At 38.3% G+C, this 72,089-nt stretch overlaps 1 protein-coding gene across 1 annotated transcript; it reads left to right on the forward strand.

Moving 5' to 3' along the window:
* Window positions 1-7,575: 7,575 nt before the first annotated feature.
* Window positions 7,576-36,096, forward strand: Rgs13 (regulator of G protein signaling 13). Its single transcript, XM_028884621.2, has 6 exons — window positions 7,576-7,808; window positions 8,992-9,059; window positions 14,144-14,212; window positions 17,174-17,235; window positions 33,625-33,791; window positions 35,041-36,096. The coding sequence occupies exons 3-6, from the start codon at window positions 14,148-14,150 to the stop codon at window positions 35,221-35,223; spliced, it is 477 nt and encodes a 158-aa protein (XP_028740454.1). The 5' UTR covers window positions 7,576-7,808; window positions 8,992-9,059; window positions 14,144-14,147; the 3' UTR covers window positions 35,224-36,096.
* Window positions 36,097-72,089: the final 35,993 nt, after the last annotated feature.

Here is a 72,089-nt window from a genome sequence, read left to right on the forward strand (position 1 = left end):
AATGCTCAGGGACAAAGCTGTGAGTAAGGTAATTCACAGGGACCAAATGAGTCTAAAGAGACCTGGGACATCTAAGCCTTCCATTCCCATTCAAGTATAGTTTCTAAAATTTTGCTACCTTTTTACTGACGAACCCATCACTAGTTAGCCAGCCAGTTTCTGTGCACATGAGCAGTGTAAATCTCAGTTATCTGTTAAGTAATCTTGCAGGTCGTCCTCCTAGGAATAAGACTTGACCCTGGACAAAGATTCTTCAGCTAAGTGATTGATTTCATAGCAGACAAAACTTTCAAATGCTCAATATCTAGAGCCAACAGTATGTCTGTAGGCTAGGACTTGCCCTGCCAGCTAACAGAGGCTACAGCCTGAATCAATAAATGAGCCTAAAAATAAAGCCACCACATGATCCTTTTGGGAAAGTGCTTGACTTAAAACAGACCCAAGTGGAATATTCCTTAATTACTGCTGTTTTGTAACGCTTTTTGACCCCTTCTGCTCAGGCATGTTGTCGTTCCCCGGGGTATTTCTAGGCATTGTATTTAGTAATTTAAGCCTGCTTCCAAACTGAAGATAGCATCACTGCTTCTACCAAACAACCCTGGCTCTTGGCAGAAAGTAAAAATAAAATAAAAAGAAATATACAAAGTATAGTGTTTGTTAAATTATCAGATGTGACTAGTGTTCTAAAGTGCTAGAGTTATTTTAAAAAGTCTGAGTGGTATTTATGTAACATTGAATTTAAATGTACTTTGCTTTATATATTATTATTATTATTATATTATTATTATTATTATTATTATTTATCCTGGCATGATCAGACAGACACCTGACAGCTTGAGAACTGAACCCGGATCCTCTAGAACATCAGTCAAATGCTCTTAACCACTGAGCCATCTCTCTTATCTCTCTTCCCCTTATATCATATTACTGAAATACTGGTCATAAACGGAATCATAACTCTAAGCTAGGATTCATTAAGAAATTTTTATGGGCCGGGCGGTGGTGGCGCACGCCTTTAATCCCAGCACTCGGGAGGCAGAGCCAGGCGGATCTCTGTGAGTTCGAGGCCAGCCTGGGCTACCAAGTGAGCTCCAGGAAAGGCGCAAAGCTACGCAGAGAAACCCTGTCTCGAAAAACCAAAAAAAAAAAAAAAAAAAAAAAAAAAAAAAAAAAAAAAAAAAGAAATTTTTATGGGAATATTTCCTAAAATAAATATTTTTGTTTATAGTAATCATTCCTGAAGCCCTAATTTTTCTCTCGGGTAATTTACTATATTTCTGATACTACGCAACATGTATCATGTTCCTTTTAAGAATAATGCTCCAATCTTATCAGCTGAGTCAGACAAGTTAGATTTAACTCAACAGCATCAAGCTAACAGCACACAAGTTAAGAGACCATTGTCCCAGTGTAGAATAAAGTTAACTACAATGCATACGATTCAGTAAAAGTGGGCAGAGTTCATACATACCTAGCATTGGTGTCATGTCTTTCTGGTAAGGAAGGAAGAACATGTGTGAACACAGGCACAGACAGAGAAGGAAAGATATATGTATTTGTTTGATTTTTTTTTCAACCAAACATAAAACAAGCAAAATAAGAAAACTTATATAAAGAAGTTAGTTGGGGGGTCTAACGTCAGCTTCGCTTCCACCACAGATGCTGCAAGCAGAAGGGTGACACACACGTGGCCTGGTTTCTTTATTCAATTACCACGGAAGCTTTGAAGTTGCTTATCCAAACTTCTTTCAGATTCTAAAGTTTTAGGGATGGAAATTCAACTTTCAAATGCAATTGGGAAAGCTGTTTCTAAAAACATGTCCTGCTGTTTCCTATACACAGAACCTACATTTAAGTATAAAAAATGCTCCCATTATCGTAATGGTCAGCCCCCCACACACACAACCAGTCCCACAAAGGCAGAATGAGAGCAAATGACTGCTATAAATTTTCATTTCTATTTGCCTTCTGCCTACTCACCTGAAAAAGCAGTAAACTGGGTTAACTGTCTACCTGCTAGTTTTCCTAAACTTCCAAAGATGGAGTTTTTCAATAAAATTAAACCAATGTTATGTTTGGTTATAAATTATTTTCTGTAGCATTTTTAAATGTATTTAGGAAAAATAGATGCTTTTACTCTTCAGATGAAAGTTGTTCTTTGCGTGTGTCTTGGTCCCCCTCTCTGTATCTTCATTTTGCTCTTTTCTCAGCTTTCTCTGTAACAGTCACTCTTGTATCCCCACCCACCTACCCACCCCCGGGCTGTGCTGTGCTTGTAGATTGTCTTAGGTGGCCCCCACAGCATCCAGGATCATGCCTCCTCTTACGGCACTCATTCTTCATTTTCCTTTGGAAATAATTTTATCTGGGCAAAAAATGGTCTTTCTTTCACATAAAATTGTTATAAGACTACATTTTCTCCATCCTAGAAAAGAAAAAAACCATTTACTTGATGGTTAGCTTTAGTTTTAGAGCTGCTAAGGCAAATCCCCAACTATTCAAACTGGAGGGGAAATCATGTACTTTTTTTAGTGAAGGAGTAATCCAAGTAACTTTCTGAAGCCTCAAGGATTACAGTGTTTTTTTGTTTCTTGCCTTTCCTTAGTACTGAAATTGTTTACCCAATCTTATTTGCATATCATGTCTCTCCAGAGGTTCCAAGACAGAATTTCAGTCTGTTATTTTCAGATCCTAAGGACAAACACTGGCTTTGTGTTTCATTGTGTTTCCTTATTTGATAGTCGAAAGGACTCAGTTGTTAGAATTTGCATGCTTTATGGAAATATGTATTTGTGTAAATTATACTTACAAAGTTTAGTATTTCCAAATGTGGATCATAAAGACCACACTAATTACAAGACATGAAAGATTAGAGCAGAAAAGCAGGACTGTCCTTTAGGAGGGGAGGAGATAGAGACAAACATAATCGTTCTCAGATCTCACCCCAAATTTTTATGTAAGTAGAATGAGTTCCAAAGAACATGAAGGGTGCTTTCATTGTTTATCTCAGATGAATCCTGGGAGAGAGAACTTCACTTCATTGTTATTCAGATGTTCATTGGGAATCGACTATACCAGTCTCAATATCAGTTCCACATGTGCAAGGGAGGCATGCCTCAGAAGTGGGAGATTCCTTCTCCAATGGCATTCCCCAAAGAATTACATTTGCTGTCTATCTCCCTGAGTGACTGGACACCATTTGGGATTTCCCAGAATGGGTGGGGTACTATCACCACTTATTGCTGCACTGGGGATAGATTTGTTTCAAGTTTGAGTCAGTGGGATTTTAAATAGTAACCTACCTCCCCACGCCCCCCAAAAAAGGCTTTTTCATCTCTGTTATAGGGAAAAAAAACAGGAAATGTAGCACAAGTTTGTGCTACTTTGTTCTACATTGCCAATGAAAAAGAACGAGGCATATGTACAGAATAATGACAGTGAAATGATTAGGTGATTTCAAAGCAGACAGGCCTAAGCTTTGTAACTACGCATCCTTGAGCCCTATATACTCAAGACATTCCTCAGCTGAAGAAGCGAAGAATGCGACTTTCCATCTGTGACAATATAGGAGCTCTGAAGTTCCACTCTCCTTCATACGTCACTGCATTTGGTTAAAAGTGAATATTTAACATTAGTTCACATAAAGTGAAAATTAGAAGGCATGACATATCTTTAAACATCTGTCTAGCCGGGCAGTGGTGGCACACGCCTTTAATCCCAGCACTTGGGAGGCAGAGGCAGGAGGATCTCTGGGAGTTCGAGGCCAGCCTGGTCTACAAAGTGAGTTCCAGGAAAGGCACAAAACTACACGGAGAAAACCTGTCTCTGAAAAAATAAATAAATAAAAAATAATAAAATAAAAATCTGTCTACGGAACACCTGAGCACCTATAAATGCTAGGGGGGGAAGAAGTAAGGGCTGTGAGATGATGACTCAGTAGATAAAATACTTGCTCAGCAAGTTTGAGGACCTGAGTTTGGGTCCTCGTGTAAATGCCTGGGGGCATGGCAACCTACCTGTAATCCTAGCATGCAAGAGGCAAAGACAGAGGATCCCCAGAGCAAGCTGGCTGCCTAAAGGAGCTGAATCAGTGAGTTCTAGGTTCAAGTGAGATACTCTACCTAGTGTGCAAGATGAAGAGTAATGAAAGAAAACAACCGGGGTCAACCTCTGACCTCCACATGCACACACATACACATTCTTGTGACACACACATAGGCACAGTGCCATAAGCCTATGGTCCCTCTACTTTAGAGGCTGAGCCAGGGTATTTAAAGCCAGCATAGTAAGATACCATCTCAAAATGCATTAATAAGAAGAATTCCTTGCAAGCTACAAGATGCAATCAATGTCTGATGTAAGCTGACCTTAACATTCTTAAACTGGGCTGGAAAGATAGCTCAGGGATTAGGAGCACACTGCTCCAGCAGAGAACCTGAGTTCAGTTCCCAGAACTCACATCTGGTGACCCACAACCACTGAAATTAAAGCTCCAGGGGATCCGATGTCTTCTTCTGGTCTCCATGGGCACCTGCACTCACATGCCCATATCACCAACACCCAGAGAGCAACAGAGACAGGGGCGGGGGGAGAATTTCTTTTCTTTTTTAATTTTTTAAAAAGTCCTTAAACTGCTAAGCATTTAGTGAAAGAAACAAACACAAGGAAGAAAAAGAAAAGAAACCTGCCAAAATTGATAACAAAGAAGTAGCTCTGTGATCTTCTGAATTTATCGTTCAAACCTACCTTCCTTCCTACATAGTCCAGGAACTCTATGGCAAAAGTGAAAATAAGAAGTAGCAATGCAATCCTGCCATGGTAAGCCTGCGCCACCTAGCAGAGCCAGTGCAAGCCATTCTCAGAGGGGCATCCTCAGGCCAGTCCCCAGAGCACTCTACCTCCCAAAGGAAGTGCTTGCCTTTACCACACTGAGGCAACAGTGAAATCCTAACTAATCAGTTGGAATCTGGTTAGAAAGGTCTGTGATCTAACTGTGGGCTGCAGATCCAAAGGCTGTGCTGACTCTAGGGGAGAGTCAAAAGAACAGATTTATAGCAGCTTCATGAGAAATTAAGAATGACTGAAGTTAGTGACTGATCTCCATGGAACGGTGTGATAATGGTTCTAATTAAGGGCACCTTTAATACAGGTCATGGGAGTCAATACAGATAAAACTGGCTGCTAGCTTGCATGGCTGTTTATATGAATTTTGTGCAGTTAGCAGAGTTGGATAGATCCAGCAATCTAACTATTGTTGCCACTATGCTTGGTGTTTCTACATGCCAGAAGCCAAAGTAAGTTACACTGTGTCTATTCATCAATAAGCCAGAGGGGGGAAAGACTAGACACAGGCCTCTGCTCTCTTGGGTCGAGACTTTGGATGGCAATTGTTTGGGCCACATCCTGGACATTTAGGCAATGTGTGTACGTAGACAAGCCATAGTTGTTCTGAGAGATAAGACACTGGGAAGAAATTCAGCACAGAGAGCCAAGATGAACAGAAGGCTAAAAGGCAAGGGCCCAGAGTTCAGGAAAGTAGCAGATGCTAATCTCCACCAAACGTCAGCAGCAGCTGCCTGCTGGGAATATTTCACTAAGACTTCCCTAGTATCTAAGAGCTTATCCTGCGTACAGAGTTAAGTTGAAAAGTCCTAAGGCAGGAGAATGGGACCAAGAGTGAGGTCAGAAGGCCTTCCACAGAGCCTGACAAAATTAGCATATTAAAAAACAAGTTGGCAGAGAGGAAGGCTGGAAAGCCCCTCTGCCAAGGTTGAATAAATTCAGCTATCGACACAGTCACAGAGCACTCTTAAGCATCTCGAGGGACCCATGGCTCCATATAATACTAAAACACTCAGCCCTGGGGAAAGATGTAAGATACTAATAAGATATGCAAGGCATAAAGTTGTATGTAGACCTACATGGAACAGCATTCATGGAACAGCCCACACTATGCAAATGAGCAAAAAGCCCGAGCTGTGTGACATAAAAGTGACATAGGTCTGCTGAACGGCTCAACTTGTTATGTGCCTGAGCCTATTCTGCTCAAGCCTGGAAGTGTACCATCCCTTAAAAAAAATTGTCGGCTTCTATGGCAACTGTGTGTCTCTTCTCAACTGTCTAAGCACAAAAGAAACTGGAATACCTTCAGAGATGCCCTGATATCAGCTAAGAACTGTGTTTTCTGTGGGTGCCAGGCAAAACCTATACACTATCACATAGTGCATTGAAACAGGTTTATTTCCCAATAATCCACTGATAATGAAGTAGTCACAAATCTCATTTTCAGGGAGTTGTTAAAAATGGCAAAGCTTGGTGTTTTTAGTTTCTCAAAGGTCATTATTCTGTTGTTGTAAAATTCATTTTAGATCCGAACTCTATAAAATTATCAAATAGCCTACAGAAAAATATTAAACAATATCTATTGTGCATATCTTAATTTGTATTACTTTTGACTTGACTGAAAGAAAATTAAAGGGCTAATCATTTGGGATTGGAAAACCTAATATGGAATATGTCCTTAGAGAAAAATGATTCTTCCTCTCTGGTCAACCATAGATTGCCTATAGTTCTTAAGTAGTCACTCTGTTAACAATAGCTATGAAATGGAAATAATATAAATGTCCTTGAATTGATGGATAATAAAATGTGAACATATACACAATACAATCTTGTTCAGCTGTAAAGAAAAATGAAATGAGATTTGCAGGTAAATGGACAAAACTGGGAAATATGCTGCGTGGGGTAACCCAAATCCAGAAAGACAAACACTTCTTGCCCTCTCCTATTATTTGTGGACCTCACTCCAAATCTTTAGATTCAAGTATAAAACTTGGAATAACCACAGAGGTTGGAAAAGCAGAAAGGGATAATGGAAATAGTGGGAAGGAGCTCTAGACAGGGGGGTGGTGGGAAGCAGGTTCCTAAATATTTTAAGAAGTGTTCACTTCAATGACATTCTGCTTCTCCTCGCTATTTTATTCCAGCACTCCTATGAGACAGTGTTGAGAGTTCATTCACACATACACACACACACACACACACACACACACACACACACTCCATATTAGACACAAGACAAAGGCACTAAACATTTCCCCATAGTCTGCATTCAGTAGAACAGCTCATCTGAAGCACTGTATTCAGTCCAAAGTTTGGTAGGCATTTTAACAGACTAAAAAAATGATTGACAGTCAAAATATAGCCTTAAAGGACCAGCAGTAAGTTTTCCAAGGGTTAGCCAGAAAAGAGAGCCCTTAGCTTGTTACCGGTCCTTGGTCAGTTGACCATTGTGATCAGGTTGCTGTCAAGTTCCCATCACTTGATACTAGGTGTTTACAATGGTAGTCTGCTTATTTGTACTCAGGTCTCTTCTCCCCGGCTCCAAAAGGGATTTTCCTGTAGGCTGCACATTATCAAAAGCTTGAAAAAACAATTTTTCAGAAGAGAAGTTTTGACTACAACAGTTGAAAATTCTAAGGGGCTGTGCTTCCAGCCATCTGGACGTATCAGATGTTCTGATAAGTTTAGATAAAACCTCTTTTATCAGCAAGGCATTGCAATCCCACAGCACTATTTCCATATTCAAAAAAACCCCTCTTTGCATAGATATGTGTCTGTAAAACTAGAATTTCATAGCACAGAGACTGGAGTGCCATAGAAGGTAATTATACAGACAGTAGAGTCTTTTTATGCCAGGAAAAATAAAGCACTTGGTGCCTCGTGCAATTTCAGAACCTGATTTCAAAAGGATCATAACAAGGAGAAAATAAAATGTAGCTTGGTAGACTGCTCCACGGGAAATATTTGTAAGTATGAGATTCATTTAAAAAGTTGGTAAAGAAGAATGTTGTCTTGATATAAATGCCTAGTGGATACTGACTTCAGTAGCAGGGCTGTAAGAGTGCATGTAAGGTGTTTTTTCCAAGAAATAAACAAAAATGTAAACACATATTTCTTTCTTGGCTTAGGTTTCTGTAACTAACATTAAGAATGGCTTTCTATAAAAATTAAATAGGGAAACAAGATCTATTGCAGTTTTAGCGTATGATCTTTTTATGTGGTCTTTATCTGGATGTGGAATGATAGATACAATAATCAGAAAATTTAGAGTTAAAAAAAAGAAACATTGATCACTAAGTTACTATTTCTATCAGGTTATTAGCTCTGTTCATTCCCGTGCCAGTTTGTTGTAAGGTCTGTCTGAAGGACTGTTAATCCTTGTTGTATGGAATGTCTTTATTCCTCATGCTGCACCTAAGGACAACTTCATAAAATTAATTTTTCTTAAAGGGCAGAAAATTTTTTTTATACCATTGCAAAAAAGAGCTGGTCAAAATGTAAAGTGGTCCAGGCTTTTCAAAACTATATTCAACCTACTAAAATAAAAGAGAATGGGGTGGATTTTTTGTTTGTTTGTTTGTTTGCATATGAGCAGAAAGACTTTCTTGGTTACCTGTCAGCACTACCAAAATTTAAATATGTAAAAAGGGATTAATTTTTAAGTTTATTAATTTTGATTTTACTCTAAGACTTAAAGGCAGGAGTGTATGTGAATCTATTCATGCCATAGTATGTACACCACTCATACTATTACCAATATATTTATGATTAGTCTGTGGATGAGATGTACTTTTTTTTAAATTATCAGAAGAAATATACTATGCTTAAAGACCTGTTAAAAAATATACATTAATTTTACCAACAGAGTACAGAAAAAAGATAAGCAAAGTAAGACATAATTGAAATAATCATAAGATGATTAAATGAAAGCCAATGAAAAGACAGATTAAGTGCATTTTATGTACTTTTATATTAATCTATGAAATTGACAAAATTCTAGAGATGAACAAATTGAGACTGTGAGGACCCATGAAACAGAAGTTATTGGATAAAAACAATGGCCAAGTAATTACATAAATCCTTGTGAAATACGTATTTTCATACTAATCTTTTTGCATCCTCTTGTTTTTTATCATTCTTTATTCTTAGGTTAATGGACTGTTTCTACATTATTACACCAGCATGAAAAAACAGGATTACCACTGATTTGAAGCTTGGTGAGTTTATCCACAATACAAATCAGTCCTACATCATGTCAGTGTAGATCGTGCTAAACTAGGAACTCTTTTTTTTACCAAAATAGAATTGAAGTTCTAGGGAGCATTTGAGTCTAATTTTTATTTTATTTTATTTTATTTCTTTCCTTGTGCTCTAGTTTGGAAAGTGCATTGTAACTAATGATATGCTTGGCTGCATTTATTCAATAAAACAAATTTAAGTTTACTGAGCACATTAATTAAGTGCTTATTACACTTCCTTTTAAAATTAGAATTCACCATTCTTTTAATACTAATTACATTTATTTAAAGTTCCTCAATTGTAAATTTGAGAGCATTTGACCCTGCCATTTCGTATTTTGTTGGAGACTAAAGATGAAAATGTATGATTTAATGACAAAACATTGTAAGATGTAGAATTGCAGCTATTTCTTTTTATTTTTCAATTAGGAGTATTTAGGAAATACTTATTTTAGAAATTCTTTGTTCTCAGACTGTGAATTATATGCTCTTCATTTGGTCAAATGGAATTCCAAAATCTGCGTTTGTTCTTCTCATTTTAGAGGTTTGCGAATTTTAACTTTGCTCTCCATCTGCTTCCCATCTTCCAAGACTTCTTTGAAATATTTTGCTACTTTTCCTTTCTTCTTTAATCTTCTTTTTTTCCTTCACATTTAAGTCTTGTGTGTTCTTTGCCTCTTCTTTTACAAGAGTTTTGGTTGGAAGAGAGAATAAACTCAATTGGTCAATCTGACCATTTTTTTTTTCATAATTAAATATTTGTGACTTACCTCTTTGCTTCAATCTAGAGAACTTTATGAGATATAAAAGTGTTGTCCTTCATCCCAGCAAAGGTGTGGTGCATGGTGATAATGAATCTAATAGAAATCAGTATGGAGGCACATGGACATGTGGGTGGACATTCCATTCTGGAAATCTTTTTTTTTCTTTATTAAGAATTTTTTTTATTCATTTTACATACCAACCATAGATACCCCTCTCATCCTTCCTCCTTCACCGCCTCAGGCCCTCCCCCCCCCAGACCAATCCACCCTCATTCCCTCCTCCAAAAAGGTAAGGCCTCCAATGCGGAGTCAGCAAAGCCTGGTACATTCAGTTGAGGCAGGTTTAAGCCCCTCCCCTGTATCAAGGCTATGTAAAGTGTGTAAAGTATTCCACCATGGTAGTGGGCTCCAGCAAGCCAGCTCGTGCACCAGGGATAGGTCTTGATCCTACTGCCATGGGGAAATCTTAATGGGCAAGAAAGAGCTGAAGGTCTTTGGCAGACTCAGGAGCAGACCTACAACACTAAGACCGCATCCATCAGGTCCCAGCTGTTTGTGAACTGAAAGCCAGAAGACATCATAAAACACAAACAATTCCTTCTATGCTCTATCTGTTCTCTGTGTAATATATCTTTGGCATAATTATTTCACTAAATATTTTCTGCGATTTAATCATTGGTAATTTAAGACATTGCATTCTACGTGTATTCTGTAATCTAACAAATCGAGTATGATTTGGAATCTGGAACAACATAAAAACAACGGCTTACACATGTTTATCAAATAACATTTGAAACAACATAGAGTAGGTAAGTTAGAACTTTAAACAACATGTATATGTACTTAGTGTACGTATATTTATAGCTACATTTCAGACCCTTCAGATGTTGCTAACTAATGAATAGCTTGTACCAGAGAACGTTGTACTGTATCAACCATCTAACTGAGCACAAGGATATTGTTGAACTAGACAGAGCTTTGCTGGTATTAGAAAAATCAGGACCACACATGGGACACATGGCATCTTGGGGTCCTGTAGCTTGGCAAGGGCACCCACATGGATCTCAGCCTCCTGTTTCCCTTTAGACAACCCACACAATCATCTCCAAGAGAACTGTCCTCTCTCACCTTTCCACTCCAGAACTCAAACTTCTGACCACGCAAATCCTATCTTATGGATTCTGACCTTTGGTATGACATATTTTCCTGGAGGATTCCAAATAACTGTGGCTACTCAGCTAACTCAACCTTTAACCTAATTGCTAAAAACAAATAACCAGAAATGAGATAGCAATGCTAAAAAAATGAAAATAAACAGGATTTACAGAGAGTATATTTACATGTAGAAGAATGAGCAACATTAATAAGGAAAGGTGGTCATCTGAGTTGAAATTTAAAAAAAAAAAAAAGAAGGAATATACTCTGGTAGGATGTGTACTTCTTCCTACAAAGGGGCTTGAGAAATACTTCCTGAGTTTCAGAGTACAAGAAGCTGAAGGTCAGACAAATTAGAACAGAAACATGCTTTGCATGCATCTATTTTTCTAATCTTCATTGTTCCATTTCAGAGAAAAAGGAAATAGATCATCTGAGAGGTAAATTAACACACCCAAGGTCACACAGCTAATAAAAGCCTCAACTAAAGTGTGTGCTATTCTAGTTTCAGAACCCTGAGCTATCTGAATATACTCTGACTGCTCCTGGGAGCTCTGGGAAACCCCTGAGCACTAGCAAAAGTGCCTTCAGTGTGCATGTGACCTCAGTGAGGGTTGCAGCCTGACCGGTGTGGTTTTGTCTGATCCCATTATAGCTACTAAGCTATATATCATAGCTATAGAATCTATAAAAGACACAGAGTTACAGAGATGATAAAAATTTGAAAATGGATATGCACAGCTCTAGTAGATGAAGCGGACAATGAAACAAAAGGTAGTTCAGGAAGAAATAGTGAGTCCCTGTAGGAGACAAGGATGAACAGTTACATTGACAGTGAGGATGTTCAAGAATAAGCAAGAGCCGTTGAGTACGGAAATTTGGCTTCACCAATAGAGTTCAGGGCCCAATTATACACAGGATAATTATAAATAAACCAGCTGATGCCACACTTTCCATAGCCTCAAATATTTCATTATTAATCATCTTTAGTCAGGTTTATCTTTCAAAAAAAAAACTTATTTTTTCACCACTTTGAGATTTTAAAACTTCAGGACTATTACCAACAATTTAGAATGCAATGGTTCACTCCTGAATTTGAGGTCATCTAGAATCTAGCCACATACACACATACATAGCCCCATAATAAACTTTCCTTTCTACTTACGTTACTGTATCTACAATCCAAAGAGGCTTAGCTAACCGGTTAACTTCCCTCCCTCCCATTTGCTCCCTCACGTACATCTATTTAGCTTCCACTTCTCCCAAGTCTTCTACCTCTACCCATGGACATCTTTTACCAGATTCACAGTCATACTGAAGAGTTCACTGGCGCACACTACAAATATGCAAGCTAGAATGGCCAAGTAGCAGAGCCCTTCCTCTGTATCTCTACTGGGTCAATCTTCAGCAGCTTCCACAAAACATGGGGTGCGGGGGACGAACACTCTATTCTGTTATCTTCTCCACATTTTTTGCTGCCTGCTCTGTTCATTAATAGCACTCTTGTTAACAAGCATAACAACATCTTTAAATCCTTTGCTCTCTTACTCCCTGTCTGGCTTTAACACCAAAATGATGACTCATTCATTTTTTTAATTTTTTTTTTTTACACTTCCAAATCTTGATTGTTTAAAACTGTCTTTTTACAATACAATGTTTTGGCTTTTAAATGATCTCTAGATGTTAGTATACAATTGAATATCTTTTTCTGAAACTCAACCACAAATTATGAATTCATCAATAATAAGCATGTTCTTGGGTGCTTATGATGCAGTATCATTCTGATTTTTGTCTAGTGGGCTCCTTTTTTACAGTCTTACTGAGATGTATATGTATGAGACAGTCATCTTAGGCTGTCTTTTCAGTTCAGACTCTGTCCCAAGACATCTCATTATATTTTTATACTTTTCCTAAGTCTTTATGAAAATACCCAACTTTATTTTCAAGGCAAATTTCTCAGGTAAAATTGTTTCCATTCTTTCTCTCTAAAGTTACATCCAAAGATAATTTGGGGGCCAATCTTAACTCTCTAACCTTTTCTTCCAAGATCTCTCTCTTTTTCATCCTAGACAACGCAGTACTTTTCTTCAGCTAACCATTACTTCTCAGCACTTCTCAGCATATCCCATTGATTCCCGCTCAGAGGGTACATTACTGGTATGGCTTCACTGACCATTCTCAAGTCTGACTCAGTTCTCCTCCTGCAGATATACACAGCCCCTCTAACAAAAAGCCCACAGTATGTTTTATCATGACTTGCCCATAAAGATAGGAAGAGAAAAATGGGGTCTCTGGAGATCACTCACAGGCACTGAGCTTGGCCGAGGACAGGAGCTCAGATGACACTTGGAATGAGTTGATAAAGTCATAAAAGCTCACTACTGATCCTCAGCGATTCACTTCACATAACTACCTATGTATAGCTACCAAACTATTTCAAGATTCTGTATAAAACATGTATTCAATTACCCCTAGCATGTTTTTTAGTGTTTTGTTTTCTCAAAGTCCCGAGTTAAAAAACCAACCGTGACATGTGTTGCTATATATACACTCAGCCTAGACTGAGTCAACTCTGCTAGAATTTCAAAGTTACAATGTCCAAAATGCCTAAGTTTATGTAAAAACTACTCTTCTCAGAATTCATTCTTAAGGAGTTTTTATTTGGCTGTTTATACTATTTTATTTGACTAATTACAAAGAGGCAAATTTTTCCTTCATATATTTAGGGAGCATTCTAAAAATAAGAATTGTCCCAAAAAGGAATCCTTAGAAATTGAGGAATTCGTTGTCATTGGGTTCTAATTAAAATACATCTTTCAGAGAGCTTTCTTTTTCTAAAAAAAAAAAAAAAAAAAAAAAAAAAAAAAAAAAAAAAAAAAAAAAAAAAAAACCCTATTATTAATGAATTGGTGGGTAAGAGGAATTCCAAAGTCACAGAGAAATCTAATCACCTATATTCTTATGAAATATGTATGAGGTGAGTCATTGTATTCCTTCTTCCTCCGTGACCCACAGTGACTTCTGTTAACTTTAAGAATTCATCCTATTTTGGAGATTTATAATTTTATATGTTCTTTGAAAATTGACTCACCAGGCAGTCATTTTACATGACTAAATTATATACCTATATGCTTTTGTTTTTAGAAAAATGAGCAGGCACATCTGTTGGATTTGTAAGCTATGCAGAGCTGAATCTAAGAGGCTCCCCTCAAAGTAAGTAGCTTTTGAATATCATAACCATTTTAAAGCATTTTTAGTCACATGATAAATAGGTACATACATATTTAACTGTGTTCTGAATATATTTTGCTGAGAAAGTAAAAATTTATATTTACACATGAGAAACTCCAGCAGAGCAGTCATGTATCACACTAAAATTCATTTCCATTATTCATGGTGTACACTTAAGAATTCAGCAATTTTGATGTTTTAGAGACTATTACAAACATTCTTTTTAAGAACAGTTTAGTGCTGTTTATATTAAAGGAATTTTTAATCCAATATATTTCACAACTAACACCTTCTTAAGAGATGCCAGACACCTTCATTTCTTCATGGGGTTTATAAGAATGGAAGCCTACCAAGCTTCCAGTTTTTTTTTTTTTTTTAATGCAGGGAAATGTGCTGTTTCCTTGCTTTTTACAGGGTCTGGCTATGCAGGCCAGGCCACCCCCAAACTTGAGATCATACTGCCTAAGCCTCCCAAGCACTGGGATAAGTTATATTATAAAGATCCAGCCTTTTTCTGAGATCTGCAAATAGTTTAAAATAGAATGTATGTCTGAAAGAATAACAAAACAATTAGATTTATCACAAAGAATTTACAGATTGAAGACCCCTGTTAGATTAACCATACATACATACCTAACCTAGGTCAAGTAGAGACCTCAATTCAGAACACATCCTTTTAGGTCAGAGCTCTTGACCAGCCTGACCTCCCACTGAAGTAGAGAAGGTCTCAAAAGGTCACAAGCTACTGCTTGGTGAAGAAAGTTAGCTGTAGTGATGGGTGGCAAAACCCAACGCTCAGTATTCTAGTGACTAGTTCAACTTTGTGAACTATGGAGGTGCACCCATGGACAAAGATATAATAGACTGACTGGGACCAGCTTTCTTTTACTGATGATGCCTATGACCTATCACAATCAGAACTTGGATTTTCTGTTGTCTGTCTTGTATATCCTCCATAGAAAGGAGGAACTTGGGAAAAGAGAATTCATATTCATTGAAGGCTGTTTGAGGTCATTTGATAGGAGCTTTGCATTCATTTTAACTTTGTCACATAGAGAGATAATAACAAAACTAAGGTGTGGAGATGTATTAAGTCCAACATTGGGATTGGATCCCCCAACCCTCAGACTCTAAGCATCAATGCCATGGGCTTCAAAATGTCTTCATGTCTGATTGCTTTTTGCCACCTACCTGTCCAGAAAAAAAAAGAAAGTGATGCCAAAAAGAAGAGTGCAGGCCAGGAAACTCAGGCTGATCTAGGGGCAAAGGTGCTTAAAAATAATCTTTGCATAACTCTGAGTATACCATCTTCATAGTCACGGGCCAACATGAATACTCTGAGAGAGACTATAAGCAAAAGCAGAAATAAAGTTCAAATAACCCAATATTTCCAACCTTGGTCTGTATCTGTCAGTCTCATAAATCTTGCAGGCAAAGGCATTCTCTTGGTAACAATTTCCCAACACAGTGATGTTGTCTTCCCTCACTGGAGATTTCAGTCTTTCCTCTACAATGGGAGTCAGTGAGATAGAAAAGTATGCAAGAAACCTGCCTTACATGTCCTACTTCAATAGACTGAAAACATTATTTCAGCTTATTCTTTCTGAAGTTCCAGTGAGGGAAAAGGACAGTGAGTCAGAAATAGATTTCAAGGAAACGTTTTTGAGTGCACTGAACACAATGCACCTCGAAGCTGCTGGGAAAGTCTACATGGAGCTGACAGGACCATCAGAGCTGCTACAGGACTAATATTGTTCTACATTATGCACTATTTCACTTTTTAAATTTTCATTACATTCATAACCAGTTACTGATGATGGTCACTCCTGAAGAATTAACACTCAGGCTGATTCCACAGAAACAACAAGGAGCAGGTCTCGCTTTCATCTTAGCTTCTTAGATTATACCAGTGCTAAAGGCAGGAAGAAACATGCAAGGCAGAAGCTGAGTAGCGATGGACACATTGGTGACTTTGAGAAAGTAGGCTCGCTTATCAGTCACCTCATGAAGCTCACCAAGAGAAACAGAAATGGAACCTTTAAGCCAGCGCCTTTCATGGATATCTTCCAAATGTGCCTTTGTTAATTATGTTTAAGTCAAATGCAACTTGACATATTCTACCTTCATTGGTGTGAAAGCCTTCAAAGTTCAATATATAAATACACACCTATCAAATAAGAAAGTGCGAACGTAATAGACAAGACATTACATGAGAATGTGTGCATAAGCTTTGAAGGTAAACTGGCATTGATTAGTAAGTGGGTGCGTGTGTCACGGTGGCAGAAAAACACGAGACAATCCTGTAGAGGCAATGTGCGAGTCTGTGCCTGGAACTTTCAAAGTATGTGCCTTTCATCTGTTTTCAGTTTGTTTCTACTAATCTACAAAATTACCACAGCTACATGGGCGGGCAAGCTTGGCTACATGTAGTTTTAATGATGAAAAAGAAAAATACTCAGAATTTTTTAGACTATGAAAGCTCCAGAAGGCCCCTTGTATAATATTATACTACATAGATGATCTACAGATGATTAATTTATAATTATAAGTTAAGGAGTAAGACCACAGTAATCACATATAAAATGTGTATAAGGAGAGCATACACATGGAAACTATGTATGCAAAATATAATTTCTTACTTAAAAACACAAACATACATAACAAAGGCTACATCTACCACACTTCTAATAGAAAACTGGAAATGAGGAGATGATACAACTATTGTTCCTATCTTCAATATTTATTTTATATTCTCTAGTATATATCTCTTATATGTTTTAGAGTTTAAAAACTCAGTGAAGACTAGAACATAAAGGGTCAAAGGACAATAAGCAGTGTAATTATATTTTGCTATTATTCTCAAGATTGCATATATCTATTTAGTTCAGCAAAACATTGATAGTAATTGAGCCTAATCACTGCCTTTTTTTTTTCTTTCCAAAGCCTTACTTTAGAAGAGGTTTTAGGATGGGCCCAATCTTTGGAAAGTCTGATGGCTACAAAATGTGAGTATGATGTATATGCCAACTTTGAAGAAGAGGCCTGTTTCATTCGTATGGGGGGAGCAGGAGGGGGGGGTGCCAGATGACAAGTGTAAGCGGCTCTGCTTGCTGCCTCCTAAGTGGCAACTGACATAGTTAAAAAAGGAAAACCTGAAAATAGTTTGTCATGCCAACCATCGTTATTTTCCTTGGTGTTAATTAAAACAAGATTAGTCACTGAGGGTATTTATTCTTCACAAGTATATGTGTAAAACCCATGGGGAATATGCTGAAATAGTAACACATACTGAAATACACTGCCTTCCCATAGCTTGCTATAGTTAGTGCTTGGAAACTATTAAAAAGTTGCTGTTCTAAGTGCTTTCAAAAGCAAGAATCAATCTGAGCCTTGATGTTCTAAAACTCCTTGGAGTTCTTCAGTCTCTGATTCCGGGGGTCCCATGTGCAATGGCACAAGCATGAGAATTCAAATGAAACAAATGAAAGATCATAGTGATGTAGACAGACAAAAATATAAGTTTAGAAGCTCAATACAGTTAATATGAAGGATAATGGGCACTCAGGGGAATTGTCTATTGTGTTGGGAACAGAAAATGGTAGGTGATAGAAAATGTTGACCAGAAGACAAGTTTAAAACACACACACACACACACACACACACACACACACACACACACACACACACACAAGTAGAGGTTACTTAAAGAAAATTCTACTGAGCTTAGTTCCTTTCTGACAGGGCTATTACCATCGAATGTTGGCTAATTTTTGTCTGTGGGCTTATCCCTTTATTAGGGACTTCCTTGTGTGAGATTCTCTGTGAAGAATGTTTTTTTTTCAGATGTCCCGATTAGGAACAGGAGTTAACCACGCTCCTACGATGTTTTAATTAGTGGGTGTGTAGGATTATTATTGACTGAGTACATCCCATCATTCATGAGGATCTCTGTGTTCCTAGGACTCTACCTGCTCTCGCTGCCTCAAGAACATTCTTGTACTGCATCTGTTATTTCTGACTCACAGCAATGGTGGGAGGCATGAACCCTTGACTCTTGGCTTTTTCTATCAGAATTCCTTAGTCCTTCTAGTTCTGATTCTGAGACTCCTTCCTTGGTGTTGGACATCTCCAGACCTGGGCACCATCTAAGCATTCATTTTTAGTTGTAAGCCATCCCACTGAAAATGTACACATCATAGTTTCTTTCTTTCTTTCATTTATTTGCAAGAAGGTTTGAACTATGCCTTTTACATATCAAGTATTACTCATAGTTCTCTGGTGTAACTTGCCAGCATGATCATGAATTAAATTTTATATCTTTGGACTAAATTTTAGGGCACTTAAATTGAAGGAGAAGAGAAACTTGCCTGTTAAGTCGGCTATATTGAGTCTTCTCCAAAGAGTTTTAATATCAGCCCTAACCCATGCTTGCAACATTGCCCGGTTAATCTCACTTTCAGAGTTACAGACATCTCTTCCATAAAGTGGGAATACCATCTCACTATTCGACACTATTGTACTGGTTGAACACAAAAGACTGGGTTCGGTGCACTATACAGCCTGAGCAGAAAATGGTTGCCATTTACTCTTATTAGTAATAAAGCACACATCTCTGAGCACAATCTTTTTTTTTCTCTCCGTCCTACCAAAAGATCAGACTCTAAGTATTCAGGATCCATGATGGCCTAACCCAGCGCGTTTTCTAAAATGTACACCTAGCTGTGTCCTTTCTGTAAGAGACCCTCCACCGGTGTGCTCCATCCCCTACCTGTGCGTCAGTGACTCTCCTGTTACAGGCTTCTACTCAGTGTCGGTTTTTCTCTTACCCAATCCTGCACACACTTCAAATTCAAGTTCCATCTTTCCTATGAAATGATTTAGAAATATTTTTCCTCTTCTATTTTGTTAGTACATTATTTATTCTACCTTTAATTGCCACCAGTTTGGGTAATGAGTTTATTTCCAAAGTAACTTGCTCAATAAATTGTAAAAGCCTTCGAAGAATGGATATTGCTTATTCATTTCACACCCCAATGGGAGGCACAAAGTGTCATCTCTACCTAGTAGGCATGTTTTACAGTTCAACAAAAGACAAATATTAATAAGAAACTATCAACACACCAAGATATATTATATAAATGTATGTGCCAGTGCTGAGGACTTGACAAAATGAGCAGAGTAAATTGTTTGACATGAATATCAAGTGGGCACTGGCTTAGCTAGACTCAGCAATTTAGAGATAGTGTCCTAAAGATAAACAAAGTGTAGCCAGGCGGTGGTGGCGCACGCCTTTAATCCCAGCACTCAGGAGGCAGAGGCAGGTGGATCTTTGTAGCCGCCTGGGCTACAGAGTGATTTCCAGGAAAGGTGCAAAGCTACACAGAGAAACCTGTCTCGAAAAACAAAACAAAACAAAAAAAAAAACAAAAAACAAAAAAAAAAACAACCAGGGGGGAAAAAAGAATATATAGATTATTAAACTCACATGGGGGATAGGGATATGATGAGAAAGTAACATAGGAAATATTTGTTTGAAAATCATTAAGTAATAGTTATATTCAACACAATGCCATTAAATTCAAGAGCTTTATAAAAAGTGGGAATTGGAAAAGACCAAGTTTGTGCAGTCATTTCTAGGAGAGACTGTATCATAGCAGACTTCCTGGTATTCTGGCTCTTACAATCTTCCTTCTTCCTCTTCTGCAATGTTCCCCGAGCCGTAGGTGCAGGAGCTGTGATGTAAATGTATCTGTTGAGGCTTGCTGACCTCAACTATTAAAAACTATTAATATCTGTGTTGTGTCTAGTTGGGTCTCTGTCCTTTGCTGTAAAAAGATGTTGCTTTGATGAGGGGTGTTAGTGACACTTATCTGTGTGTACGAGGATAATATTTAGAATGTAGGAAATAATTATGCTGGCCTAAAAAAAAATAGTGGCAATGGGTTTTTTTAAGGTCCATGGACTCCTTATCCTAGGATACAGGCTAGGTTTCCAGTACCAGGCATAATTTCCCTCCTGTTGAGTGGGACTTAGGTCCTGCAAGAGTGCTTTTGGCTGCTACCAACACGTAAGTGCCACTTACTGTACTTTAATGCATTTCTTGCCAAAATCAGAACAATTTCAGTATCAACGGACATGCTAACATGGAAGGAGGAAAATGTTGTGGTGTCCCATCCATAAACAAAGAACCATAGACCACTAATAACTGATGGAAGAAGGAGAAATTGTCTCTACCAGGGATGAGCCCCTTATTGGTTTGTCCACTGAAGAACGATCAGCCTTGAAATCATTTACAAACAAGCAACAAATATGGACTCAGCAGTTTATGTGTGTATGTGTAGTATATATGATGTACACATATATGTGAATGCAATAATGATTCAGAGAAAAAGCAGAATATGGAAAGGATTCAAGGAAGGTTAGCTGAGCTGGGAGAGACTAAATGGAAAGGGTGAGTGGAAAGTGATACAGTTCTATTGCAGTTAAAAAAACATATTTTTGAAAAGAGAAGAACAAGGTGGAGTAGGAAGAGGAGTAAGGGAAAAAGAAAAAGGAGGAGGAGGAAGAGGAGGAGAAGAAAAAGAAAAAAGAGGAGGAAGAAGAGGAGGAAAAGAAGAAAAAGAAAAAAGGGGAAGGAAAAAGAGAAGGAGGAGGAAGAAGAGGAAGAAGAAGAAAAGAGAAAAAGGACCAAGTTGAGAAGAAAACTATACAGATGGTGATTCAAAATTAGGAATGTTTGTAACCTAAATACATTCTAGATGTTATTCAGTGATAAGCTGCTGGCAAACAAGTTTTCAAAACATAGATGATACTTTTTAAAACTAATGTGTATGCATTCACTAACCGAGTACATACTAAGCCTGTTTTAGTTATCAGGTAGTATGCTTGGGAAAAATCCTATCATACAAATAAAACTGCACAGAAAAAAAATGTTTTGCAAAATATGAAAGTCCTTTAAAAAAGAATGAAAAGGATCACCATTTATGATAAACTTTGGAAAGATAGAAAGTAGTTATCAAACCAACTTTTACAAGCACCATGAATGGAATTCCAAAGGCAACAAAAATACTTTTTAAATATAATATCTTTTGACAAAAAAAAATTCTCAAGGCCACATAAAGGGCTGATTGACAGTAGTTTGAATACAGGAAATTATTTAAAAGTAAGCCTGGTATAGATAAATGGATGTCTTTCAAATGAAGCAATACTGCTTGATGTTTGATGTGAAAGAGTGTCATTTAAAAACCATCCACAATGAATGAAGCAGGAAATACTCTACAGATGTTAAAAGTCTACAGATGACTGAAAGTTTTTCATCTTTCAAACATCTAAGTTTTTAGAAAATATTTTTCCAGAAGTAACAAAAATATAAAGATGTAAGGAAAAAAATTTTCATCTATCCAAGAAAATATGTGAGACTTATCTAAGATTTTCCTTCAAATGATAGGAACCCAGACTTTGCCACTGAATCCAAAATTTGCTATCAAGGCATCAGGCTTCACTCACATGAAAAGGGAAAAGTGTAGTTGTGTGGGTGTTTCTGGTTTCTAAACACTAAATGAGATGAATAAATGCAAAGAAAGACACAGAAAGGAACATTTAAGATCATAGAAGACCAAAATCACTTAAAATCCCAGAACTCTTCAAACTAGAAAGGTCAAATTTTTTAAAATAATGAGAATCTATAATGCCAAAAAATACAGAAGACACATAAATACATTAGATACATTAACCAATTTTCTTTTTATCTTTTTAGTAATGGATTCCTTTTTATTATTTCTTTTATTTTTTTATATTATAATATAGTTACATCATTTCCCCTTTCCCTTTACTTCCTCCAAACCATATACCCTCCCCCTTTATTTCTTTCAAATTCATGGTGTCTTTTTCATTAACTATTGCTATATACACACATGCATATATATTCCTAAATGCATAAATGCAAGCTGTTCAATTTGTACAATGCTACCTGTGTGTGTGTTTCCAGGGCTGACCATTTGGTATTGGGTAACCAATCTGTTACTTTGCTATTCCCTAGGAAGGCTATTTGTCCAGCTTTCAGCATTCTTTGTTGTCTGTAGTTCTTTGCCTAGAGTTGAGGCCTCACTGGGCTTTTCCTCCATTCAGTTCAGCACATCTGTTGATGTTGTCCTTGCTCAGCTCATGTATAAGCAGTCATGCTGGTGAGACTTTATGGGTGTAGCTTCTGAAATTCCTAGGGGACACAAAACCACTGCAAACTCACTGTTCCTCCGGCTATTACCATCTTTCTGACACCTCTTCTGAAGTGATATCTGACACTTAGGCAGGGAATTGTACAGTACATGTATCTGCTGGGACTGGGCTCCGGAACTCAGCATTTTGAATGGTTGTGATTTTCTGCAGTGGTCTCTGTCTGCTGAAAAAAAAAAAGTTTCCTTAATGAGGGCTGAAGACTACATTTATCTGTGGGTATAAGCACAAATATTTAGAATGTAGATAGAAAATATGCTGGTGTGATAAATTAGCAGTTGTAGTTTCTCCTCCAGGGTCCATGACTTCATTAGCCCTGGGTTATTGGCTAGGTTTCCAGTACTAGACAAGATGTCCTTCTTCTTGTGTGGGTCATAAATCCAATTAGAAAGCTGTTGGTTATTGCCAAGGTTATGTGTCACATTACTGAACCCTTAGAATTATCATGCTGCACTGATCACTGTTATAGTTCATAGGTGTTGCTGGGTAGGACTGTTGGTTGCTTCCCTCCTTTGGAAGCTTGCATGGTGCCTTCTTGTACCATGAAAGCCATTCTTTGGGGAAGTCCTGTGTCTCTAGTACATGGTGTCTTCAGTAATAGGGACCTACCTCCTACCTCTGGGAACAAACTAATTTTTAAAAGATAACAACAGGAGTTATTCACTGATATATTTTGTTTTATTCAAATAAAAAGATCACTTGGATGATTCAAACAATCCTACCATGTATCTGGGGGATGACATGAGGATGGAAAAGGGGTATATATGAGTTCAGCCCATGTACTCCACTTAAACAGAGGAGACAAATAACAAGCAGACCAATGGGCAGATAATTCCATAAAGTGGTAAGTGCTTTCAAAAAAGTAAAATCAAGTGATATGGAAAAAAATTGCAAGACTACAATAATTCAGCTGAGAATTATAGACAGAGAACAAAAATGTCAGAAGGAATAGAATGGCCAGAACCTCTGACAGAGAATAAAACTGTCAGAAGGGATAAGATTGGAACAAAGAGATGAGTCATAAGCAGCAGACATCTGTGCTGAGGTCTTTGGATATGAAGCCAAGTAGCAGGAAAACACATCTGAAAGGTCTGACGATGAGAGATTGGTGTCTGCAAATAACTAAAAGAAAGTTTAATATGTCAACTTCATAAGGCCTCATGAGGCCATGTGAATGACCTTACCCTGAAAACTAACCAAAAAAAAAAATGAATATATTTTTAAAAGATCTTGCCAGCTCTTTTCTGAAGAAAAACAAAGGAAAACTAGTTAGAAGGATATTTCAATAAACCAGCTAAGACCAGAACTCAGGAGAGCAGACACACTTGGAAATAATTAGCATCTAGATGTTCATAAAAGCTATGGGTCCAAAAGATTGCTGGAAGAGTTAAGATAAAGAAGAGAGCTAGAGAGGTGATGCTTGGGTACACGGTGATATTCCAGAGTTCAGGAACAAGAGCCAGGGGCAGCAAAAGGAACATCTAGTGAATTAATGGTGAATAAAAAGAGTGTATTACCACAGAAGCCAAAGGCGACAGTTCTTTCAGGAAAAGGGCCATGAACTGTAAAGACTGGAAATCAGGTCAGAGCAGGGCCCATCGGGTATGATAACACAGAAGCCCTGACACCTCAACAGAAGCATTTACAGTGCATAATGGGAGCAAGGTAGGATATATAATGTAATTTATATAAATTTTGATGTGAAAATGAGAAGATAAAAGAATAGAGATTGAACGGTGGCTGGCTACAAGTCTTTGTGTTTTCCTCTGTAACAAAATATGTTGTAGTCAAACTGTCAAAATTAAAAGGAAAATAGAATTCCATAAATTAGAAGAGGCTATCTCCGAAAATCAGTGGTAGGGATCTGGTGTATCATATGAAAGGCTGTGCATTTAGTTCCCATCACTATTTGTGTGTGTGTGCATGTGTGTACATACATATGTGTGTGCAGGTATGTATATGTGTTAAGTATTTTATTGTGTGTAAGCAAGTAAATAAACAAACAGCTCTTTCCTAAAAGCAGCAAGTCATATAGAAAGGAATTCCCACCAAACTAACAGCAGATTTATCAATAGTTATCTTATAGACCAGGATAAGATGGCAAAATAAACTTTAAGCTATGAAAGAAAAATTTCAGCCAAAAATACTATACCCAGCAAAGCAATCCTTCAAAGATAAAAGAGAAGTAAAAACTTTCCTAGATAAAACAAAAACTCAAAAAATTTGTCAGCATTTTCTCAGATCTACAAGAGATGTTCAAAGGAGTAGTTTCTAGTGGTGTGGCTACCACTATAAAAATGTATAAAACTACAAAAACTCCACAAAATGGAGTGAAAATGTACAGGTGAAAGAAGACTCTAACTCTATCAGGACAAAGACACCACCAAGTTCACAAAAGTGAACAACAGAGGAAGAAACAAAAAAGATACATAAAGCCAGAAAAAAATGACAAAATTGTCTTTATTCATCATTAATAATACCAAGTATAAACAGATTAAATACCCCAACTAAAGTATATAGGCGAATAGAATAGTTTTTATAAAAATAACACAAATACTACAACAGTGTATTTCCTTTAAGAAAGTTACTTTAAAGTAAAGAGATGTAACAAAGACTAAAAATGAATGAAGGAAAAGATAAACCATGAGCATGGAAACCAAAACCAAGCAAGAATAGTTACACATGTATGAGAAAGAACATACTTTAAATACAAAGCAATGGAAAGAAACAAAATGATCACTATATAACGATAAAGAGATAGCAAAAAGAAAAAATGTAAATAGTATGTGTACGCAAAGCTGGAACAATTGAATCTATGAAGTTTTCCTTGGGGAAATAGACTCCACTGTGCTCTACTTTTAACAATGGACAAAAATTGACAAACAAGCCTTGGAACTAGACTATAATACAGACTGATGAACAGACGTTTATAGGTCATTGCATCAAAGATCTACAAAATACACATTTCTCACTATCACACAGGACATGCTCCAGAATATTTCACATGTTGGGCTGCATAGCCAATTCTCAACAAAGTTGAAAAACTTGAAATCATTGTATTATCTTCTCTGATCATGGTGGACTAAAACTAGGCATCCATAATGTTTGGAAATTGTAAAAATACTTCTCTATTTAAAGTTCCTTATCTAATTATTTATTATATTTCACATAATTAAATAAAAACACTTCTAGAATTTCCAAGGAACCATAAAAGACCCAAATTGTCAAACCAACCAGGAACAGAAAACAAATAAACCAAAAGCAGAGGCATTATAACACCAGACTTCAAAACATACTTGAGAGGGATGGATAGTGTCTGAACAGAAAGGTGCTGGTATGGAAACAGGTCTGGAATCTTGCAGAATAGAATGGAACATTTCAGAAATAAATCAACACTTTCCAGCCAACTGATTTTTCCTAAGAAAGGCAACAAGAACACGCATTAGAGAAAGAAAATGATCTTTAACTGTGCTTCTGAGGAGAGTAAAAGCAGATATATAAACGCAGAGGAAACTTGGCCTCTCTCTCTCTCATCATATGCAAATAACAACTCAAAAGACCTGAATGTGACTACATAAAACTACTAGAAGAAAATATAGGAGAAATACTTCAAAATTTATGTATAGGCACAAGTTTATGTATTTATCACACACACACACACACACACACACACACACACACACACACACAGATAACAAAAGCAAAAACTGACAAACCAGATTATACCAAACTGAAAGGCTTCAATACAGCCAAGGGAACAGTCAAGAAAGTAAGAATACATCCTAAAGGATGGATTAAACACAAACTATTCATTAAAAGAGGGGTTGATTTCCAGCATATATAAGAAAACAATTCAACAGTAAAAATAATAATAACAACAATCCAATTTAAAATGGATAAATGACTTGTAAGGACATTTTCCAAAAGAGAATGTACAAATGGTTGGTAACAGTATGAAAAAAGGCTCACTGTCACTGAGTCTCAAAAAAAATGCAAATCAAACCACATGGGCTGTTATCATAGGTCTCCAGAAGTTCTTTTATGCTACAGGATTGTCTCAGCTATCCTGTTTTTTTGTTTGTTTGTTTTCCATATTAATGTGAGTATTGTTCTTTCAAGGTCTGTAAAACACTTCTAATGTAACACATTATGATAACTATGTTTGAATACCAGTAACTGAGTATTTTAAAATAGGTAGAAGAAAACATTTTGAATACTCCCAAGTAATACATGTCTGAAGTGATAAATATGTTTACTCTAATTTAATTGTTATACACTGTATACATAGGCTGAATATCACATGTGTACAACATACTAAGTACTATCCTATGTGTCAGTTAAAAATAAAAATAGACTTTAAAGAAAAACAGAAAGGAGACTTTATAAAAATAACTCAGTCAGTAAAATGCTCATTTTTCAAGTATGAGGACCTGAGTTCAGTCCCAAGAGCCTATATTTTTTTATTTAAGAAATTTTTTTAATTCACTTTACATACCAAACACAGATCCCTCTCTCATCCCTCCTCCCACTCACCTCAGCCTTCCCCTGCCCCTGCCTCACTTCCCATCTGTTGCTGGAGGGCTTCTCTCCAGGTTCCACCAAGCCCCGCAGTCCCACAATCCACATATAAAATAATCACTCAGACGCTTATATTACTTATAAACTGTATGACCATGGCAGGCTTCTTGCTAACTGTTCTTATAGCTTAAATTAACCCATTTTTATAAATCTATACCTTGCCACATGGCTGGTGGCTTACTGGCGTCTTTACATGTTGCTTGTCCTGGCGGTGGCTGCACTGTCTCTCCCCCTTCTTCCTGTTTCCCCAATTCTCCTCTCTCCTTGTCCACCTATACTTCCTGTCTGGTCACTGGCCATCAGTGTTTTATTTATATAGAGCGATATCCACAGCACCCATCCCCTCTTACAAAAGGGTAAGGCCTCCCATGGGGAGTCAGCAAAGCCAGGTACATTCAGTTGAGGCAGGACCAAGCCCCTTCCCCCTGCATCAAGGCTGAGCAAGGTGTCAGACCATAGGAAATGGGATCCAGAAAGCCAGCTCATGCACCAGAGATAGATCTTGACCCCAGTGCCAGGGGCTCCTCAAACAGACCAAGCTACACAACTCTCTCCTGTATGCAAAGGGTCTAGTCAGATCCCATGCACATTTTTAAAAAGAAAAACACCTTGGCATAGTTGTGCATACTTACAATCCCAGTACAGGAAAGGCAGATACAGGTAAACTGCTGTAGCCTGTGGCCACCACCTGTTTAGCCAGTTCCAGACCATTGAAAGACACACATGTATACATGTACACACGCGCGCGCGCAGAGAGAGAGAATAACAGAGATGGGAAGGAGGCGTGGTCAGTAGCAAGAAGGAGTGTGAGGTCAAGAATTGTTTTAGTTGCATTTGGGAAACATGGCAACATGCTCATCTGGTGAGGACAGCTAACAGTGAGGACGCCATGGCAGAGAGGAGAGGGGGATAACATGGTAAGAGCAACAGGGAAATGTAAAGCACTGAAGAGAGCAAAAATATAAGAGAGCCCAGAAAAAAATTTAGCCAGTACAAAAGGAGTCAACATAACTCTTCTGGAAAACTCTAGGGCTAGGATATCAGGGAAATGGCGGTTTGCTGAGGGATCATTTAAAATTTGCAATGATCATTTTAACTCAGAAAGCACAGCTGTGGGCTTTCCTGCGAACTGTCCAGCTGGTCCGGCACCAATATTCTCTGGATAGGCAGGGGTTCACAATAAGAGCTGGCATTCAACCTTTACTTTGGGTCAAAATTATACTTAAACATACTTTATACTCCCCCTTGTAAATTATCATAATTACAGGTGGACAATCTTAAAAATACTGGATTTAACAGTGTAGGATTGGGGAGCTGCTCGAGGCAATGAAACCTCTCCGGACTGACAAAGCTTCGGGCTGGTGGAGCATCTTTACTGATGCAGAGGTACAGAGCTGACAGGGGGAGTTACTGATGGATCTTGCTGCTCGCCCCTGTGCATAGTCTCAGCTCTCCTCATCTGTGGGAGATTCCCCGCCACCCACGGGGGATTGGCAGCTTCTACACTTGTCATTTAGCCTAATCTGCGCTAACCACTGCTGTTGCCATGGTTACCTCCCTCACACGTGTCAGTCATTACGGTGCAACTCTGCCTCGGCTCTTCTTTCCTTTTAGCACTTCTTGTCTTCTCCAATTTCTCATGCACGGTTTTAACCCAGCAGGGTGGGGGGAAAAAAAGAAGAAGAAGAAATGGCCTTTTTTAGACATTGCTGTTCAGCTAGCACTTTTCCCTCCACTGTGAGAAAATGAAAAGCCATCGTGTACAGTTAGAACCCTCCAATCTTCAGTACCTCCTGCGGGTGGAATGATTAGAGCTTACCCCACTTTTTAAGGCTTATAAGAGAGTCCTTTAAAATGCAGAGACATGAAGGGTACAGAAGCCAAGGTTATAAAACATGTATCCACCAGTCCCTGCCATTTGCCAGTATATAGGAACTGTACAGCCTGCAGTCCTGATCCTTCCAGCCTCTCAGCGGAATGGGCTGACAATGGGAGCAAATTAACAAATACAATAGAACATGATGTATTTATTGGAATTATATATTCTCTCTATCCTAGGTCTGTTTGACAACTAACAGTGCATATTTAGGTAACCAGGGGAGTTCAGAGAACATTTTCCAGACATTGTGATCTATAAAGCCAAGTCTCGGGTCAAGGTATAAAACACAACAGGAAATAAACTATGTAAATGAATGACACACCACATCGCCACAAAGTGTGTTTAGAGAAGTGTGTCTGAACATGGCTCAGGTATTACGTTTATGAGTGAATAGAGATGGGTATGAGGGTAGAGTAGTATGTCCAGTGAGTCTAGCAATTACAGTTAAAAGCTGTGGCCTTATTCATTTGAGTCATGGGAAGGTGTTGGTAGGGTATAATAATGGTCAGACCTTTTAAAGGACTTTTTCCCCTAATGAAATTCCTAACAATACTGAAAAAAGTATTCAGTAGGCTGACTGAAGCTTTCTCATATAAGATGGCTACAAATGTACCTCAAAATAATATGCCAATAACAGAAGATAATGCAACAATATAACAATATTATTAACATATAAAGACAATAGAAAATCAGGAAAACACTACAAAACAAAAATTTTAATAAAACAGAAGATGTACTATAAAAGCTTACAGAAATTCTAGTAGAATTATAAACTTCTGTATTCCCTGTGGTGCAGATTGCAAGTGACTGAATTTAAAATTAGTTCACACATATTTCAATATATACTAATGACCACTGCTCACCTGCAAGATTTAATGAATGGCTAAGTTTTGCCTTGTGCAGTAAGTTCGATTCCATGAAAGATAGGGTACTATTCTGACTCAGTTAAAAGATATCCCACATGTTCCGTCCCCATCAAGATAACTGTCACATGTCACTTTTGTGCCAGAGACATACTCATCTCACTGATTTTTCAAAGAGCAATATGGAGATTATTAAAGGGACCATGCACAATTTTAAAGGAAAATTCACACACAACATATGACACAAACTTATTTTCTCATTCTCCCCACTGAGCAGTCCTGTCTTTATCTTACATTTACTAAGCAGCATTAAGTCTCCTGAGCATCATTTAAAACTTGAAAATGGGCTCCACCACCTAATTTAGGAAAAACATTCCACCTTGTAATTCACTTATAATATGAGTCAATACAACTATAAACTCAGTGATGCAATTTTCTATTTAACGTTTACTAAGATTCCAGAAATGTTTTCACACAGATATTCTTCCGGCTGCTTGCTTAAGCAGCTAGTTAGTGTTCTCAGACCAAAACTCAACTGATGTATACAAATGTCTGCAAAATAAACTGATTTTGTAAGCCTAGTCACTCTGCACACTAGAGTAATGTGTAGGTTCCAGTAGTCTGGGTCAGCTTTTGCAAAATTACAATGCAATAATAAGTACCATAAAAATCCCCATTGATTAGAATAAAGAAGGCTCTCTTTTCATTCATGATATATGACAACTGAGGTCAGTTTCAACTCTATGGTGATATTTTATTTGTACTGAAATGTGATTTTATTTGTATGTTAATAAATAAAGTTGCCTGGGGGTCAGAGCTAATAGCAAGCCATAGCAGAGCTGGGCGTTCGTGGTGCACGCCTTTAATCCCAGCACTTGGTAGGCAGAGCTAGGTAGATCTCTGTGTGTTCAAGGATACAGCCAGCATTGAAGACACACACCTTTAATCTCAATACCAACCATAGAAGACCTGGAAGTCTCTACAGACAGGCAGTGATGAGGCAGTCATGTGTTTGGGTTTACAACCAATGAGAAGGCAGAACAGAAAGACCATATAAAGATAAACACACAGGAAGTAGCTCTCTTTCGGAGAGGTCTCTTGGCTGAAGAGGCTAGCTGCAGCAGGCGGTAAGGCTCTCAGCTCTGATCTCTTGGCTTTCTTCTTTGCATTGGTTCTGTGTTTCTTATTTAATAAGATGGTCTGTTCCACGCCTTAGTTCTGGCATTAGGCTAACGGAGCAGATTTCTTCTAGATTGATTCCCCTCATGATAAGGGAAAAAAAGAGTCACATGAGGGGAAGAGCCTTCTGCTTCCTCCTTAAAACACACTTGTGCATGACTCTCACTGGCCAGCACAAATCCAGTGGTCAGTGCAGAGGCATGGGACATGGAAATGTGACTCTCATTAGAGGACCAGGAAATAATTGGGAAGAATAGTAGGTACTATTGCAGCAAATACCTACATACCTACACTCAGGATGTTTTGTCTATCACATATAGTATACTGTAATTTAGGAAATGCAAAAAAAAAAAAAATCACAAGTTTTAGTGGCAAAAGATGTGGCTACATTAGGAGTTGTGAAGCCATTATTCCAGCCAAAGAGAAAAAGATATTTATTCATCTCTCACATTGAGAGGCTAGAGAAGTCAGGGGTAGGTACAGGTGGGTTCTGGAGTAAGAATTAATATAATAAATACAAATTCAGACATAATATACAACCTAATATCAGTTTCCAGACTGTATTCCTACCCCATCCCACCCACCAATCCACCTAACCATCCAACTGGCCAGGAATCATCTCATACAGTGACCTGTAGACTTCACTGGTATCTATTTTCTGATTTATAGCTTATTTCCTCATTTTAAAGCCCTTGTTTTCTATTCCTACTTTAAGTCTTTAATTCCTTTAATTCTTTAAGTCAAAATTCCTCTAAGTACTGACTATATAAATTCCTTCATTTTTCACAAGACTTTATTTCTGTGCGTACTGGAAATTTGGAGCTCTCAATTTATCTTATTAATGCAGTAATGGCTTTTTGTTTTGTTTTTAACTTTGCACAAAGCTTCTCTGGCAGAAACACTAATAACCACACCTGTGTTCTCTGCTCCCAATTTTCAATGCTTATAGCAAGGCAAGGACTATCACAAAGTCATATCAGCAGGAAAACAAACTTCTTGTTTGAAATATAAGTTATAATGTATTTTCCACTGGATAGTAATATGTAACCTATGTCACTTCCTGGCTACATGTTTATATATTCTGTGCCCTCCTCTGATCTGTATTCTCAGCCAAGGTGAAGTTTTCTTCCAACCTCTCCCATCCATTGAACTGAAGGCTGCACCTGCCCACATCACAGTGAGCCATGTTCTAGGTCTGTGTATCCTCCGCATGCCATATTTCTTGAAGATTACCAGTCTTCCCCAATCCTGGTGTTTTTATAAATGGTATCTACCTTTGTCTATGTCATTTTCCTTTAATATAGAATGTTATCTTTCTTGCTATATCACTGCTAATATAATCAGTGAAAATCAAGGGAGCACATAACCTGACTTTCTAGTGCTAGGAAATTGATCAAATAACGTCTTCTATGAAGATGCAGGAAAATATGACTTTACTCATCATTTCTGTTCCATTTGATTATCACTACTTCTCATGACAGTTAATGATACCAATTTTATTAGTTAAATCCTGTACTTTAGGAGTTAATGGTCACTGGTGGAACAACTTGTAGTAACAGGTTCATGGACAGATATTGACCTTAAAACTCATCAACTTGCAAACATTAAATGATGCACTTGTAAAAGGAAAAAAAATTCACACTGTCAGTCTGTGAGTGGTCTTGTATTCAGTCTGACTAAGCACAATTCTGTGAACATCAATGGAAAGTTACTTTGTCATTTTATCATTTGGCAATCAAATGTCTCAGATATGACAAAAGATTTTACAGTCACCAAAAGTTTAGTGCCAATCTTAAAGTATTCATCTCAAACCTTGAGATTGCTTGACACTCCCAGGGATGATGAGTAACAAGTTACCCTCGAGAGAGCATGTCTAATCTATGAAGCACAAGCTCCTGAAAAAAATGGGGTCTGAATAAAAGGCCTTCCACCCTGCTCATCTACTCACCCGAGAGGCTGTTCAAGACCAGAGCCAAAGATGACCATCTTAGCATTGGGTGTCATCTGATGGTGATGCTCTGCACAACACATTGCCCTGGGTTAGGGTGTGAGAAGATGTCCAACATCCCTCTAGATTCCATTCCTTACTTGGTCCTTATTTCTGGTTTGAACAATAAACTACGAATATGATGTTCAGTTCTTCATCTTCCTCTTCTCCTGCTGATTGGGCACTGAGAAACACTCCAGACAACTCTGTCTCATCAAAGTATCACTCATACATAGCTTGAATAGTTTCCTCCCAACCCTGACATGCCAGATTCTTAACCTAGTTCTTACCTATCAGTTGGTTGTGAGGTCCTCAATATATTATATAACTTTATGGGGAGAGTTCTGCGTGCCTAGGTAGCTTAAGCCATTTGTGTGGGTTCTTATGACATCTCCTAGCCTTTCTGTCACAGGCACATCTGAACGGACAAACATTTTCCACTGAGTGAATCAGAACAAAGGGGGTAACTTCACCAACTGGCAGCATCGTTAAACATGCTTCAGATATATAGAGACCTCAGTGTGGGGCTAATAAAGTCTCTGTTAGAAGATATCCACTTACTTGTTCTGTATCTTTGGAGCTCTTCTTCGGGCTTCTGTATTAAACTGTATGAATTATTACTTAAATGTTTAATAGCTGTTAACCCATGGAAACAATCACATTTTTCTAATTTTAGACGGTCCAAGAGTATACACAGCATATTTAAAATTGGAGCACAGTGACGAGAACATTAAATTCTGGATGGCATGTGAAACCTACAAGAAAATTGCCTCACGGAGGGGCAGAATTTCTAGAGCAAAGAAGCTTTACAATATCTACATCCAGCCACAGTCCCCTAGAGAGGTAACAATGGTGGGACATGGCAGTCGGGGGGATATCCCTTAGAAAATACTAATAACTCGAGCATCATTACATGCCAGACATATTCTATTCCAACATCTCCTAAAAAATTGTATAAACTAAGAATTACTAATCTGCCAGGTAGTGATGGTGCACACCTTTAATCCCAGCACTGAGGAAGCAAAGGTAGATGGATCTGTGTGAGTTCGAGGCCAGCCTGGTCTACCTAGTGAGTTCCAGGACAGTCAGCGCCATATAGAGAAATCCTGTCTGGAAAAAGAAAAAGAAAAATAATTACTAATCTTATTTTTCAGTCACAAAACCTAAGAGTTAGATAATTTAATGAACTTAATGAATTCCCCCTGTGTGGTACAGTCATTATGTAGTAGCATTAGGATTCAAAGGTGAGCTGTTTGATCCAAAGTCCTCTACCCATTAGCTTATCTTAATTCCCAGCAGAGTTAAAAAGAAGCAAGGGGTCATTGGAATAATTCTCTGGCAGCATAAACTTGAAATGCCATGAATGGGCAGGAGTACTTCCTCAGTAGTGCTGGTCCTGTGTGCCACCCCACTTTAGTGTAAACCTACAAACTCAGCTGACATCCATGTTGCCATTACTGCTGTCACTTACGCTGTCCGACATTGAGACTCCTGACAGAGAGACAGCCAAAAACTACAATTCATGTTAAATGCAAGGGTAGAGGATACCATAGGAGATTTCTGTCACTCAGCATAACCCTATATTATTCAACTATTCCCACAAACCCTTATGGAAATTTCTAGTCTTCTGAGATAACCACTTCCTCCCTCTAGTTCTTCTTCACTTCTCCTCACTTGCTTCCCATTTCAGGACTTGTTTGGCCAACACAGCATTTGTGACTATTAAGGAAGGTAAAGCTGAAAGCAGCCACCAACTTCCTTTTTACTTTAAAAAGAGCCCTCCAGTTCATAAACTTCCATGTTGGCAGACAACCACTAACAAACCACCGGCATCTCCCAGATAAGCAGTGGTTTCTACAGTTTCCTGGCCGTGGATTCCATGCTTTCTTTATTGCTCTGGAACGCTAAAGGCAGATTTTTTTACTTTTAAAAAGAGCAGAGACTTCACTTCCTAAAAGTCCTTTTAGATACCTATGAAAACTGCACCCAGAACTATGCTGTTATTTTGAAAAGAAGGGTAGTAATTAAAGCATTCCATTGCAGACATACACATTTGATTGTGCTTAACCTATCCTATCATTTCATTTTTCAGATTAACATCGACAGTACAACAAGAGAAGCTATCATCAAAAGCATTCAAGAACCCACTCAAACATGCTTTGAAGAGGCTCAAAAGATTGTGTATATGCATATGGAAATGGATTCTTATCCCAGATTTTTGAAGTCTGAAATGTACCAAAGACTTCTAAAAACTGTTCAACCCAAAAGTTCTTGAGTGCTACCCAGAAGTTCAAGCGGAAGATGGCACGTTGCAAGTGTTAACTTAAATTTAGAAAAATATACAAAACAAGAATGAAAGGAGAAATGAAACAGAATCCAAGCCATAAATTGATTTCTAGTTCCCAAATGAAATGCATTCCAAACATAATGAGCTCGCAAATACTACAGCACAATTTATAGCATACTTACAGAGAGGAATTAACAGAGAAGGAAAAAGAAGCCAGCTTCATCATACAAACACTATAACATTTTTACTATACTAGGCAACTCATGATCTTTCCTCATTAAAGAAATTTACCAGCCATAGCACAGACAACTTGTTTTAAAACAAGTTGTTTTAAAAGCCTTGCTCTTTAAATTATGTCTCTATGTATTCTACAGATATGCTCAAAATCACTTGACTTAGTATATAAGCTTAATAGTCATGGTATAATCAATTTTATTGTAGCATGAGAAGTATGAAAAATATATTCTTAAGAGACAATTTAGCTATAAATTTTTCCTAGTAGGATGACCATAATTGACCTCCTATATCACATATACCTTTTACATGGAAAATCTTTGTGATGAGTCTAAGTGGTTACTATGTGTGACTCATTGTTCATTTGTATTGTTTACTTTGCTATTGGGGTATAAAATTTTGTCTTTTATTTGGGGATTCGTTTCTTCACAGTATGAAATCATCATGGTGTTGGGAGCCAATAAATCGAAACTAAAAGGTAATGTGCATATTTTTCAAAGATGCCTTATTGTACCTTGCAGTACAGATTCCAAAGGGGCTGAAGCTTGTGAAAAGTAAGAAAATAGAACAAAGGGCAGTTTAACTTACTTGTTTGGTGTCACCTTTCTGTCATTTTAAAACATTGAAAGAATGTAGACTCAACCCTCAGATTTGGAGTTCTGGGGGTTCAACAAAACATACACAGGTACAAAGTTTGAACTGTAACTTTTATACTTAAAAAAAAAATCAAGTCTTAGCCGGGCGGTGGTGGCGCATGCCTTTAATCCCAGCACTCGGGAGATAGAGCCAGGCGAATCTCTGTGAGTTCGAGGCCAGCCTGGGCTGCCAAGTGGGCTCCAGGAAAGGTGCAAAGCTATGCAGAGAAACCCTGTCTCAAAAAAAACAAAAAAAAAAAAAATCAAGTCTTGTGTTGTTGATGGACAGGAAACATTGAAACTGATCCTCACCCTATACCAGAATCACTTTTCAATACACATGTTTTGTCTTGGTTTGACAGAGCATCTTATCCCTCTGATGAAACCAAGCTTCTCCTCTCACTGTGACTGCCACATCTGCATATTGCCCGTGGTCCTTACTCCGTGGGCTAGTGTGTTTTATTGCACCTTCACGGTTCACAAGATCCCAGGCATTTTAACTACAGCTTCCCATGTTTAAAGGGGCAGATGAGTAACTGCACAGCCAACCACAGTGTATTCAGGTGACAAAAAGTGCTGCATCACTCAACCATCTGCCCCCAGCTCCGGAGATGTCAACAGAACAGTAAGTGACTCAGGAAGAACCACTGCAAGACAGTGGGGAAGTGAATACTGTGACTCCACACAAAACCATGGAAAGAATACTAAATTTATTACTAGAAACTTGAGTTTCCCTTTGGAGTTCCAAAAATGACTATTACATGAATTTATTCAGATCTGGGTATACTATAGAAAGTTAGAAACAAAAATGTCACAATCTCTCTGCTCTTCAGCTTCCTTATCTTTTTTATTCATTTTACATTTTATTTATTGCGGGGTGGGTACACGTGCATGCAACAGTGCATGTGCAGAGGCACAGGGACAACTTGTAGAAGGGAGTCAGTTCTCTCTTTCTACCTCGTTGGTCTCAGGGATCAATATCAGGTCGTCGGGCTTGATGGCAAGCACCTTTATTCATTAAGACATCTCACGGGATCGAGTTTCCCTTTCTCTGCCCTCTCTTTACTTTCTCCATCTTCCTATGTCACCCATCCCAGTCTTCCACTTGCTCTGTAACCAAAGCAAACCTGGAACTTGTAATCCTCCTGCCTCAGTCTTCAGTTAATTTGGATTATAGGCCTGTACCATCAAGGCCAGTACTTCAGTACTTGTAAATTAATGTTTTTCTCCATGCAGCAGCAGTGTAATGTGCGGCTTGGAGATGCCTCATTCCCACCATACTGCAGGTCAAGCGCGCACACCAGGAACCTGCCACATAGTAGCTTAAGCATGCAGGCACTGCTAACTTGAGACAACTAGAAAGCTGTTTTAGCTCTGTTTTAGAAATACTATACTATAAAAAAAAATATAAAGAACATAAATATTAAAAATCATGGCTTTTTTGTGTTTATAGGTAAATTCTTGCCCCACATTGGGCGCCATATGTAGCTGAAGTTTTCCTGATCCTACCTGGCCTGTGGTCAGGACAAATCTCTCTCACCCACCAGTCCCACAGCCAAGTAAACACACAGAGATTTATATTACTTATAAACTGTATGGCCATGGCAGGTTTTTTTTATTATCTAGTTCTTATATCTTTTTTATTTTATTTTATAATTTAATTTAATTTTACATATCAGCTATGAATTCCTTGTTCTCCCCCCTCCCACACCCTCCCACCATCCCCCCATTTCCATCTCCTCCAGGGCAAAGACTCCCCTGAGGATTGAGTTCAAACGGGCAGATTCAGTCCAGGCAGATCCAGTCCCCTCCTCCCAGGCTGAGCCAAGTGTCCCTGTATAAGCCCCAGGTTTCAAACAGCCAACTCATGCACTGAGTACAGGACCCGGTCCCACTGCCTAGATGCCTCCCAAACAGATCAAGCTAATCAATTGTCTCACTTATTCAGAGGGCCTGATCCAGTTGGGGGCTCCTCAGCTATTGGCTCATAGTTCATGTGTTTCCATTCATTTGGCTATTTGTCCCTGTGCTTTATCCAACCTTGGTCTCAACAATTCTCGCTCATATAAACCCTCCTCTTTCTCACCAATTGGAATCCTGGAGTTCCACCTGGGGCCTGGCCATGGATCTCTGCATTGAGTTCCCTCAGTCATTGGATGGGGTTTCTAGCATGACAATTAGGGTGGATCAAGAACAGAGAGGGAGAACAAGGAATAAGAGACCATGATAAATGAAGACCACATGATAATAGGAAGAAGCAAAGTGCTAGAAAGGTCCACAGAAATCCACAAAGATACCCCCACAATAGACTGCTGGCAATGATTGAGAGACAGCCTGAACTGACCTACTCTGGTGATGGGATGGCCAAACACCCTAATTGTCGTGCTAGTTCTTATATCTTAAATTAACCCATTTCTATAAATCTATATCTTGCCAAATGGCTCGTGGCTTATCAGTACTTTATATCTGTTTCTCATGGCAGTGGTGGCTGGCAGCGTCTCCTGACAGCCTTCTCTTTCCCAGAATTCTCCTCTCTCCTTGTTCCACCTATACTTCCTACTTGGCTACTGGCCAATCAGCATTTTATTTATTAACCAATCAGAGCAACACATTTACAGCATACAGAACATCCCACAGCACCCTTCCCAAGTGATACATCTACAATACAACCCCCACACCTAAGGTCCAGAGAGCACTGCAAAAGAGGAGCCAGAAAGACTGTAAGAACCAGAAGACCAGGACATTTGCTGGGAGATAGTGCCTTCCATACGTGCCATGAAATCTTCACAGTGTGGTTACCTAAACAAGACCTATACAATGACAACACCAGTTGATATCCCAATGTGTATGGAAGACATCTCGTCATGCCCCACCCCTAGATGAAGAGCTACAGGCAATTAAAAGCTGCTAAGAGGTGGAGAATCAGTCCTCTTAAGGGACTAGGGATTAGTCTCTTGGTAGGTTATCCAATCCCAAACTGTCAGCCTAAAACATATATACATCTGAAAAACACTAAATGAACACAACTGGTTGTATTCGTGTGTGTGTGTGTGTGTGAGTGTGTGTGTGTGTGTGTGTGTAAATACATATATGTGACAAAACTTACTTGAATGAAGGTGTGGAACAACTGAATCAGTGTCTATTCATTAACCTGATGTTTTTGAACTTTTAGTTTCAGTATATTTCAATGTTCTCATCTACAAAATAAAGTGATAACAACCTCATGATTAAGTAAACCAAATGATATATGTGATTGACCACATCCCATTACAAATTTGCTCCTCATTTTCTTCTATCTTACTATCTTGGACTCACTTTAAGGAGTAATTTATTCAATATTAAAGTTTTCATGAGAAAGTAGATGATTAAATGTTTACTTTGCATTTAACAATGATTCAAAGAAACCTTTAGAAAAACTTAGCTTAAGAATAGAAACTGGACCAGGCAGTGGTAGTGCACGCCTTTAATCCCCGCACTCAGGAGGCAGAGGCAGGTGAATCTCTGTGAGTTCAAGGCCAGCCTGGTCTACAAAGTGAGTTCCAGGACAGGCTTCAAAAGCTTCACAGAGAATCCCTGTCTCAAGAAAACCAAAAAAAAAGCCGGGCGGTGGTGGCGCACGCCTTTAATCCCAGCACTCGGGAGGCAGAGCCAGGCGGATCGCTGTGAGTTCGAGGCCAGCCTGGGCTACCAAGTGAGCTCCAGGAAAGGCGCAAAACTACGCAGAGAAACCCTGTCTCGAAAAACCAAAAAAAGAAAAAAGAAAAAGAATAGAAACTGATGGTGCACGCCTTTAATCCCAGCACTCTGGAGGCAGAGGCAGGCAGATCTCTGTGAGTTCGAGGCCAGCCTGGTCTACAGAGTGAGTTCCAGAACATTCAGAGCTGTTATATTGAGAAACCTTATCTCAGAAAACCAAAAAAAAAAAAAAAAATAGGAACTATAAACTTGAATTCTACATCCACTTTTTCATAAGAGCTATCTTTCCAATAATTCTTTATAGAAGTGTGTATTTCATTTTGCTCATAATTAAAGTAGTTTAGATGACTTTAACATTAATATTTCACATGATATTATTTTTCTGCAAATTTATTAGAGAAATATTTTTGTTTGGTTAAACACAATTCAAAAATTGGCATTTGTAAAATCACTACACAGACATGTTAATATTAATACGTTTTACATGCTATCAGCTTTATCCTTAGTATCTGGAGACTTATCTACTTAAAAATTAATTTTTGAGATTAGAATCCAAATATATTTATTATTTTTCACTTTTATAGAATTTTTCAAACATTAAGGATGCAAAAAATAAGACATTGTTGTCCTGGGAATTGGAAATGGCTCAATTGGTAAAGTGCCTGCCACACAAGCATGAAGAGCCGAGTTCAGATCTCCAGCATCCATGTCAAAGCTAGGTACGGCAGGACACAGCTGGTACCCATGGCCTTGGGTTGCCGAGAGACAGGTGGATCCCTGAGCATCATTAGCCAGACATCCTAGCTAAATGGGTGAGGTCCAGGTTCAGGGAGAGACTCTGCCTCAAAAATTAAGGAGATGGAGGTCGTGGAGATGCTCAGCAGTTAAGAGCACTTTCTGTTCTTGAAGAGTACCTCAGTTCAGTTCCCATCACCCACATGGTGGCTCACAACCTTCTATGACTCTAGTTCCAGTGAATTCGCTATCATCTTCTGACTTCTGAAGCCACTGGGCATGTACATGGTGCACCAATACATGCAAAGCATTCACACATACTAAAAAACATTAAACTTCTTAAATCATAAGGTGTAGAGTGATCAAGAAAGACACATGACACCTCTGACTGCCACATGCACACATATGCTTGCACACCTGCATATGTGTGTGTGTGTATGTATGTGTACATGGATATATAAAACCATCACACACACGCGCGCACACACACACACACACACACACACACACACACACACACATGAATTCATTACTTTTGAGTAAAGATACAATCTTTTCAGTAAGAAAATCATGATAAAGGAATGTCTCAGAATTCAAGTATTTTGGCTCAGATGAACATTTTTCTACTTATAATTCATCAGGCATACAACACTCTCATCATCTACAAAGGACTTAATACCAATTTTAGAATAATGACTATAGAAAAGACATATACGAAGTTTTCTTCAAAGGCATAAAAGATTGTAATTTAAAGAAAATAGTAAGTCCCACTGTCTAAAAATATCTTTCATATATCTAGGACCTGAAATTCCCACCACTGATCATAGATGAAAAATAGCATCTAAACTCATAGTCGAGGCAAGAAAAAAATGAATCACTAATGCTAACACATTAGCTGTTGCCTAGCAGAAAATAAAACTTGGACAAATAAAATGCAGTAATATAGTATAGAATAGGAAAGTATGTAGGCTCAGGGAACAAAGACATTAATTAGGGACACTGTGGGCTTGAAAACAGTGAAGGGGCAAACAGAGTGTCTTATTTATAAAAGCCTCACAGGGTTGTTAATAAAAAAAATAAATGAAGAAATAAGCTTCATGAGAATTATGTATCTTAGTAGAAAAAAATATAATGTCCTTGTGAAAAGAAAAGAATGAAGTTATTACATAAGTGATGTTTATAGAGGCCTTTGTTAAAAAACTAGCTCCAGTGGGCCAAGACGCTATATGGAGAGCCATTAATTAAGGTACATTTTCTGCTCTCAAGGACCTGGGCAATGATAACAAAAGCACATAGCAGTGATGGCCAAGCACACATGGGCAAAGGCTGCCTTGGAAACCCAGCAGAAACACCTTCCTCTACCCAGTGGAATCTGTAAAGAATGGGAGATGTGCTGTTCGAGAGAAGCTTTGAAGAATAATTAAGAGATCTCTCAGGGAAGAGGGGAACTGGAACAGGGGCAGGGGGCAGAGGGGCGGGGGGACAGGGGGCAGGGAGAGAGGAAAGCGTGTGACACTTGGGAAGATGCAGAAGGTGGGGGAGTTCTGCTTGAGGCTGCTCCAAGTTCACAGCCTGGCTCCAAAGCCTAGCAGCTCTGCACATTTCAGAAAACCACTTAACCTCATGGAAATTTATTTTATTCTTATCTATGAAATAATACAATTAATTTACTGATATAGGCTTCTATATTGAGAAGGAGCACAAAAAGTAGCCATATCAGTCACCTATAAAGCCCAAATGAAAGGAAATACAAGTGGAGGACTTGCCAATGAGGAAAAGAGAAATGTTTCTGAGAGAAAAATTGTGAACAGATCAGATTTGAAAGAGGGAGAGATCACAGATGATCTGGTTTCTAAAGCAACTATCGTGATAAGTTCAAGTACCATCATATGAGAAAGTGATGTAAGCAGGATTTGGAGAACATGCTGAGGGTGCAGTGATCACATGCTGTAAGTGGGACTCAGGAACAAGGTGGAGGTTGGATTACAAATCTGGAACCCTTAAGTGTGATGGTCAGCCTTGTCAACTTGGAACAATCCACGATCACTCAAGAAGAGAGTCTCAGTGACTTATTAACTGGTGTGGGAAGACCCAGCCCCCTGGAGGCATCACCATTGCCTAAGGGGGAAGAACTGGAGGGGTCCTGAACTGCATAAGGGTGGAGAATTGGAGGAAAGCAGAAGCAAACAAGCAAGCAGAATGTACATGCGTTCATGGCTCTCTGCTCTTGACTAGCTAGTTTCAGTTCTTGCCACCTTAACTTCCTGCTGTCATAGACTATAACCTGTAATTGTAAGCTAAAATAAACCTCCTCTCTCCTAAGTGGCTTTTTATGCCAGTGTTTTATCAAAGCAACAGAAATGAGACTAGAGCCATTTGTAACACTGAGTCACTGAGGGAGTGGCCCTGAGAGGGGGAGCTGTGCAGGAGAGCAAGCCGAAACTCACAAGGAACAATCAAACCTAGGAAACAAAGCAATGGGCTAATGATTCCTAGATGTTCACTGTAGGCTCATTATGATGTTGTGGCAATGAAAAAGATGATCTGTTAAGTTTTAAGTAGTAGTATTCAGTGTTTTGACACACTGATTCATTCAACAAATTGTTAAACATCTATGTGAACCAGTATGGTGAGCAGATGTAGAAACGAATATACTACCAACAAACCAATCAGAAAATGTCTTCATGAACCTTACAGTGTCTGTAGGTAGTAAAAGAAACAAGGCAATTTTATTTTTAAAAAGATCACAAGATTACAATAAGTTCTATAAATAAAGTAAAAACTAGATAATAGAGAGTGAGAGAGTAGCAGAGGGATGTACTAGAGAAAGTTGTTGGGCTCATGTTTTCATAGTACACACACACACACACACACACACACACACACACACACACACACAATTCACTTTCTGGCATTACTAACCAAAGGCAAGGAACCCAAGGTTTTAAGAAATTAATTAACATGCATATGTGTGCATGTATATACTTGTTATATTGAAAACAAGCTCTACTCTCTTTGCATATTTTAAAATATGTACTTTAAAATCTCAGTATTATTAACTATAAACAAAATATTGTACAGTAAATCTATGGATTTTATTCATCTTACATAACTGAAAATTCATGCTCAATGATTAGCAACTCTGCAGGTCCTTTTTCCCCTGAACTCGAGAAAGCACCATGCTATTCAAGTTTAATTACTGTAAACATCTCAGATTTCTAGAATCATTAAATGTTTGTCCTTCTTTGATGTGCTTCTTTTGTTTAGCAATATGCTCTGAACATTCATCTATCGTGTTACAAAATATAGGACCTTTTATGTTAAATAATATTGTATTGCAAGAAGAGAACATGGCTTAATTTACCCATTCAGTAATGTCATAATGTCTGTGCTCTGTTCTGGTCGCATTTCCTTGGTGATTATTAACATTTAACATGGTTTTGTATAATTACTTGCTTCTGCATGTATCTTCTTTATAACATGGAACTTGCATAAAAGTAAATACATGAACCAATGCAATTAAACACCATAACTGGAAATAAGAAGGCAAGAAGGGGAAGGTGACCAGAGAGGGCAGTAGAGAAGAGAAGCAAAAGCAGATAAGATCTAAGCACAATACCTTCATGTACAGAAATGTCACCACTAAAATGTTTTAATTGATATAATTAATATCTGTTAATAAATAACAAAAGGGAAGAGATGATACTGGAGAAATTGATACATTCAAACAGGAGAATAAAGCATATCCTAATTTTATGTCACACATAAAACTCAACTCAAAATGCATAAACATAATTCAAACATAGGAGTTGAAACTGCACCCTCTCCCCACAAAAAAATCCAAGGGAAAGATTCATGAAACCAGCTTTAGCAATGATGTCCTTCATATTACACCAAAACATGAACAGCAAAAATAAAAGGAGACAAGTCAGTCTACATCAAACCTAACACCTCTATAAAGCAAAGAAAATAATAACAGGGAAATACAGTGAACGTCACCCTAGACAATGGGAGAAAGCATTTGCAAACCATCTGGTAAGAAGTTAGTATCCAAATTTATAACTCCTACAACCAGGGGGAAAGAAACCTAACAACCTATGTTAACATTGTTTAAGGATTTGAATAAATCACTTTTCTTCGGTGTACCTTAATGGAACCAAAATTATTTCCTGATATTCATACCTTATCCATTGTAAGTGCAGCTTCCCATAAACAAGCACAGTATAGAGAAAGTATACGATGACTTTATTTGCATAAATCTATCAGTACATATTTAACACTTTATGGACAGAATGCCTTCAGTGGTCTCATTTAACTTGAGCCTCAAACTAAATCCATTATAAATGCATCTTTATCCCTGACATACGTAGGAGGAGAATGATGGAGCCCAAGAGGCAGAATGCTTGGTGCTCTGTGGGCCGATGTTTAAATGGTGAGGTATGAGCACATAAAGATCTAGCCACATTGTGATCATGAAACCTGTTTTGCACAGTGCTGTGTGAATGAAGTGAGTTGAGAGGTATAGAACCAGTACATAATAGACAAGTTGACATACAACCATATTAACCCCTAATAAACACCATTATCCATTTTCATAAGCAATGCAAGATGGAAAGAAAGCAGAACAATGGAGAGAGAGCTAGGTGCTAGACACAGGGGGTTAGGTGCCCAGGATGCAATAGAGAATTATAATCTTAAAAAGACATGTGTTAAAAGAGAACATGTGGACTTAGAGAGAATAGATGATGGAAATCCAAATGGATTACAGTGTTTGTTACAAGAGAAAATTAAAAAGAAAAAAAAAAGAAATATGTGAAGAAAAACAGGAGAAGAGAGCAGTATCCTCGGATGTCAAACAGTATGCATAGAGCCAGTGTGTCTCAATTTATTAAGCTCAAATTTATGAGTTGCTTCATTAGCATTTCATTAACATTTAGAACATGTGAGTATTTGGCTAGCTGTAGATGGTATGCAGGAAGCAAATAAAATTAGGTCTAAATCTTTAAGATGATAGAAGAAGGAAGGAAAGATAAATGAATAAATTGTCACAATGCAAAAAAAAATGCCATAATGGACAACAAGTAATACTTAACAATGGTAAACATTCATCATCTAAAGAATTTCTAGACTCAGCAAGGAAAATAAATATGGAGAAATGAAGAATGGCAGATCTGTGAACTTCAAATATGGAATGTGTCCTTTAAAATGAACAGTGTGCAGAAAGAAGTGGGGGCATCTTGATTTCTGGACAAGATTATAGCATGACCTGCTGTTTCTAATAATGCATTTGCTGTTACTGCACACTTCAGACCTGTTCCTCTGGCAACGCTTGTCAACAAGTTCTTTCTCACAAGACTCTGCAAGCGAGAAGGAGAAGTGACAGTTAAGGTAAATATAGTCTGTCTTGAGCTGGCAGCACCCACCCTATCGGTGACCAATACCCGAAGTCCATCCCAAGCAACTCAATCTAAAATTGGAGTGTATGTGTAAGGAGTTTTTAATGCCTCATTTTGGCAGTTTGTATCTCGACCTGCCACGATGGATTTTATTATTAGCTGAAAAGTTTGGTGAAATGTGTCATGCGAGCTTATTTTTGAGAAAAGAATAAGGAAAAAAATAAGATTCTGAAATCTCATTTCCAGGAAAAGCTTGGACGCTCCTAGATGCCAGGCACCACAGATGGTCATTTCATTCCTCCTATCTCCTGTCTCATAATAAATGTACAACAATGTTATTATTAACTACACTTTAACCTTGAGAGGACTGAGCACAAGGATATTAAAAACTTACCAAACTCATTCAAGGCAATGAAAAGTCAAGCCAAGACTAAGTCACTGGACTAACTCCAAATTCATGCTTTCTAATAAATTAAATGCAAGATTGCACAGTAAAGACCAAAAGTGCAGCCTTCCTTTGCTGAGTCACTGCATGGAGAGCAGCCACTAACACTGAGTGGGCACTGCACAACTTATGATGGATCTTCTTAATAAACCCCAAGATGGTTATTGTTGAAATTCCAGTAATATCTTGAGCATGGCCGCACTCATCATCTTAAACATACACATACTAGAAAATTCTGTGAAAAGGTCAATAGGTGTCATCTAAGAAAAAAAGTCATAAAGGCCTAATTTTAAAAGTCTAAGAGACATTTTTTAAGATTAATGTTGTCACCCCAAACTAGGGGAGTCCTTCAGTTGACACAGACCTGAATAACCATGCATGTCAAACATATTCAGAAATCAAGACACTTTGGCAAACTTCCCTTGGCCAGAAATAGTTTCTCTCCCTGGGAAACACACCATGTGATATGCACCTGTCACCCACCCTCAGAACCTCTACAGGGTTAGCAACTGGACTGCCATTTTTCAGGGGTGAAATGTAGCATCCCTGAAGTCATACCCTCACAAGTGATGAAGCCAGACTAGTTTTCATTTTTGCATTCTTTGTTTCCTCTCACCACAACTCCAACTCTTGCTTGCTCTAAATAACTCTCAGTGGTTTTTATACCCAGAACTAAATACATTCATTTTCTAAACTCTGTCTGCTTTCTTTCCATATTACTTACCGTAATGGGGACTGCCAGGAGTAATGGTGCATGCCTTTAATCAGCATCTCATCACTCAGGAGGCAGAGGCAGGTGAAACTCTGTGAGTTCAAGGCCACATTGGCCTACATAATGAGTTCCAGGTCAGCCAGAGCTACACAGTGAGACACTGTCTCAAAAAAAAAAAAGCAAAACAAGAAAAATGGATAGTATTGTTGGTTATTTGTTAAAATGATTGTATGTCTACTTGTCTGCATTTTCCATTAAACTGTTATCTCTGTTTGATCAGAAAACAGACAGAAGAAAAAACATTTAGGAAGTACATTCTTTATCAGCAACAAATGCCTGTTGGAGCAACTGTCATCCAGGAACAAAGAAACAGCCCTCTGGCATAGATTCCATAATATAAAACATGGATGATGGTAACATTGGCTCATGGCTTTAATGAAGGAATAAAAACTTTATGGAAAAAATAAATCACCCTAGCAAAATATAAAGTACATCAGAACACTAGATAAATAGTCATGATTTCACAAATATTAGACAATGAATTCAAAATATCAAGCTGGTAGTGATCACAAAGGACAATGAGGTAGTCAAAAAGTAAGACTTGTATGAAAGAGTTATTGTCAACTAAATCACCATGATACAGTGAAGCAGTTTCTGTCCAGTAAACTCCTCCTAATAGAATGTGAAATTGGCAAAAAACTTGTCTGCATGAATCAGAAATAATGAAAATAAGAACAGGGAGATTATAAGGCACTTTGAGTGCAGTACTATTTGTTCTTGGTTTACTGTTCCAGATAGGCAAAAGGGAAAAAAAAAAAAAAAACCTTACCAGTAAAGGGAATATGAACTGTCTGAGGAGTGGCAAGTAATGAGAGTTCTAAGAAAACATTTCAAAATTCATATCCCCAAAATGGACTTTATCTTCTCCAAAACCTGTTTTACCCTATTTTACCTGGTGGCAGAAAATATCACTTTAAGACCCAAACTGTGGACTCTTCTTAAAATCTATCTTTCACATCTCATATGCCATTAATCAAGCCATCACGTCATCTCTCCCCTTGAAATATATCCTGAAGATCCCACTCTCTATCACCTCCATAGCTTTTACCCACAACCAAGCCACTGCCTTATTTTGCCTGGATTATTACAACAGGCTCCTAGCTGGCCCTTCACCTTCTACCTCCCAATCGCACTTCTGTGCCCAACACCCACGCAAACAAACACAGACATAGACACACAGACACACACACACACACACCAGTGTTCATTTGAAAACGCGTCACACTCTTCAAAGCTCTCAAGTAATTTCCATCCCACATACAGAAAAATATCCCAAATCCTGACATGTTCTACGTGGGCCCCAGTACCCCAACAGCATCCTAATCCCTTGTTCTCCTGTCGTCTGCTACCCTCAAACCACCATAACGAGTGTAACCAACCTCTTACATCTGCAAACTTGGGGGGGGGCTCTTGTTCTATTCTTGCTTTCTTCCTTCCTTTCCAAAGAAACATACACTCATCATCCTTCTGCCTGTTCTCTGCTCCAGTGCCCTAGACATTCTTTGATGACCCCATGCAAGCTAACATTGCAGCAGCCACCCCCTTCTACACTCTGACTGAATTCTTCTTCACAACTGTCACATGTTATGCTTGCTTTCTGTTAATCCCTATTATATATACAAGTCTCACTCTACCCCAAAGAGGAAGGACTTGGTTAAGCATCCAAATGACCAAGTCTAGATTTGAAAAATTATCTTAGTTTCCAATATATCATATTATATGAAAAGAATATAAGGCTTGGACTTTTCCCTTTAATCTATTATTCTATTCATAACTGAAGTTTACATTGCAGATACACGTAGATAGGTAAAATTCGCTAAAGTAAAACAAATTAACAAATTCCACCCAATTCTGGGGAGACAGAAGACTGTGAAATTTTAGCCAAGGGCAAGAACACTTAAAATTTGTTTATTTCACACACACACACACAAATTCCTAATGTCATACAATTTTATTTACTCTCTGTGTCAGGTTAATAACTATGGTTAATCATCCTGCATATCTGTGACTTTGTATCATTTGAACTATAATTATTGCCTTGCCTAATAATCAATATTTTACTCTCAATCTACATATTTGAACTTTTTGTTTAGAATCCCACATGTTTTAAGTAAAATAGGTGAAATAAAAGAAAGAAAACCTTTCACAATGAGCACTTGTAGAATCTACTATTTCTTTGAAGTTTACCTTAGTTAGGGAAGTTAATATCCGTGAGCCTCCATTTTCTTACAGATTGAAAAGTAGGAGATTTCAAAGGACTGAAAGACACGATAGAAGGAAACTGACTGTACAGAGAAGAGATCTACAGGCGTGCTTCCTAAGCAAAGTCACATCCCAAAGTTGTAATGAAGTGTACATGTTATGGCTTCAACTTTAAAACGTTTAGTTGCAAGCTTTTGAGGGGTAATTGAATAAGAAGAGCCCTGACACCATCAATTGATTAATCCATCATGAATTCATAGTTCAATGGATTGTGAGGAAGTATAACAGAGAGAATGTCACTGAAGGTGTGGCTTCGAAGGCCATGTCTTATTTCTTTGGCTCTTCCTCTCTATATCTCTACTTCCCTCCCAGCATGAAATAAACAGCCTTACTCTACTGAGAACTCCCCCTCACAATGCTCTGCCTCACCATAAGACCACAACAATGAGAGCAAGAGACCACAGATTATGAACTTAGAAATCAGGAGCTGAAATAAACCCTCCTTCCTTTAAATTATTTATTTTGTCATAGCAAGAGAAAGGTGGCTGGTAGATTATGTTAAAATTCCAACAAGCCAACCAGCCTACAACAGTTCTCAATAAGTGTTTATAAACACACACTTTGTTTCTACTGTGCCATTCTGTTGTTTATAGATGGGAAAATACAGCTGACCAGGGTGTGCTTATTCAATATTATAAACTGAAAAGCATGAAACACAACTGTTAGTCTGAAAATTGAGAGACATGTTGGCATATTGGTCTGTATTTTTTATGAATAATAACTTTAGATGTCCATCGATATTTGTAGAGTAATGTAAAGTAAGAAAAAAACTCATAAATGAGCTGGTTGTTGTTTTTATTACATTATGAACCAGCTCTTCTCTCCCACATCACACCTAGTTGATGTCAGGGTATTTAAAAGAATATTTTTTTAAGGATAATTTCATTTTAGCAAATATGTTTATATAACAGTGTATCCTTTAGTATTTAATATTGTATCCTTTAGTATTTAATATTTCCTGGAAACCAATTATTTAGAAACAAATGAGCAGCTGTTGTATCAATAAGCCCAGGTAGTGTCTTTTGCCATCTAATGTTTTAAGAATCTTTGAGTATTTTCTGATTACAATCCAAATTAAATGTAAACAGTCATGTTACACAGCACACATTATCAAATCTGCTGTCAGCTAACAGGATGAATGATAATGAGATATGTTAATTATTTGCTCTCTAGTGGCTGTGACTGATTGATTTTGACTGGTACATCTTGTAATGTTATGAAGGACAGTAAATATTAGGGTCTGTTATTCTTTCCTGGGCAAGGAAATCATGCTCACTAATGACATGCTTCATTTGTAGCTTTCTCTACAATCTGTCAATGTTCTGGTACATTCAAGTAATCTTTCTTTTTTTCTTTTTTTTTTTATTTATTTAAGAATTTTTTCCATTTTTCTTTATTAAGAAATTTTCTACTCACTCTACATACCACCCACAGATCCCACCTCCTCCCTCCTCCCATCTCCCAGCCCTCCCTCCCAAGCCACCCCACATCCCCACATCCTCCAAATCAAGGTCTCCCATGGGGAGCCAGCAGAGCCAGGAACACTGAGCCTAGGCAGGTCCAAGTCCCTTCCCACTGTACCAAGGCTGCACAAGGTACCACACCACAGGCACCAGATTCCCAAAAGTCTGCTCATGCACCAGGGACAAATCCCAATCCCCCTGTCTGGGTGCCCCCCAAATAGTTTGAGCCAAACAACTGTCTTCCGTATCCAGATGGCTTAGTCCAGTCCCGTGCAGGCTTTACAGCCCCTAGTCTAGAGTTCATGGACCTCCAATAGTGTGGTCAGTCATCTCTGCACTTCTTCCTTTCATGATCTCCATGTTCGCCGCCTGTAGAATCCCTCCTTTCTCTCATCCATTGGATTTCTGAAGCTCAGCCTGGCACCTGGCCGAGGATCTCTGCATCTGCCTCTATCAGTCACTGGACAAAGGCTGTATGGTGATAGTTAGGGTATTTGGTAGACCGGTCACCAGAGTAGACCAGTCCAGGCACCCTCTGGACTACTTCCAGCAGTCCAAGGTGGTGTTATCCTTGTGGGTTCCTGAAAGCTTCCCCAGCACCCTGCCTCTCCTTGGGGCAACTATAACTAAGCAAGTAAAAGACCTGTATGATAAAAACTTTAAGTCTCTGAAGAAAGAAATCAAAGAAGATATCAGAAAATGGAAAGATCTCCCATGCTCATGGATAGGTAGAATTAACATAGTAAAAATGACAATCTTACCGAAAGCAATCTACAGATTCAATGCAATCCCCATGAAAATTCCAACACAATTCTTCACAGACTTGGAAAGGACAATACTTAACTTTATATGGAAAAACAAAAAACCTAGGATAGCTAGAAGAATCCTGTATAATAAAGCAACCTCTGGAGGCATCATGATCCCTGACCTCAAACTCTACTATAGAGCTATAGTAATAAAAACAGCTTGGTATTGGCATAAAAACCAACACGTGGACCAATGGAATTGAATTGAAGACCCTGACATTAATCCACACACCTAAGACCATATAATTTTCTTTCTTTTTTTCTAAGTGAAATTTCACATTAAGAGAGTGGTAGTATCCTCAAGTCAGGTGAATGGGCTGAGTTTCTGCCACACTGACCATCTGAGTTTTCCAAATATCTTCCCCTGACAGCCCTAACTCACACACTTCAGTTTCATTCAAAGCTAAACCTACAGAGGCACTAAAAAAAATCCAATATGTACATTATCTTCTTTCTACGTTAGAATACATTTTGGGGCCATCAAGATGGTTCAGCAGGTAAAGGCCACACCAGGCTGACAACCTCAATTCAGTCCCTGGGACTCAAATAGCAGAGAGACCCAACACCTATAAACTGTCCTCTACCTACCCTCTACATGCTATGGCATGCATACACCTCTATCATCCCCACACATGCACGGTAAATAAATAAGTGAATAAATACACAATAAAGTAACCTTTAAATTATTTTAAAAGATTGGTTTGTAAATACAAACCCACTATCTTGTGTGAGCCATAATTGGTTTGTACCAAATCGAGTATTAAGTTTTAAGACTTTGACTCCAAAGTAAGGAGTTTGAAATTATGCCCCCCCCCAAGAAATAACCACAAGAACAGTGTCTCCTGAGCATTTTTTATGTAATATTCCCCTAAAATGCCTTAACAAAATTTTCCTTGCCTTCTTCTCCCCATGAAAGTTTAATATCACAGATATTATCTGCTATGCACATAGCTATCCATTTTACCCCTTAAGGATAATGCCATTCAATTTTGAGACTGTTGACCAAAGTTTTCATCCCACTTTTTCTTTACCATTGTTTAAATTATATATTCTTATTCAATTTCACAAACTCATTCATAGTAGGAGTTGGTGAAATGGGTACTTCCCTAGGACATGATCTATCCCCTGAAGAAGACAGCATACTCAAACACTCTATCTCCTTTTTTCACATTTCCACCCAAATAATGCATATTCAGGCAGGTTCACACAACCTTTACATATATATGTATATATGTATGTATGTATGTATGTGTGTATGTATACATATATTGAAACTTTTAAGCCCCTTGAGGAGCTACAATAGTCTTCCACCAAGTTCTCAGGAAGGTTCTGACTCATCCTTTGAGGTTGAGTGAGTGGCAAATGTGGAAATCAGGGAATAAAATGTGTATCTAGACTATACACCTAGAAACCACTAGTTCCATATAACCTAAATTTCCTGGAATTATAGTCATCTGAAACTCATGCCTTTGTTTCTGCCAACATTGTATTTTAATACATCTAATTATCAGAGATGTGTGTTTAAAAACCATGCTTAAAATGATGTAACTGATACAAACTTTTAAAGGACCTGACTCCTACACAGTTTGTGAAGAAAAATAAAACTCAGCAGCTGCTATCTAGTTTTACTGAAGCACTAAAAGTTAAATAAATCCACACAAAAAAAAAAAACAAACACAAATCCAAGAAAATACAATTTAATTTAGTGGGATTAGGGCTTTGGCTCTTCTTATCTTTTCTGGCTCGGCTTTGAAAGATACTGTGAACAGCAGTTCATAAATCAACACCTCCTCCAAAGTTCTGCCTGTATCATCTCAGATCTGGCAGGTCCACATGCACTGTTCTCTCTTACCTACGAAACTGGCACTGTCTCTAACGTGCATTCTAGAGGTCACCATCACACCAATCTCAGCAAGTACACCTGCACTAACTAGTCTCATATGCTCTGGATCGTTGCTCTCCATGTCACTTAAACTCTTGGTGATTAATTACACAGCTGGACAGATAACATGGTTAGTGTCGCAAAACTAGAACGCCTTCCTAAAGCATTGAGCATGTTGGGCACACTGGATCCAGGTATCTTACTTATAGACCAGTTTCCAAAAACTTATGCATTTTACAGGTGCATTTTACAGATGTTAAAAAAAGTCACACCCACTTTACTAACCCAAACGCAATTTATATTAACAACAGATACCAAAGTCCTGGGACTGCCTCTGCCTCTGTCTGGAACATTCATGTACTGGTTCTGACCTGCAAGTTTTGATTAAATTAACTAATTGATGTTGAGGTATAAATTAAAATTAGCAAGCACCTAATATCCCAAAATGTCTTAATGGCAAATTATAGCACATAACATAAAACTTTTACCATCTCCAGTTCTTCCAGCACACACATTAATCTAGGAATAGCAGAGAACCCTAACCTTAGAACCTACTGGCAATTTGGACTGGATAACTCTGATGAGGGAATGACTGGCCATGACTGTGCATTACAGGCAGCTAGCTGTGATGGTTAATCTTCATCATCAACACTGCTGGATGTGGAATCACTTAGAAGACACATCTCTCTGGGTCTGGGTTAGCTCACTCAACGTGATCTTCATGTTCTCCCTCATCTGAAGCTACTAGCTCCAAGTGTTCAGATGTGAGGATACATCCTTGAGTAACTGCAGAAATCAGGAAAATAAAAAGGACCATTGCTGGGTGAGGAAGTAGGGAATTGAGAGAGATGGAAATAGCCAGATACAAGGTATCATGTAGAAAAAATTGGGGGGGGGCTTTAATTAGGAAAGGCAAAGGAAGATAAATACAGGAGGGAGGAGCGTAAAATAAAAGTATGGATGTCTGAAAAGTCATAAGGAATCATACTACTATCTACCAAAAATAATATAACACACATGGCTGTCCATAAACATACATATATAGCTTAAATAAAAATTTCCCATCCTGGCTGACAATGTTCCCTTCAAGATATAAAGACTACCTAGCAAAAACCCCATCACACACAAAAGTCAAGACTGTCCAAGAGACTCCCAAAACATCATAGGCTATTGCTATTGCCCTTGTTTTGCAAGGCTGGAAGGTAAGTCCCTATTGCTGAAGACACCATGCATTTCAGACAAAGGGCCCAGAGATCCCTAAGCTGGACTTGACCTGAAAAACTTCCTCCCTGAAGACTAGCTTTCATGGCACCAGAAGACACCATGCAAGCTTCTAACAGAGAAAAGTAACCAGCAGTCCTACCCAGCTATGACATTTATGAACCATAACAAAAAGGAATATGGCATGATAAACCTAAGGGTACAGTAATGGCATGCATACTTTGGCAGTAACCAAAAGCTCCCTAATTGGTTTTAAGACCCCTCTGCAAGAGAGAAATCCTCTAGTTCTAGAAACTCAGCCAATTAGCCAGGGATAATGAAGTCATGGATCTGGAGGAGAACCTACAACCACCACTTTGTTAAACCAGCACAATCCTTAATTGCATTTTAAGTATTTGTCCTTATACCCACAGATTAGTGTAGTCCTCAGCCTTCGTCAAGGAAACCCTTTTTGCAACAGACAAAGCCCATTACAGAAAACCACAATGAATCAAAATGCACATTTGTGGATCCAAATCACAATGGACATATCTACAACACAACTTCTACACCTAGGCTGAGGTATCACTGCAGAAAAAAAAAAAAAGGCAGAAAGATTGCAAGAGCCAGATGATCAGGTGTTTTGCTGTGAGACAATGTCTCATAGGAAATTCAAAAGCTACACTCATAAAGTCTCACCAATATGACTGAGTAAACATGAGTTGAACAAGAGAGACACCAATAAACATTTTAATATGCATAGGGGTAAAAGCCCATGAGACCTCAGCCCTACAAAAACAGAAAAGTAAAAAGAAAAGAAAGAAAGAAAGAAAGAAAGAAAGAAAGAAAGAAAGAAAGAAAGAAAGAAAGAAAAAAAAAAAGAAAGAAAGAAACTATAGGCAACTAAGAAATACTGGAAACGGGAGAAGAGCACACCAATTGGTTACACAATACCACGTGGTCAGCCCTGAAAACATACAACTAACATTATACAGGACTGAGCAGCTTGCATTTATAGTAACAACAATTAATAAAAATGAAACCATAAATTTGAAAAAGAGAAAGGAAGGGTCTATAGGAGGATTTGGAGGGAGGAAAGGGATGTGCGTATAATTATGATGTAATTATAAAATCAAAAAATAAAAAATACTTTTTTATAGAAAAGACAGCTTTAGGTGTGTCTTCTAAAAATGTCTTTCCAGCAAAGTTTAAATGGCAAGAAGACCCCCCCCCCCGATGTGGGTGGCCCCATCCATGGACCACGGTCCCAGATTGAACAAAGAAGGGAAAGAAGAATGTAAGCCAAGGACCATAATTTATCTCTCTCTGCTTCTAGGTATCTAAAAATAAATCCTATCATAATCAAGAACATCATAAAATGTTGGCAAAATATAAAGTTAGATGGTGAGGTGTAATAAACACGAGGAGAGGTACACCATGGTAATGATTAACAGCACACGGTGGAAACAGTGACTCAGTGTAATGAGTGTAAGCTAAGAGAGACTCTACCTGAACTCAGATGGAAGAGGTTAGTCTTCCCCACACATGATTTTTTTTTTCTTTTTTACACATAGGAGGCAATGTTCTATTCAGTTCATAGATGAAAAAAATGAAATCTCAGAGAAAATAAGAGTACTATCTAATCTGACTAGGAAAATGTAAAACCCAAATGCAGGCATATCTGAGCTCAAGCCCAGGGTTTTGCAATATTTCAGGCTCATTGGCTTCCTCATTCAGCAAAGGAATCTAGTTTAGTTCTTTATGTGTGATCATATTGATGTTGTTCTTTTTCCAGCATTTAATGAAGTAATCAAGACTTTGAGAACTTAAGCATAATCACAAGTTGAATAAAATGCATATGGATATGTAAACACCATTAGAACATATGTGAATGTATTAAACAAGTCAATAACATAATATTACACATAATATCATCCTAAGGGAAAAAAGAGGAGCTGAATAAACTTCCACACCTTTCTCAAAATGGAATCAGTAAAATACAAGCTAGTATGGCTAAGACAACAGTCCTTCTGGTGTGCATTTTTTTCTTCTCCTCCTCCTTCTAGGTCTTTTGCTTTACTGGTAATTTTTCCATTTTTATTTCTTCCTAACTTATCATGAAAAAGTTTCCTGGGTATTCGGATCTTGTTTTTGAAATCTAGTTTTTCATGTGCTGAATGTTCAACAATGAGATCAATCATTGCATTCTGATATACCCACTCAGAGTGATAAATATTTGCCAATCGCTGTGTTAAACATATTGTATCTTATGTCATATTATGGAAGCTTGCATTGCATTTTTATATTCCCCTTGTAGTTAAAGAAACTGAGGCTTACAGGAACTGTGAGCTTCCAGTGACACACAGTGAGGAAATCATAGATGGTAATTCAGATGCAGAACTATCCAGTGTCAAGCTATCTCTCTCTTCAGCCATGCTGTGGCATAATTAGAGGGAATTCTGCTCTAACAATAAGCTTTGCAAAATGTCAGATGCATGCTTCACATGTGGAATGAGACATGATGCCTCTCTCTGTTTATCAGTATTCTAAGTTTGGGATGAGGCACTCGCTCTCCATGCCAAGAGAATGAAAATTTCCATATTTTTTCAGTTCTCCACAGAGGAGAAAGGGAAGAGGAAGGCTCTTCAGCTAGCCTGCTTGTTGCCTTGCTTGCTCTATTCTGTGTTGTTTTTTTGTTTTGTTTTGTTTTTGTTTCTGTTTTTGTTTGATACGGGCCTTACTTTATAGCCACACCTAGCCAGGAACTCATTCTATAGCCCAAGCTGCCTTCAAACTCACGGCGATCCTCCTGCCTCGCCTTCCTAAGTGCTGGGATTATAGAAATAAGATACCACACCCTACTCTAATGCTGTTTTTATATAGAAAAATACAGCTCTTAAAGTAATGAACAACTTGAAAATGGGTCATTCATTGGGCAAACATTTTCTACTCAACAGCATCCAACTTCACAATTGTGCTTTGAGGAGATACTCAGATAATTCTACCTAAACAGTCACAATTTTATTAGCATACACATTTTTTACTTTATTATTTCATACAATTGTAAGTTTAATAGTATTCTATAACTTAGACAACAATATCTTGAGGAACTAATACAAAATAATTTTGGCTATGAAAATGATCATATTCCATAAGTTTTACCTTAAATCTACTTTATCCTAGACCAGAAGATATTAAGAACTTTGAGTATGTTCAAATGGTGACTAGAGCTTCTCATTGGAAATGTTAACATTCACATATTGAAAAAATACCCCACAATGGATGAAGATGGTGTCTGTGACCTCTTTCCAATATACTATAATGAGTTTCTGAGAAAAAAGAAAAGAGATCTTGGTATTATGTCTCATTATCACACCTGAAAGCAGAGACGGGTCCTTGGAAGCATGGAATTCTGGAGTATTAGAAAGCCAGCTGGCAAGAGCTCACACTTGTAACCTCCATTTTCTTGATAGTGCACTAAACCCAACTACACTCCCTAGCCAAAACAATCTATATGTCTAGAGGAATCATCACCAAATGTTTTCAGGTTTTGCTTTGCTTTCGTTAAATGTAATTTTAAAGTTTATCTGGAGAAAATTGTTTCGTAGTTAAATTTACCTCATGGATATTGAGTCAAGTATCTACCATAAATATTTATAAAGCAGCAAGTTAGACATCACATATTAGGGATCCACCATAATAAAACTTTTAATAGACATGTAGATGTGCTTATTCCAAACCCACATACTTGGTTAGGATGAATACCTCTGCTATTTATGGTTAAATATTTCCACTACCTGGAAAGTTTCCTGTTCTGAAAGACATTTTTGGAACACGAAGTACTAATCTCTTAGGTTTAAAATTGGATGTCAGTAAATGGCAGTCATCTAAAATCCATGCCAGGCAGAAAATAAATGCTAGGAATAAATTGAGAAACACTATCTTGAGAGATTAAACAACCTATATAAAGTCATAGCAACTTTTCACAAGCCAGACAACTGTTATCCTAACAAAATTCTATCGTCCTTGTGTGCCATTTCATAGTACACCTCGATAGCCAGTTCCTTCACAAACATTCCCCACTCCAAAATCACTGCTATGCCAATGCCTTGATAAAATATCAGGTATATTAATTATCTACCTACAAGTAGAATCCCAGCACAATTAAGCAAGATAAAAAGCACAAACTTGGAGTGTTCCCGTGGAACACAAACTAAGAATTGATACCACTGAAGTTTCAAATCATTCACTAAATCGAGAAACATAAATACTTCTGGACCTTAATGGTCCTCCACAGTGTTACATCATCATTGTCTTACATGGATTTATTTTGCCATAGTCATCCCTGGGGAGATTATTGCTATAACTTCTATTTTATAAAATATATACAATACGCTTATTTTCTCTGATACTAGGAAATTCTATAAATACAGTAACCACACCTCACAGACATTAGTCTCAATAATAAAAACAGTATGCCTGCATTTGGAAGTTGGTAGTCTCAGAACAATAATTATTTTTAAATGGACAAGTTTTTTTTTAATGGACCTAAGTTTCTTAGCAAAAATATTTGTGTTGTGTGTATGTGCACATTTATTTGTGTGTGCATGTGTATATGCTTGTCTGTGTGTGCATGTGTGTGTGTCTGTGTGCATGTGTGTGTGTGTGTGGTGTGTGCATGTGTGTCCATATATATATATATGTGTGTGCATTTGATTATGCCCTTCCCTCTTTGGGAAATGCATGGTTGTTTGCATGAGAAACGCCCCCTCATGGTTTTTTAAAGAGTTGATTGGCAGCTGGCAGTGCCAATGGGAAGATGTAGATGGTAAAGCCTTATTGGAGGAGGCACATCCCTGAGGTCTGGCTTTGAGAGCTTAAGGTCTCCCCACACTGCAGTTTGTTCTCTCTGCTTCATGTTCTAGGTTAAAGATGTGAGCTCTCAGCTTCATGTTTCTGCCACCTGCTGCCATGCTGTCCCTACCATTATGGAACACTCTGTAACCATAACCCAAAGCAAACTGTTTCTTCTGTAGTTTGCCTTGGTGGTGGTGTTTTATCACAGCAACAGAAAAGTAACAACTTCAAACAGCTAATTAGTTATCTTAGTCAAGGTTTACTATTGCTGTGAAGAGACAGAATGACCACAGCAACTCAAAAATAGAAACATTTAATTGAGGTGGTTTGCCTACAGTTTCAGAGGTTCAGTCCATTGTGATCATGAAGGGGAGCATGGCAGCATGCAGGCAGATGTGGTGCTGGAGCTGAGAGTCCTACATTCTGACTCGGAAGCAACAGGAAGCCCACCGAGTGAGGCTTCAGAAAAAGACCTCAAAGCCTTCCCCAACAGTGACACACTTCCAACAGAAAGTGTGGATCAGATTAAAGATGTGCCCTCCAGCCTCAATGTCTGCATTAAAGGCATGTGCCATCCAGCCTCCTCCAATAAGACCACACTTCTTCCAACAAGGCCACACCTCCCAAAAGTGCCACTCCCTGTGAGCTTATGGGGGCCAAATATGTTCAAACTAATACATCAGTCAATCAAATGAGGCTAAGATTGTACCTAAATTTTTAGTTTATGAATGTGACATAATGGAATTTAGACCTCACGTATAGATCTTTTTAGAGTACTTTGAACCCAAAATATTTACTTTTACCCAATCTGTAGTGCTGCTGATTGAACCTAGAGCCTTGCATGTGCCAGGAAACATTCTAACTGTTTAACTGCATTCTAGCCATTTTGTAATTAATATTAGTTTGAAGTTATTGTTGTGGAGTGTAATGTGATGATCACTAGGCTTATTTTTACAGAAGATGTTGGATGGATCTATTCTCTTTTACACTTTGAATAATCAGTTTAACTGATTCATAAATTAGTTTTTTTAAGTGCTTAGCTTGCTCCTTTGTAGTTTCTTCTGTAATAATTCTCTCACATATCCCAACAAACTGATATGTGCACATGCGCACACACACTATTTGATAATTGCCTAATAATCACTTTATTTTTAAATTTGGGTTTTTTTTTCAGTTTCCTGAGTAATTTCATCTTTAAATATCACATCTTCATAGTAAGCTTTTTTTTTTTAATTGAAAACTCTCATATTGTGTGATAGTTAATTTCTGTGACAATGGAGCCAAGATATGACATTATTGCTAGCTGTTACGGTTTGAATATGAGTATTCATAGAAAGGTTCATATGTCCAAAGCTTGAAATGAAGCTCATAGTACTATAGCAGAAGGGCTGGTGCCTGGGAGACTAACTTGATAAGTGGATTGATTTTGAGTAATTAAAGAATCCATTGATGAGTTCATTGCTGATGGACTATTAGGAACTGGTGCCTGGTGGGGAGGAAGTCACTGGGCACATGCCTTTGAAGATGGCATCTGGTCTCTTTCTCCTTCCGTATTCCTGCCTGTCTGTCAGGAGGCAAGCATCTTTGCTCTATCATACCTTCCCAGCATATGCCTCAGAGCAAAAGAAACTATCATAGACCAGAACCTCTGAAATGTGAGCCAAAAGGAGCTTATTCTAAATTAAGTTATACATTGTCACAGAAAAGGAGATCTGACGAACACAGTGGGTCTGTCCAGGAGAAGAGCACTTGCACTGGTCCACCGAGTAAAGCAGATGGCACTCCTTAGGGCTGGTGGGTGTGGTGGCTTCAATAAGAATGACCACACACACACAGACTCATATTTTCATGCTTGATCCCTCAAGGATGAGCTGTGAGGGAAGAATTAAGAGGTGCGACCTTGTTGGAGGAGATGTGTCACTGGGTTTCAAAAGCCCATGGCCAGGCCCATTCTCTCTCTCTCTCTCTCTCTCTCTCTCTCTCTCTCTCTCTCTCTCTCTCTCTCTCTCTCCCTTCTCCCCATGGTCTGTTGGTCACCAGGCTATGAAGACAAAGGGAGCAGAGGTAGAGTGGCAGGCAGGGCCATGGCCAGCCGTGAGTACCTCAGAAATAGTCTTCCCAGAGTCAGCATCGGTGAAACAGCTCAACTCTATTCCAGAGTGAAGGGGATGTATAGGACAGGGACAGCAGCTGTGACTCATGGTATGCGCTCATACTATATGCTTTATTTGCATTTAGCAGCATGGTCCCAACATACAGATGGGAGCACAGTACCTAATTATCATATTGGCGGATGTGGGAGAGCATTTGCCGGGAACCAGGTCAAAGGTCACACTTAAAACTTAAGTCAGGCATCCAAACTCAGGACAGCTTCCAAATAAGGTCAGGCAGAGAGGAGGAAGCCCCTGCTGGGGGAAGAGAGTCTTCCATTTTGTGCTGAGCTCAGAGAGCTGTCCAGACATGATGGACTGCAACCTTAAGCAGCAGGGTCTTCCAACCTCTCTCTCTCTTTCTCTCTCTCTCTCATTCTCATTCTCTCTCTCTCTCTCTCATTCTCTCTCTCTCATTCTCATTCTCTCTCTCTCATTCTCATTCTCTCTCTCTCATTCTCTCTCTCATTCTCATTCTCTCTCTCTCTCTCTCTCTCTCTCTCTCTCTCTCTCGCTAATTGAAGATCAGAATGTAGCTCTCAGCTACTTCTACAGCACCATGCTTGCCTGCTTTCTGCCATGCTCTTGTAGTTATGCCCCCTGCCATGATAATGAGCTAAACCTCTGAAGCTATGATTGAGTCCTCCAATGAAATGTTGTCTTTCATAAGAGTTTCCTTGATCATGGTCTTCATGGCAATAGAAGAGTGACTAAGACAGTGGGCATCATCCAGCCCATTAAATGACTGACTAGAACCAGAATACAGAGAAAGATTGAATGTGTTTTTTTTTTTTTTTGCCTGAGTCATAAGCTGAGAGACACTGACCTTCCTGCCCTCAGAATGGAACATACACCATCAGAGTGCCAGATTCACAGGCCTTCAGACTCAGACTGGAATTTGTACTCCTAGCTCTGCTTCCAGATGACAGATCATAGGAGGTTTCAGTCTCCAAAATCATATGAGCTATTCCTTATAATATCAATTCATAAGAATATGAGAGAGGATATATACATATACAGAGAGGGTATATACCCTAACATATGTGTGCATAGAGCATATAAGTAGACAGTATACATATACATTAATATATGTGTATGCATAGAAAGAGAAATAACAAATGTAATGTTTTACAAGATAAAGTCCAAAATAAGCAACAGAAAGTATGTAATTGAAAGAATGAGTATTTCATAGCAGAGAACAGGAGAAAGTTAGTGAGCTGTGAGATGTGCTGAAAAGTTGCATGCAGTCCATACAGAGAAGTGTCTTGAATACCAAAGCAGTATCTTTTATTCTTAATTGTTGAAAATTGGGACCATTACAAGTTTTGGGAAGGGTAAAACAGCCAAATATCAATTTTGGGGAAGTAACCATGACATCAAAGAAGACAATGGGATAGAGACAAGGTTCAAGTTCACCTGAGAATGAAAAATAGAAAGCTCAGTAAGAAGTGGAAAAGATGCCCTAATGAGATAATTGAAAATAAATGAGAACTTGAATGCAAGGAGCATTGTGGAATGGAAACACTATAATTGCATACTGATTAAACAAATATAAAAAAGGATCCACAATTTCAGATCCTGAGATTTAAGATATGTGCAGCTGAGAGAATGATGATAGCATAAAATGAGTTGAGATACTAAATTTGGGGAGAAGATAAGTTTAAATCCTAGATATGAAGTACATCATCTGCTTCTGGGAACAACCACAACCACAAAGAGATTTAGCTGAAAACCAGATGTATGGATATGGGGATAAGAAGAACACATAAAGTATATTAGTCAAGGAGGTCCATGGAAATAATCAGTAGGGTACATAAATATATGAGCATTTCTATGTGTACAGACTTATTCCCTTCTGTCCCTATTTACATCAAGACACTAGCTAACTATATTGTCCTCTAAATGTCTGAGTCAGGATGAGTATCTTCCTCCTCATCTCTTCATTCCACCCCAATTGCACCTCTGCTATGGAGCCTACTACATTTCTCTTTTAAATTATATTAGGTTCAGTTCAACCTAATAAACATTTATTCAGAGAAATACTAGGAAAAACAAAATGAGTCAGTGTCTTTCCTCAAAAATTTACAATCTAAACACTGAAAGACAGCAGACAGCTTTTATATCATAAAAAGATACAAATAAGGTACTGTGGAGGCTTAAGCGAAATAAATCTTTATTATGCCTTATCTTTCTCACAAAAGGACAAATTCTCTCTCTCTCTCTCTCTCTCTCTCTCTCTCTCTCTCTCTCTCTCTCTCTCTCTCTCTCTCTCTCTCTCTCTCTCTTTCCCTCCCTGTCTCTCTCTCCTTGAACACCAGGGTGTACATTCTTGTGTGCATGTGAGCACACTCAAACACAGCACTAACACGATATACACACACCAGCAAATATTTACTAGATGGAAATCTTTAAAGTAACCTAGTAAATGAATTGAAGCAGAGTCTCTAAGTGTTGCAGGCTGAACTATGTCCCTGCAGGATTTATATGTAGTAGAAGTTCCCAACTCAAACACCAGAACCTCAAAATGTGACTATGTTTGAAAACAAGGTTGTGTAAAAGGAGATTAAGCTTAAAGGAGGCCACCAGGGCAAAACCTAATTAAGTTTGAGTGGTGACCAAATAAGAGGGGTAAATGTGAAGGTGTGGGGTCACTAGGGATGTGTGTGCACTAGCAAAGACTAGAGTGTACAGCAAGAAGTGGGGCCTCCTGTCCCCGCCATCTTAGATTTCTAGCCACAAGAACTGTAAGACATGAATTTATGTCTGAAGCTTACCCACAGAAAATGACCCATAAAGTAAAAACAAGACTGAAGAATAAGGTGCTTAAATTCGTGGAGCTTTGCAAATTATGAAACAAACAAACAAACACGATAGGAGTACGGTACTGTGTAGTGTTGAAGCATGGACTTGGTCAGGAGGCCCAATCTCCTTGCACTGGTGTGCTTCCTCATATGGCCCCAAGCATTTAAGTCAATAACTGTGTTTGCTTATTCATTTAACCTAACAAACAACACATATGATTTACCAGTATACTGCAGAAAACATGGGTAATTCTGTGTGTGTGTGTGTGTGTGTGTGTGTGTACCTCTGTATATTCTTTATCAAGGCAGGAATAGACACACAATACTGGTGAGTACATGATTCTAGTGAGCACTTTAAATACCTGAAGAAGCTTGATTCCCTTTTACAACCTTCTCGACACCCAGCTGTCGGCCTCATCAGGTCACTAAAATCTGTGCTCTTCCATGTCCATCATAAATGTTCCTAACGTGTATCTTAATTTGGTTTTTTGTTTTGCTTTATTTTGTTTTTGCTTTTGTTTTTCAGAAAAGCGTCTCTCTTTGTAGCCCTGACTATGCTGGAACTCAATCTGTAGACCAGGCTATCCTCGAACTCACAGAGATCCACCTCCTGAGTGCTAGGATTAAAGGTGTGCAATAATTTTTAAATTTGTGCTACTATGACTTTCAAAAACTACGTACATTGATATCTGTTTCTTCATCAAATTAAATAAGTAGACACAAACTACTTTATATCATAACTTATCTATTGTCTATACTATGAAAGAAATGTTGAACAATATTTTCTATGAAGAAAATATATATTGTGTCAAGCATTAATTGTAATTGAAACTAAACATAACTTATCAAATGAGTGACATCAAATTACCACAAAGCATTTGTTTGATGATTTAACATGCTTAGAAACTTAATGTATGACCACTGAAAATAATAAAGCTACTAACTCATACCAGACTCAAGCCAAAGACCAGAACTACCTAGTACCATGCTCTAGTCTCAAGAGACAGATTTATGACTGACAACCAGTGTCAAAATTCTTAGCTGACTTTATAAATTCATTAGTTTACATGATAAAACAACATCTTCAAAATAACATTCCTAAGTAAAACCTAACATCACAGACTTGACTGTTAATAACAGCTGTTCATCAAATGACTGGCTGAATTGCCAAATCACTGACCAGTCTTCCACATCAAAATAATGCAAGCAACACTATATAAATGGCTAATACTATTTGTTTACTATTTGTTTAAATTGAGTGACTTTTTTTTTTTTTTTTTTTTTTTGGTTTTTCAAGACAAGGTTTCTCTGTTTAGCCCTTGCTCTCCTGGAACTCACTTTGTAGACCAGATACCTGCCTGCCTCTGCCTGTCAAGTGCTGTGACTGGTTAAGCAATCATAGGCACAAGGCCATGTGGGGATAAATGGGGCTAAAAGACAGCCTAGACTGACAATATCTCTAGGCCTGCAGGACATCAGATGTGCCTTTGATTAATTCAGACAAAGGGGTCCTCTGAGCTCTCATGGCTGCAAGGCAGACACTATTTTCTTCAACTAAATGATACTAAAAATTCCTTAGAATCCACTCTAACAAATACCTAAGCACAATGTGACTCGGGATTCCTTTTAGAGAATGTGTTTAGTGTGATTGGAACTTCAACAACTGAATATCATTTTAACACATAGGGATTATCATTTTTGCAAAGAGTGGTTACACTACAGATATCTTCCAAAATATAAAATGATAATATTTGATTTCACAGATTTATAGAACAGAAAGGCAATTTGTTTACTGGTAAGTTATCTCAGTGACAAATATAATTACTTCAAGATTATTTTAAAACTAAGAAGGAAGTAGTAACCTCTCCTTATACTTTCTAGCACTTTGAAATGAGCCAATCTCTCCAACAAGTGAAGATGTAGAGCAATGGAGTGACTGTCAGACCACTGGTCCTACCTTCCTTCCATCAGGGCTCTCTAGGAGCAAGACTATTGGGATCTCAAGAATAAACCATATATAAATAAATGTAAAAATTAATTATTTTTACTTTTAATTGAAAACAGATTGTTTTCTCACATAATATATCCTGATTATGGTTTGTCCTTTCTCTTCTCCTCCCAGTCCATCCCCACCTCCCTTCCCAACTGGATCCACCCCCTTTCTGTCTCTCATTAGCAAACAAGCAGGCTTCTACATGATTATAATATCTTAAGATAAAGCAAAAACTAATACATCAGAATGGGACAAAACAAACAGAAGGAAAAAAAGAATAAGAAAAGGCACAAGAAAGAGACCCACTCATTTGCACACTCAAGAATCCCATAAAAACAATAAACTGGAAGCCAATATATATATATATATATATATATATATATATATACAAAGGAGCTATAAGGGAAAAAGAGAGAAGAAAAAGTATATAAAGAAAATAAAATAAAAATAAAAAGATAAAATTTTAACAGGGCCTTGTTCAGCCATCATCAGAGAAGCTTCCTCCTGCAGCACATGGGAACAAATATAGAGACCCACAGCCAGACATTAAGTGGAAAACAAGAGATGTTGGAACACTCAGCCCTAAATGGAGTATGTCTACCAAATCCCTCCCTTTAGGGATCAGGGAACCCCACAGAAGAGAAGGAGGAAAGAGTATAAGAGCCAGAGGGGATAGAGTACACCAGAAAACAAGGCCCTCTACATCAACAAGATCGATGCACACAGGAACTCACAGAGCCTGAGGTAGCATGCACAGGGCCTGCATGAGTCTGCACCAGATGAGGTCCTAGAGCTGAAAGTAGAAGTGGACACATGGCCTCATCCTTAAACCAGAAGCTACCTCCAATTGTTAACAACTTACAACTAAAATTTAGTTTCCTCAAAAGAGCATCACTGGGAAAACAATCTACTCTTAAGGGTAAGCTGCATGCTGAGTAGTACATGGCCAACAGAAAAATGAGCTCAACAACATCTTTGGAGGCTCCCATAATGCCCTGTCAGGGCTTTTCCTTTTCAGTTTTTTTTTAATTAATTAATTTAAAAATTGAATCTCTTAAAATTCTAACATACAGGAATCATTTCCTGAAAGTTTCTTTATTTGTTTTATTCATAGTTTTTCTCTAAACAGAAGCAGAAACTATAAGATATTGAAATGACTGAGGTAAGGACACCATGTTCAGAATCTATTTTGTGTTCGCTTACACAGGTCTCAGGCCCCTCACCCCTCCCCGTATCACGTCTGCCTTGGCAACACATTTGAGACTTCCATGGCCTTGACCATGGTCCAGATGTATTAACCAAAATAATTAAAGTAAACTACAATGACTAAAAAAAGATAGAAGTCAAAAAATAATTGTCATGTTATGTCTGAAATAATTAGCACACTCTGCCAAGAATCAAAGTTTCCAGGTTACTCTGACCCTTATCCAACATTGATGTAAACTATGGTCTTTGTGGGCGTTGCCTTTAAAAAGGCTGTACCCTTGAGTTTGGGCACCAAGAAACATTTCAGAAGTAGAAGCCCACTCTTGATCTGGCCATTAATAAAAGGACTAGAAACTTTAATTGACTTAATCAGCATGGCTGCCAAGGACTAGCTTGCATGGATCATATATGTACATATATGTATATATTTATATGTATATATAAATATATTTCAGTATATATATGTATAATGCCTAATAGTGTAAATCCAGTCAAAAGAGAGTCATGAAACCTATCAGATAAGTTACTACCACTGTTTAGATAAATTTACATAGTCTCTAACTTCCTTCTAAATATTTACATTTATATGCTTAGACAAATGCTATTCCTAGCCTTAATCAGAGAAGTCACTTTTTGCAGTAAATGGTGGTGAATGCAGAGACTTGTGCTGAGCTAAAGGAGATAAACTCATGGTATTGAGGATAAAGGAGAGTTTAATACTAAACCATAAACAATGCATCTAAACCACCCCTCTATGGCTCAGGGAACATCAGTGAAAAGAGGGCAGAAAGACCATAAGAGCCAAGCTGGAAGATAGGGAGAAAGGCTGCAAAATACCATGTTCTGGGTATGGCACAGCCATTGCAACCATAATCTCACCGTGCTTGTGGTTGCCTACACTTGGACTGTACAGAAATGGGCCTGTCAATGGTCAGGTATGGATCAGGGAAGGACTCATCGGGTCCTATGCCTGTTGAACCAGTGGCTACTGACAGGTTCTTGGAGAGATTATTTCCTTTAGTTGTGTTAGTATTCTGCCACCACTCCAGCTGCATGACCACGAATGCACAGTTCAGGAGCTAAGCAAGGGGTCTTGCATCTTATGTCTTCAGTGCGTGCTGGTGATTACATGCTTGCTGCATGGTCGTGCAATCTGCGCATGTGTGGCATAGTTCCATAAGCCCACCTACACGTGTTCACAGGGAATCCTTAAAAAGCCAAACACAGACTCCTTTCTCCTCTCTATTCTCTCTTCACCCTACTCTTTCTCTTCCCCCTACTCTCTCTCTCTCTCTCTCTTCTCTCTGCATATGCTCCTTCTCCAGGTCTTGTTCTTTTATCCCCCACCCCAGTAAAACTCTGATACTGGGTTTTGTCATGGCTCATGCGTGCCTCATGACCTTTCTGCATCGTAACCAGCGCCACTTATCATTTCAAGTTGTACACACACTGGTGAACCCACCAGGCTCCAGTACAGAGTTTCAAGTCCATGGTCACACTGATACTCCTGCAAAACAAAATGTCATGGGTGTGGCAAGGGAACTTGTAGGAGAAAGAAGAACTGATAAGGGTGGAAAAGGGAAAGAAAGGTAGAGGTAAGAACAATCAGAATGTGTTACATACGTGTATGAAACTGTTGGAAAACAAATATAACCAATAAAAAAATAATTAAAACATTTTAAGAGCCAATAAACTTTAAAAGTTATTTAATAATACTTGCACTTAATAAAATAAAAATAAACAAGTGGTGCTGTAAGAATTAGCATGGTCCCATCCATCATTAAGATGGATTTTCCTACCTCAATAAATTAATCTAGAACTCTCTCACAGAGATGCAACATGCTGTCTCCTAGATGATTATAGATGCTGTTGAGTTGCCAATCAATATTAACTATCACAGTAAGTAACATAACAATAAAATGTTGAATTAAATACTATCACTATCACTAATGCCAAGTTATTAATGGAAATAATTCCAAGCAACCCATTAACATAGACAGCTGTGATTAGTGTCTGGTTTCTTTTCTCAGTTTTTATCATGACTGTCAGGTAACAAAGATGAACAATTCTCCCTGAATCGTTAACATAAATCTCTCTCCACTTTGGTGTTCAGTTGTTTTTAAATTGTCTTGTTTTTAAGTTGTCTCATCTATTATCTGCTATAAGTAGGTCAATCCTAATGATGTAACTTTCATTTATCTAAAGGTTCCATTGATGTTTCCTCTGTATACATGTCTCACAAAGAGGCCCACTTATTAACAGACCTTCCTGTGTTTTCTTTTTTATGTTGGAAAGTACCAAGCAAGTGGAAAACCCTAACAGTAGGAGAGCACTTGCCAAAATCAGTGAATGAAATTACAGTGTGACACTCTGGGTCTAAAAATAGACTGAAATTTAATCATTTCCTTTGAAGGAAAATAAAATGAAAATGTCATTTAAATAGATGTCTCAAATAAGTCATCTCTTTTGGAAAGAATAAATATCAGAGCACATTTCCCAGCATCCAGGGTGCCTGCCAGTCAGATCTCCGCCTCGGACATCATAAAATCCAACAAGAACAGAGAGAACCTGACAGAACAGACTATCTACACCTCATTTACTCCGTTGACCTTTCCGTGTGCACAACAAACACAAGAAATTTGGATCACACCAACAGTCCCCCCAGGCCAGTTATCAACAGCACACATTTGATCATAAACACTGTGGATTTAGTGTCTGCCAACTGCATATGTTCTGAGCCAGCCAAGACTCTGAGTTAGAGAAGCTAAATTTTCCTTGAGCTGCATCTCTGCTCTGACAGATTGAAAGTGTACTCGGGGCAGCGCTTGATTTTTACCAACGCAGCTTCTTAACCTCTGTAAACACCCATGGCTAGCAATCAGCTCTGCCTACATCTAAGGGCACACAGTGACATGTGGCTTTATTCCCCAGACTCTGCCAGGAATCCAAACGGAGTTCGAGCTGGTGTTTACTTATATCATGTTCCACCCCCATAAATACAACGTGGAACTATGGTAGGAGTTCTTGCTGAAAACCATTATCCAATGTTTTTATTGATTCCTAATGGTTGATTATTTTGATTCTCCCCCACACACACACAGAAACAGAGCAAGACACCATCAAAAGCTAGCCTTAAAACTTTTTTTCCAGAATTCATATTCAGACTACAGTCCATGCATGCCTCTTTGCATATCCCAAGAAAGCACACAGACAGGCACAGTCAGCAGTCTTTTGCTCAGCCTGGTGAGCTGGGAGAGAAGCTATTTCTTGTTTCCATGGTTTCAGAATGAATATGTGGGTAATGAGGATAGCAGGGTTGTTTCTAAGACTGAGAGGCTTCCCCCATGAGGTCATCAGAAGAGTTGAAAAGAAGTGCACTGCTTATCTCTCCTAATAAAGCTCGATTGCTGACGTAGAACTTCACAGAATGAATTACCATTCTGCCTCAATCATGCCTCAATCAATCACACTTACTTATTGACCATTTTTGTTGTTGTTGTTGTTGTTGTTTGCTGCTGCTGCTGCTATGACAAATGCCCATCTACACTATTTACAAGGCAAAAAGAGTTATTTTACTCACAATTTCAGTCCAAAGTCTAGAGTCACTGTTTTGTCCTGAGTTGATGCAGAAAACCATGTGGGGAGCTGGACAAAGCTCAGTAAGTTAGCTCGTGGAAACTGGGAAACAGAGGGGGTGGCTATAGCTGAGGACAAAGTGTAGTTTTCCAGGGCACGTCTCCAGTGACTTCCTCTACCTAGGACCCACATCCCAATTACGGCATCATACTGTGACTCCATGAAGGGACTGACCCACATCAGAGCCCTGGGGTCCAGTCACCTCCTTACACAGCAACATCTGCCAACTAAGCCTTTTGGAGGAAAGGGGCAATGTATATCCAAACTACAGCACTCACCTCCTTATATGCATTTGAACTCATCAGAGAAATTCTCTTGTATGTGATGCTCCCTTTGTCTGGGATGCTGTCCCCAGATGCCTACAATATCCTTTCACTCCTGCTCAGTAGTAACCATCCCAGAGAGAAGTTTCCTCATCATCTCATTCAAAACGTGCCTCATATCATGCTCTATCCCTTTAAGCTGTCTTTATGGCATCTGATATTTCATTACATATTTATTATGTATTATCTCTCCATGAAAACAGGGACTTTTATTTACTGTTGTACTCAACTCCAGTAACAGTGGCTGCCTGGCACATTGCAAGTATGAATTCCCTTATCAACCAGTTTTCATGATCAAATAAGGGTGCTTCTGTGTGTCACAGTGTACCAGGCCAGGGGCTATGCCATGTTTAAGTCCAATG

Source organism: Peromyscus leucopus, chromosome 15 (genome assembly GCF_004664715.2).
Source record: "Peromyscus leucopus breed LL Stock chromosome 15, UCI_PerLeu_2.1, whole genome shotgun sequence".
In the NCBI taxonomy this organism is placed as follows: domain Eukaryota; kingdom Metazoa; phylum Chordata; class Mammalia; order Rodentia; family Cricetidae; genus Peromyscus; species Peromyscus leucopus.

Coding starts and splice junctions, on each gene's coding strand:
- Rgs13 (XM_028884621.2), top strand. CDS start 14,148: ATGAGCAGGCACATCTGTTGGATTTGTAAGCTATGCAGAGCTGAATCT. Junction 17,236..33,624: donor AAGTCTGATGGCTACAAAAT/GTGAGTATGATG, acceptor TTCTAATTTTAG/ACGGTCCAAGAGTATACACA. Junction 33,792..35,040: donor AGCCACAGTCCCCTAGAGAG/GTAACAATGGTG, acceptor TTCATTTTTCAG/ATTAACATCGACAGTACAAC.